The following is a 72,089-nucleotide window of genomic DNA, read 5'->3' on the forward strand; positions in this document are numbered from 1 at the left end:
TGACGTTTGGCCCCTTCCGTACCTCCCCGCCGCTTCCTGGTTCAGGCGTGCTTCGTGCTCCCTTGTAACACCCTAAATTTGGGGGTATAAAATTTCTTTCTAAGTATCTACCAAGATGTTAGTCTTTTCTCTCTCTCTCTCTAGCTTCTCTCTCACTTTTTCTTTTGATTAGATTTAGCTTAATTAGTGAGGGATTAATTATTTCATTTTGCCAAAACAATATAAGTCATGAAATGTTGCATCATGCTGAGCTTAAATATTCTTTGAATTGTTGCACATGTTTGAATTAGTTTGAATTTGAAACTTGGTTTGAATTTGAATCGAAAGCCCTAGAGAAAATAAAAAGAAAAGCAATTCAAAATTCCCTGGAAAAAGAAAAGGCCATTTCAGCCCAGCCGGCCCATCTCGGCCCAGCCAGGCCACGCGCGTGCGTCCGTGTTGTCTGACAGGTGGACCTTACCTGCCAGCGACCGCCCGCGCCCGTGCACACGTGCTCTCTCTTTTTTCTCTTCCTCCCGCTGCCTGGTGGGCCAAGCCTGTCGACACCGATCCCCTCGCGCTCGCGCCCATTCTCTCCCCGCTGCCCGGTGGACCATTTTCGTTAGTTTTGATCGCCCGTTTGTGGATCCCCTCTCTTTTCCCCTGGACCCCACCCGTCAGTCCCCTCCACTTCCCTAACTTCTCGCCCCCGCCGTGGATGCGCCCACGTCCGCGCATTCCCCGGCTACCTTCGGACGCCCTCGCCCCCTTTAGAGCCCGCACCCCGCTCGCCCACTTCCCCCTGCTCATTTGCGCCCTCAACCGAGATCTCTCGCCCTGCGCGTGCATCTAGGCAACTCCACCGCTGCTCTCTAACATCCACCGCCCGTTCTACGGTCGACGTAGAACACCCCGCCGTGTTTGTTGCCCCGGTAAGCTTCGCCCTATCACTCGCCACCTGGAACGCCCCTTGGTTCGCCCTCTCCTCCTCTGGTTCGTCTGGTCTGTGCTCACCGGAGCATTTCTTGCGCAGTTGGAGAATCGCCGCCGTCGACCAGCGTCCTCGTCGCGCCCTGGCCTTCGTTCGTGAGCCCCTGAGTCTCCACTTGAGGTAACCATCCTAACCTTGCCCTTATTTTCCCCTGTCGTGCACTTTCTCACCCGCGATTGCTCGCCGGAGTGCCCCGGTCCGCCAAGGATCTCCCCCTCCGCCGTCCAGTCGCCTCACCCCCGTTCCTGCTACCCCGATCCTGCCGTAGTGTTCGCTATGTCTTCCCTAACCTCCTTGGCCACCCAGACCACCCTTAGCGCCCCTAGGAGCCCCAGTCCACTTCGCCGTCGTGGGTGCGAATGGTGCCACCCCTGGCCGACCGGAGAAGACAAAGTCCTTAGCACCAATCCTGACCATCCAGTCTTCATCGGATGGTCCGGATGCGCGGATAACGTTTTGCGTGGACGTGGAGCCGGAGCCGTTGATCCACGATCTAGCGGCTAGAGCGCCCTGCGCTCTCAGCACCTTGCTGACCCTTGGGCCTCGTGCACCAGTGCCTCAGCCCTTCCCTTCCCCACCTGTCAGTCACGCCCGCGTGCCCGCGCCCGCGCACTCGCCCGTGGGATTTAATCTCAGTCGCCTGCTTGTGATCGTGCGGTCCAGATTACCCGATACCTCTTCGCATGGCGGTTTTTCTTAAGAGACCCTCGGGTTTCCGAGAATCAACCCGTCGTCCCGCGATTTAGCGCGTAGGCCACTGACTTCTTTTAAACAGGCCCCTGACCTTTTAAATAATCACAGAATTGGGCTTAGTTTCATATTTTAAACTTCAAAACTTGTTTATTTCATATCTTTTTCATATGAACTCCAAATTTAGTGGTTCAAATTGCAAAATGTTCATAGAAATATTCTCTGTTCAAATAAATTATGTTCATCCATAGTATGAGTACTCTAATTTTTGGTCTAAGCTATAGGCTAGGTTATGAGTTGATTTATTTAGTTAAGAGAATAAATAAAAAGGAAAACCTTAATTGTACTTAGGTGTTTAATTTAGTGAGGTTAATATTATGTCATGTATGAAGTTATCCATGTGATAATTGTATGTCTCACTAAAGTTAGTAGAACTAAATTATGTAATCCATAATCACTAATCTCTAATTATATTAAACCCTAACATTTAAGTCTACCCTTTATGTTCATAGTGTCTTATCATACTTGTGTTCACTTGATTGTACATGTTTGATGTGATGTTCATTTGTACTTGCCAAATGTATTGAATGTATGATCGCTTTACTTAGACAACGAGCAGCCTGTGGTTCCTGAGTGTGTTGCCAAAAATCTTTCTGAGCAACAACCTGGTGAAGGCAAGTGTCCTCTGATCTATTATGTCCTACATACTTTATAATTCACTATCCCGCATTACATTATTGAAACCTAAGGATTGACTAGTCTGTATTTACCTTATCCTTGTTTACCTTTTGGATTATCATGGTTAGCTTTATGCTATTGCTTTACTTTAATCAATGAACATGATGTGAATACTTATGATACGATGATGTTATCCCGATAATGACCTTGTGATACTTTAGGGGACTCATGCCATTTTCCTGATTACCGCTCCGTAAGGAACTATTTGGGGAGCGACACCAGGATAACAGTGCAACCACGAGGGTGGGACGCCCTTAGCTAATTAATTAGAGGAACCAGAGGAGTAGTTGGCTTCGCCGTAGGGTTGTCAATGGGGTCCGGACACAATACTTGCTCTGCCGAGGCTGGTTGCAGAGGTTTTTGATTTGGTTTTGTTAGTCACCCTTCGTTTGGGATAGGTACTGTGTTTATCAAACTAGGTAACCTAACGGGCGGCTATGACCTCTGGGAAATCTTTGTAAAGGCTACATAGTGATACCCTGCCAAGCCACCTAGGTAGTGGTCAATGGAGATTGGCTCTTTCCGGGCAGAATGAGAATCACGGCTTGTGGGTAAAGTGTGTGAACTTTGCAGAGTGTTAGAAACTGGTATATCAGTCGTGCTCACGGTTATGAACGGCCTTGGGATCCTCTTTGATTAGAAGATCTTTGGTTACTTTCATGATGATGATTAATGATGATGGTATAATTATGATCTCTGGTATTTCCTCTTGGAGGAAGTACATTTTGGTAATAACTCAGTTTATTACTAAAACTTGGCTCTACTAGTAGTAATAAATACTTGACCAACTAAAAGCAACCGCTTAACCTTAACTCCACATACATCTAGTCCACTTTAGCCAAACGGGACATTTGCTGAGTACGTTGATGTGTACTCACCCTTGCTTTACAAACCACCCCACCCCAGGTTGTCCCCACTGTACTCAGTGCTCAGGAGGAGATACTAACAACATGCAGGATTTTGAAGAGTTTCAGAACTACGATGAGTTCTAGTTTATCTTAGTGGCAAACCCCCAGTCAGCTCTCTGTGAAAGGCCTTATCTTCTATGTTTCGTATTTCCACACTATGATGTTAATGACTATGTTATAGACTCAGTGGATGCCTTGGACATCTTTTTGTAATAAAGTACCTTTTCTGCTATTTACTTTGAGCAATGTGTGATGATGTCCAATTATGTAATCGTTGTGTACGTCAGTTTCTGATCCTGGCACGTACATGGTTCGCATTCGGTTTGCCTTCCAAAACCGGGTGTGACATCCCTCACATGTTTTTAGGTTCCAACGGGGTGGGACCCGCTTCAGGCCCGCTTCAGACTCGAACAGTCAACAGAGGCATAGTTGGTTGTCGGTGTTGTCGCAGCGCTCTGGTCAGCCCATGGCTCCCGAGCAATGGTGTGGGGCCTTCGGCTCACAACCGTGTGGCAAGGCGGAGCTAGTTTCGAGTTTCCATGTAGACCTCCCATTCATTCGGGGATTCTGCCTCGGAAATCCCTCTCTAGAATATTGCAGCGGTTGTAATGTTCTGACATGTACGAGGGAGTCGTGGCAGTCTGACCTAGCCATAGGTCGGACGGTGCGGGGCACAGACTGCTTTGTCATGCATTTGCCAAATGCCCAGTCACGACATCCCTATTCACCGTCGATGTAGTACTCGCTTCCCCGTAGAGGGACCTCGGGCGCTCCGAGCAGGATCTCGTTCTTATGGCGATCCATAGCATGGTGGGTCGAGGTGAGCTATGGCTGACTCCACGGCGCGCGTTGCAGTGTTAGCGAGGCTCCCCTCGAGGTTCCCTTAGAGCAAGGAGGGGCACCCGATTGACGAGATTTCGAGGCATTCTTGGGTCGAAACATGGATAATCCTATTCAACGGGAAAATGAGTATGCCTACTGACCCTAACAAGGGGAATCCAGATGACGGTCCCTGATACCTCCAAGGCCTTGGTAAAAATGGGTTGTGGTGAGCCTGGCTGCATGCTCCCACCTTCCAAGGGATCAAAGTAGAGGTGGTGAAGGCTTACAATGATGTCAAGCGACTCGCTCGTTAGGGGAGTCTGGGCTTCCGGGGCCCTGTTCATCTTTTCTTCGTTGCTCAGGGCATTGCCTGAGTTCTCGAAGCGTTTGGTTGCTCCAAGAGCCCGTGCTATGCCAACATCATTTCCAGACATCTAGAGCTCAGAGAATCTCGTCGCGGAATGCATAAGGCCCCTACCTGACATGCCAACTATCGGTGTTTCGTACCTCACTTCAACAATTAAATTTATTGTGCATGCTCTGAGCTCCGGAGGGTGTGCGTGGAGGGTGCAAGATTTATACTAGTTCGAACAGAATGTCCCTACATCCTATCATTGGTGGTTTGCGCTACCGACACCATTGATGATCAAACTCATAGTAGAGGTTACAAGTAGTCGAGAGAGGGAGGAGAAGCTTGTAGATCTCTTATGAGGGTGGAAGTGGAGCTTAGAAGCTGAGAGGTGTAGTCCTAGCTAAGTCTTGGCTTCGCAGGGCTCCGGCCTCCTGGTCCTCACCGGTGCTCCTCCTCCTGTTCGTCTTTATGGGCTCGTCTCAGTCTGAAGGCATCCAGTCGTCTCCATGTTGATCTATTCTCTCCGTCTGTCGGCCCCCTTGCCAAGAGACCAGCTTCTCCCTTTTATAGGCTAGGATAGGTGTCGACCAGAGGTGGCTTCCCTAGGAAGGAGCCATAAGGGTGGGTGAGTCCACGCGTACTCGCGAGGCCCGAGGCTGTCTGGCTGCCACGTATTTATCGCGGGGGTGGCGATGGTCCCAGCTGCCATCATTCCGGCTACGCCGACCCCTGGCTTCCGTAGTCTAGGGCTCGGTGCAATCCGTCGTGTAGTGCCTCACGGGAGGTCTGCGTACTCAGACCTTATCCGATAGGCCGTAAGTGTGCTGCATTCCGAGGGTGCGTGGGCCATTAACGCGCCGTAGTCCGGGGGCTCGTAAATCATGAGTGCTTTGTGACTCGAGGGTTCCGTAGGTCATGAGTGGGAAGCGAACCGGCGCCCACGCTGTGGCTCGGTGCCAGATGTGGTTAATGCAACCAGTCATTTAGTGTGGGTCAGTCTGGGACCGGGCGCAAGATCCACTCGAGTGGTTCCCTTCCGACATGCCTGTCCTCTCTTGTCAGGCTCCACCACGCCAGGCCCTAGGCGCAGTGGCACGGGTTTCGACCGGGGCGAGTCCTTTCAGGGTTGGCGTACCAGTCTCTTCCGACTAACTAACAGGCCCCGCGATCAGGGCCCTTTCTTAGCGCATTCACTGACCGGTGGGTCCCTAAACCAGTGATCATTTCTCCGACAAGTATGCTAAACAGTTCGTAGTTGTTGTGGCACTTTTCTACTTTATGTTCAAAAAATGGTGAAAAATGATAGAGCCGATGCGTAGGGCAATGGCGGTGGTTGTGCAGTTGTCCATCTAATTTTAAAAATGTTTTGCTGATTTTTGAGTTTTTTTTGTGATTGTTAATTTGCCGATTGCTTTTTTTTGCCAAGTGTTTTTCGACACTCGGCTAAATCTTTGCCGAGTGCCCGAAAAAATGTACTCGGCAAAGAACCATTTGTCGATAAAATATTTGTCGAGTATTATTTGTCGAGTGTAACACTCGTTAAAGGCTTTGCCGAGTGTATAATGTGTGATACACTCGGTAAAGAATGTGAGTACGGTAGTGATGCATGATCATCTTTTACAGCAGTACAACTCCATAAATCATTGTTAGAACCTATATTCAAGTAGCTAGCTATATGTCCAGTACATAAATATACTAGTTAGATCTCGGTCAATTACTTTTGAATTAGCCGTGATAGTTAGTAATTAAATCATGTGTGAATAGTGGAAGCCAGCCAGCAAGAGCGAGCTTCCCACGTAGATGATGATTACGATATACGGTTCCGAGTCACGCAGACAAAGCGCAAAAGGGGATCTATCGATGGAGGAGAAAGGAATAGCTACTAGCTAGCTAGACACTGTGGTTGCCGTGATGATACGAGGTGGCGTGCCACGCCCTCACTAATCAGATTCCCACGCGCTAACCCAACAAAATCATCCCCCGCCTCCCCGGCCCGCACCTTTTTTTTACCGCTCCGGCCGGGTGAAACAGCCAATCCATCATCAGGGTCGTCCGGCCGATCCTGTTAGTTACCAGATAGTAGTACGCACTAGCTACGCACGCCGCCGTATATATACATATAACTGCAGACTCTGAATGGGACGGACGTATAGTATGAGCTTTGCTTGCTTGCTAGCCTAGTCGCTGTAATCATGGCGACGACGTGCAGGCAGGGCACACGCAGCAGAAAGGAGACACCCCTCGCATGTTTCGCTCCTGCCCGGCAAGAGCGGCCGGCCGCCGCGGCCTTGTGTAGCCCGCCCGCCCCGTGCGTGTTCGGCGGCCAGGTTCCAGCCCCTGCACATGCGTGCAGACAGTTATTAGTATACGGCACAAGAGTACGCGTAGCTTTCTCCCACGCCGAAATACGCGGAATCATGGCCACACCCGTCCCCGCCCGCGCGACGCCATCATGGATCCCAGTCCTTCCCCTCCCCGGCAGGCGCGCGTCAAGGCCCTCCGTGTTCTTTTTACTATCAAAAAAATAAAAACATTCCTGCGCATTATTGTAAAAAGAGGTTAAAAAACAATATCGAACGTCAATGAGGACACAATTGAGAATGTTATACATCTATCATGTTTTGCATTTTCTATAAAAAACTTTAAAAGTTGAGTCATGACAGCTGCCATACTAACCACTACTTGAGATGGAGAATGAAACTAGCCTTTGCCATTTTGGCAAAGTACGTCAGACGACTCTAGATCAATGTGAAAGAATCGAGTTGTCCAAAAAGACAGTGAATTATACTAAGGTCATATTTGGTTTCAATTAGTTTTAGGACTAAACTTTAGTCCTATGACTAAATTTTAGTCCCTACTTGTTTGGTTCTAGAGACTAAATAGATTCTAAAGTCATTAAATACATTGTCCAAAGACTCAAATGTCCTTGGAATACACTCATGTGGCCTTTTAGTCTCTTTTAGCACCTATGTGAAGGACTAAAGACTAATTCATTTTAGTCCATATTTTAGTCTTAGTGTTTGGCAAAAAAGAGACTAAATGAGACTAAAAACTAGAGACTAATCTTTAGTCCCTCTAACCAAACACCCCCTAATCTAAAATTTCTTGTTCTAAAACTTTAATAGTAATTAATTAAAACCTACCACTTAATCCACTCCACCTCTCCTGCCTAACATTACTTTCTATCCTATGCACAACGTTTTGCTTTCTAAGTTCCAATACTATATAGCATAACAACTCTAGGAATCTAAAGACATCAAAGTAATTAAACAAATATAAACACATAAAGTAAAGAAAGGAAGACAATGATATTTTCCAAAGTGTTGGCGCCGATCTATGCGCCAAACACTGAAGATGAACCGGTGACGGTGCTCTCTGCGGAGGCGTGGACGGTCCGCGGCTAGGGACAAAATTGATATACATGTACATGTACCACTTAATCCACTTCACCTCTCGTGCCTAACATTACTTTCTATCCTATGCACAACGTTTTGCTTCCTAAGTTCCATTGCTATATAGCATAACAACTCTAGGAATGTAAAGACATCAAAGTAATTAAACAAATAAACACAAAGCAAAAAAAGATAGGAAGACAATGATATTTTCCAAAGGTATCGGCACACCCCACTAATCTTGTTGGAGCACCCGCACAAGAGTATTGCTCCCTCTCGGTTCATGTATGAACCGAGTGCTTACTATGATTTGATTCTTTGTCACTCCAACACGGTGAATTTCTCATAACCACCTACACCATAAGCTAGATCACCTCAAAGTCCAACGAGGTATCGCCAACCTCCTAATCGCCACCAATTCATACATGTGTTCTCGCGGGAAACAAGTGGAGAGTTGTCCGCTGTCGGCCAACACACGAGGAGCTAGAAGATCTCGGTGTTGCTATGATCAGCTCTCTTGAATGTGGCTTCGATCGCCTCTAAGTGCTAGAGACGATCAACCAGAGAGAGTGTGCTGTGATCGTGAATCACCCTACAAGTGCACAAAAACAAATAAAACATCAAAACCTAGCATGATGACACAAATCAGCCTATATTAGTCACATCAATCATCTCATTTGAGTCGATTGTCCCCTTTTGGCTAGATAAATAGGTAAAGAAACCTTCGTTGAAGGAGACACAAAATAATAAACCTGTTTAAACATGATTTATACGGTCATCTGTTTTAGATCGACGCATGTCAAATGCATGTTCAAAGGCGAGGAGACGAGCCAAAAAGCCACCTAGATTACTGAAAGAAACAGGTGATGCCTAAGAGGGGGTGAATTAGGACTTCTAAAACTTTCTCTAGGCTAGGCCACAAATAAAACCCTAGAGCAAAACCTATGCAAATATTCAAACTAGAAAGTGCAAACTAGATTTTGTCTAAGTGTTGTTATCTCTACCGCAATGGCTAAGTTTCAATCCTAAACAATATAAGTATAAAGACAAGATTGAAACTTAAATGCTTAATATAAATGTGAAAGCTAAAGAGCAAGGTAGACATGCAAACTCTCGGGGATGATGCCGGTATTTTTACCAAGGTATTCGAGACCACGCAAGGTCCCGACTAATCCTCGTTGGTGCCCCTACGCAAAGGGAAGCCCACGCGAGGGCCAAGCACCTCGGTCGAGTAACTTTGTAGAGAGCCACGGGCCTTCTCCACATGCAAGTGGTGCTCCGCTTCCAGCTTCTCTCGGACACTCCCCGCCGTCTCCACTATTGAGCTTCCGGCCGAAACGTCGCGGGCCTCATTCCCTCCTGTACACGGTGGCGGTCGTGACACAAACACGGTTGTCACGATCTCACAAGACTCTCGCCCACTCGGTACAATTTGCAACGGCTCGCGCAAGAGCCGAGGGGGTGTGTGGTTTTTCTAAACTCACTCAACTAACTAGGATTCACCTAGAGCAAGTGCTAAAGCGGTCTAACTAACCTAAGCACTTCGCAAAGCACCTACGCTAATCATCGAGTGATTCTATTAAGAACTTGGGTGTATGAGCATTTGGGAATGTCTATTATATGCCTTGGTATGTTGTTTGGGCTCCCACACCTTAGAATGGCCGGTTGAAGGTGTATTTATAGCCCCCAACACAAAACTAGCCGTTGGAGAAAAGTTGTGCTCTATGCAGCACACCGAACAGTCCGGTGGTGCACCGGACAGTCTGGTGCGCCTAGCCGTTGGACTGACATAGTAGGTGACCGTTGGCGCGCAGGCTTTTTACACCAGACACTCCGGACTTCACACCGGAATGTCCAGTGGTCTTTTCTCCATAGTGCCACCTGGAACTAGCCGTTGGGCTACTGTTCCTGGTGCACCGGGCAGTCCGGCGTGTGGCACCGGACAGTCCGATGCTCCAGACCAGACAGTCTGTAGGCAACACTTCCTTTGTTTCTTAAACTTCACTTGATCTTCATAATGTCTTCTTTTGAGGTGTTGCTTTCCTCAATGTCTTGGTCCAAGTAACTTTAGCATCCTGTGAACCACAAACACAAACACTGGCAAACACATTATATTAGTCCATAGGTTATGTTGATAATCAAACACTAAAACATATTTAGCAAAATGGCCCGGGTTCCATTTTCCTTACAATCTCCCCCTTTTTGGTGATTGATGACAACACAACCAAAACAAGCAAATATTACAAATATTTGAATGAAAATATGCAATCTACTTGCTAGGATGCATGTTTGTCCCCATAACGTGATATTATGGACTTAAGCCTCCCCCTAACTTCATAATTCACTTGCTTCCTATTTTAGACCAAAGAACCAAAACCACTTGAAGGAACAAGGATTGAAAAAATTAATTTGGTGGTGTTTGGTGTTTGATACAATTTTCATTGCTTTGGTTTCTAAACTTCTCCCCCCTTTGGCATCAACCATCGACAAGAAAGACATTAAAAGTGTGTAGGAAGCAAATAAGACTTGCCCTCATAAAATATTTATCAATTGAAGCACTCAACATTATTACTCCCCCTAAATGAGTGTTCTCCTTTAGAAAGAATTTTTCTCCTCCTTTAGAGACGAAGAAAGACTCCCCCTGATAGAGATCTTCTACTTTAGGAAAAAGCATGTGAGAAATAGAGGTGCAAGACATTATTTGATTAAACTGACTTCCCTTATGCATAGGTAGTAATATGATTTAACCACTTATGCATGTATAGCAACATGGGAAGTATAAGATATGAAATATAGTCTAACCAAATGTTGGAGAAGACATGTAAATGATGCCAAAAGTAGTCTCAAAGTTACCAATTGAAAATCAATGGCGGACCATTTGAAGACAAATGGTAGACATGTGAGATACAAGAGTTCTTGTAGATTTACAGTGGAAGCTTGTTGTCTTTCTGCGGGGACTGCATTTTCTTACAATGAGATTACTACATGAAATAGACTTGAAAAAGGTATTAGTCTCAAAGTCATAGATTATAGAGTAACCTCCCCCTGAAAGTGTGCATACAAGTTTTGAATACTTGTAGGAGACATGCACTTTGATATGATATCAAGAGGGGCAAATTATCCATAATCCGAGCTTTGGCATATATAAGTTAAATGATACCAATTATGGCATGCCAAATGAAGTATAATTGAAATGTTATACCACTTGAAGTATTTCAACATATCAATTGATGTATCATTTTCTTAGTAATGTTAAATAAGCTATGTGTCGTGCTTATTATTTTAAACCATGTAGGTTTGCTCAAGAGTATGAATTGAAATTAGCAATCCTACCATATGATTTACCTAGTATGCATGCAATTTTTTATAGAATATCAATTGTAATACTAGGCATGAAATGTAAAGCTAGATACAAGAAAAATAGATAATCATATCTAAAAACAAGGAATATAATAAATCTAGTTACCTTAGTCGTGGGTGGGGAAATTTGGGTCCAAAATATTCTCTAACCCACTTGGCAATAAACTTGATCCAATATGATGTATCCCATGATATACATCCCAATTTTGCCAAGTCTCCAAATTTCCCGTCGTCCTTTGGACTCCTCACTTCCCTTTTGGGATCCAAACCTTCTTGGTGCTTTTCATTGTTGAAATAATTTCCTTTAGCACCCAGATGCGTTTGGCCCCTTTCCCTTTGTTGGCTTGCTTGTTGGGCTCAATTGCTATCACCATTCCATTCTTTTTTCTTCTTGATCAAATATGGTGTAGCAACCTTTTTGTCCACCTTGTTGATGTAGGTGTTGGAGACTTTGCTTATTGGCTTTTGCTTGAGCTTTTGCTTATCCCCGGTCTTCGCCTTGCATTGGAAAGACTTATGGCCTTCCTTGTGGCATAACCTACAAATCACAGTTTCGTCCTTCATAGGCTTGTTCACTCCCGCAATGGTGTTATGCTGTGGAGGTTGGATTTGTTTGGCTTTGCCTTTACTGTCATACAAAGCCTTCCCAAGGCGAGCCACCTCTTGCTTTAATTGCTCATTCTCCAATGCAATCTCGTCCGAACATGTTTCTATATCAACATTCTTAACAAGAACTTGATTGCAGGGGTTAGTATTATCAATTAATCAAAGCAAGAAGTAGGAGAATATTTCTTAATAATTTCAGGAATTTTAACTAAGGATGCCTCTCGGGTGCTACCAATGTTTTCTAGCTTAGTAGTTAGCTCATTATTGTGTATGCTAAGAATTTCTATTTTTCCTAGCAAATTTTCAATAGCCTCTTGGGAGCTAGCTAACTTAGCCTTAAGTTTTTCATTCTTTTTAATAAGGCCATCATCGATAGCAGTGGATGAAGCACTAGACTCTAATTTCTTAGTTTTAGTTGATAGCTCACAATTCAAATTTGCAAATGTTTCAATTTTTTTCTAGCAACCTTCTGTAATCATTTTGAGAGCTAGTCAACTTATTTTTCAAAGTTTTAAGTTGAGCCTTTTGCTTAGTGCAAACATCCTGAAAAAATTTAACGGCTTCCGCAAGCTCATCTACGGAGGGATTTCCCTCACCTTCATCATCACTACTACTTCCAGCACTAGAGGATGGAATACTCATTTTACCTCTTGCCATAAGGCACTTGCGTGATGACCGTGATGAACGAGATGAGGACCGAAGGCTGCGCACCCTTGGAGGTTCATCTTCGCTTGAAGAATCGCCCCATATTTTGACACTTGTTAGCGTCTTGCCTTTGCTCCTCCCCTTTTTGGGTTCGGCCATAGTTGGACAGTTGTCCCTGTAGTGGCCCTTCTCCCCACATGCGAAGCATCCTCTCTTTCTTTGCCTTTTCCTGTCAATGTTAAAGAGAAGATCTTCTACCTGCAGGGACACACCCATTAGATTAATCTTGCGGGTCATCCCCATTACCTTTCCAACGCGTCGGATTGTTTATTCGTCCTCGGTGGATGATGTTGATGGTTGATTATCTTCACCATCATCACTTTCTTCTTCTTCCTCATATTCACTTGAGGAACTTGGAGTGGGAGCCTTCTTTTTGCCCTTCCTTTCATCACATGCAAAAACATATGGCCTTGAGGAAGTTGGCTCCTCTCCCCGACACATTTTCCGCGACATCTCAAAGGCCGCGATTTTCCCAATCACAATGGTCGGGGTCATTGTACTCAAGTCCTCCATGTTGTGATGAATAGTGATGATGCTCCTATATCTTTGTTGTGGTAGCAGGGAGATAATCTTCCTCACAATGTCTACATTACCAAGCTTATTAATGTCAATAGAATTGAGCTCATTGATAATTAGATTCAAACGAGAATACATATCGCTAACAAGCTCATTATCTTTCATAGCAAAAGAATTATACTCATTTAAGACTAGGCAATGTTTTTGCTCACAGACATTTGATGTGCCGTCATGGAATTTTAGCCAAATCTCATTAGCGGGTTTTAATGTAAAAACTTGATTAAAAATATCCATGCTAAGGGGTTCATACAAGCAATTTTTGGCTCTAGCATTTAAATGAATTTCTTTTTCCTCACTCGTGGTGGGTTTCTCAGGATTCTTGGGTGGTTTCATCCCATCACGAGTGACTCTCCAAACATCTAGATCAACGACCTCTAGGTAACAAGTCATTCTAGCACTATAATATGGGAAGTTAGTGCCATCGAAGTGTGGTGGCCTATGGGTATCCATCCATTCCTCTAAAAAGTGTCAGCTCTTTTAGCGGTGAAGCTAAAGCATTTCAAATGAGCCAAACCAGGCTCTAATACCAATTGAAAGAAACAGGTGACGCCTAAAAGGGGGGTGAATTAGGACTTCTAAAACTTTCTCTAAACTAGGCCACAAATAAAACCCTAGAGCAAAACCTATGCAAATATTCAAACTAGAAAGTGCAAACTAGGTTTTGTCTAAGTGTTGCTATCTCTACCGCAATGGCTAACTCTCGTGGATGACGCCGGTATTTTTACCGAGGTATCCAAGACCGCGTAAGGTCCCGACTAATCCTCGTTGGTGCCCCTACGCAAAGGGAAGCCCACGCGAGGGCCAAGCACCTCGGTCGAGTAACTCCGTAGAGAGCCACAGGCCTTCTCCACGTGCAAGTGGTGCTCCGCTTCCGGCTTTTCTCGGATGTTCCCCGCTATCTCCACTATCGAGCTTCCGGCCGAAATGTCGCGGGACTCGTTCCCTCCGGTACACGGTGGCGACCGTGACACAAACGCGGTTGTCACGGTCTCGCAAGACTCTCGCCTCACTCAGTACAATTACAACAGCTCGCGCAAGAGCCGAGAGGTTGTGTGGTTTTTCTAAACTCACTCAACTAACTAGGATTCACCTAGAGCAAGTGCTAAAGCGGTATAACTAACCTAAGCACTTCGCAAAGCACCTACACTAATCACCAAGTGATTCTATATAAGCACTTGGGTGTATGAGCACTTGGGAATGTCTACTATATGCCTTGGTATGTGCTTGGGCTCCCACACCTTGGAATGACCGGTTGGAGGTGTATTTATAGCCCCCCAATACAAAACTAGCCGTTGAAGAAAAGCTGTTGCTCTGTGCGGCACACCGGATAGTCCGGTGCCCACTGTCCGGTGTGCCTAGCCGTTGGACTGACACCGCAGGTGACCGTTGGCGCGCAGGCTTTTTACACCGGACACTCCGGACTTCACACCATACAGTCTGGTTGTCTTTTTTCCACAGTGCCACCTAGAACTAGCCGTTGGGCTACTGTTCCTGGTGCACCAGACAGTCTGGTGTGCCACCGGACAATTCGGTGCTCCAGACCAGACAGTATGTAGGCAACACTTTCTTTGTTTCTTGGACTTGACTTGATCTTCGTAATGTCTTCTTTTGAGGTGTTGCTTTCCTCAATGTCTTGGTCCAAGTAACTTTATCATTCTGTGAACTACAAACAGAAACACTGGCAAACACATTAGTCCATAGATTATGTTGATCATGAAACACTAAAACCTATTTAGCCAAATGGCCCGGAGTCCATTTTCCTTACAATTACCCATGTTGTATATACCAAACCCAGGGCCATATAAACAGAGAACTGTTCATTGGAACATATCAATATGATCTACAACATGTCTCTTCAAGATGATCCTAGGAACATCCATAACCATGAGTTGACGCTCACATGCATGAACGTGGATCCGAGCCTCCAAAGAGGTCCATCCAGAAGAAACAACACTTCTAAGACATGTAAGGCAGAGTGTCAGATGTATATCGATCTCTCGAGTTGTCCTATGCATTTGTTACAGTGCATGTCATGGAATGTAGCAATCGAACGGTCAATATACATTGCTTGGGATCAAATGTCTTTCTAATTATTCATGAGGGGAAATGTACATATTTATAGTCTAGAGACTTGGTTGACTTGTCCTCTAACTCTATCTAACTCTTATAGCTGGTGGCAGCAACTAGTGATGGGGCATGGCGGCGGCAAAAACAAAAATGCACGAGAGAGAAATGAGAACGACACTGGCTCGACAATTTCGTGTATTGATTTTTTACGGCTTAAACATATACCGTTGTAAGTAAGGATACTTCTGACGGCTGTCAAAGAAGGCTGTCGGAAGTAACATTACTTACAACGACCATTGTAGACCATCAAAAGTAAGTTGATTTTCAACGGACTCGAGGCCGGACGTCGATAGTAATTCTAGTCATCAGATTATAGATATACTAACAAAATAACGATCTCGTCTAACTTTCTTATAAATTATATTCTCTAGAAGCTGTGGAATTATTATTTCCTCGGCATCAGATAGCAATCTAGGGGATCTTTATGAGGAGCACGCAAGGCTAACAAACTATTGTAAGTATTTGAATATAGCGGCATGAGTAAAGATCTCGCATAAGACTGTTTCTAACAGTTCACCCGTATTGTCACCAAGAAGGCCAGTTTATGTAAATTTCCAAACTTAAAAGACTAATATGCTAGTTTCCACTTTGAATACAAGTTTGTGGGATATTTTTTATTGAATTTCTAAATGGATTTTTACTGTATTGTAGGTATAATGAAAAATTTGACACCGCCACTAGAGCTGATCCACCCCAAGGCGAAGATTCTTCAGCATTCAAGGATGTATGATAGGTAATAACTTTCCAAATCATGTGACTCTACGAAGTTGTACTATATGTATCAATTCTAACTTTTAAATGAAACTTGTTGGGAAAAGAAATTTTCAAACTAGAAAGCCCCTTTATCCGAACTGCTCCGAACGTTCTAAATTAGCATTTGTTTTAGTTCTTGGGTTTTATGTTATATTTAAATAGATGATGATGAATCTACACATACAAAACAAATATATCAATTATTGTATGAATCAATTAAAAGCTTAAAACGAATTTTAATTTAGGACAGATGAAGTGTTTATAGTAGCATCAAACTAATGAACACAGACCCGTTCTACGGGAGGCAATGCCATTTTTGACGTCTATTATTGCATCGTACAATATCCGTCTAATTTGAACACACAACGGCATTCGAGTGATTACGTTACTTGACAAATTTGGCTTTACACGGTCTCGGATGAGTACATTTGACTATAGTTTTTTTTTTCGAAACACATTTTAAAAACCATTCAAATTTGGGAGGTTTTATAAGATATTGAAACTTGCACGTTTGCAAGCTAATAAAATGTAACAACCGTTGATGTTCGTTGTTTTAAATTTGATCAAACCTAATCTTGAGATAGGATCGCTCCCTGGCAAGTTCACAGTCACAGCACACACTTGGTGATTAATAAGCGTTAACGACCGATTCATCATACACTAGTTAACAACGAACAATCAATGCAAGAACGAAACAAACATGCAAGCCCCATCTGCTTCCACCGGTCAAGATCACGAATTAGCACCGAGAGATCCGTTAACCGGCCGGTCCACTCCATCCACCCAGTCGAATCTCCATGCATGATCCATGGGTCGGCGCGCGGCAGCTTCAGTGGCCGACGACGATGAGCTGGTTGTCGTTGGGCTCGTCGGGGTCGTTGTAGTCGCTGCCGTCGCTGTCGTCGGGCGCGGCGGCGGGCGCCTTGAGGGTGACGCTGGAGCCCTCCTCCTCCTGGTTCTCCGGGTCGTGCACGGCACCGACGCGGCACGCCTTGTCGTTCTTGGCGCCGGGCACGCACTTGGGCTTCGCGGCGCCCGACGACACCATCGTTGCCGCCACCGCAACCGGCTGGGCTGGCGCCGCGGCGTCGGACGGCCGCAGCTGGAGCAGCCCGCACGCCAGCGCCAGCGCCAGCACCAGCACCCAAGCGCGCACGGGGGCCGCCGCCATGGTTGGTTGGTTGCTCATGTCCCACCTGCCGGCCGGGGAGTCGGAGAAATAACAATCAAGAAGGATGTGGGGGGACGACGAAGGCGATCGATCGAAGAAGGTGACGGCAGGAGCGGCGTTGGGAATTAATTGGGGGCATTAACAGGCGATTTAAGGAGAGGTTGGTCAGCAAGGCTGAACAGCTAACGTCGACGGAGGCACCACCGACGTGCTCTTGCCAATTTGTGGATGGTGGCCCTGGTTTTCAGGGAGAAACGGACGAGCGGCCTCCCTGCCTCGCTAAGTTTAGCCCCGGAAAAGAAATGCAACAGATTTTCCTCAACTTTTGTTTGCTTGTTGTATACAAGAACATACCACATGACTGGAATTAGTAGGGCGAATGCTAGCTGAAACCTTTTCAGAAAGGAAAAGCCAAGTTTCAGTCGGGAGATCAGTGTCACATGTATTTTTGGAACGGATCTCTTCTCTTTCTTCTCCAAATGGCAGCCTAGATTCTGCTAGCATTGATAATCAGAGGTTGCAGCTCACTAGATTTTGCTCGGTATCTAACGACGAGCAATATCATAGAGGGAAGTAGGGATGAAAACGGTCGGAAACGGTCGGTAAACACTAAAACCATTACCGTTTTCATATTTTTTATCGGAAACAAAATCGAAAACGGTAACTCCGGAAACGGAAACGATATCGGTATTTCGAAAACATCGGAAACGAAAGTTCGGTGCGGAAAATACACCGGTAACGGTCGAAATCTAAAATACGATCGGTAAACATATCAAACTTCACAATAAAACAAAATTGACAAAAGATCACAGATACCACAAGTTCACAATTCATGATATAACAAGTTCACAAGGATCACAAATTTATAATATAAAAAGTTTACAAAGATCATAAGTTCACAATATAACAAGTTCATAAAGATCACAAGTTCACAGACTCAAAGTTCACAATTCACAATATCCACTCGATTTAGTTGACATGGAATGCTTACTCATGAAATATTTTTTCCTCACATAAAGTGTTTTTTCATAGCCTCACAAGAAAACCCTAAAATCTAGTGTGTGAAAAAGACAGACTGTCGGCTCTCTATCATTATATATTACTAATACATAACATATGCATAGAAAATGGTGGATTCGTTCGAGAGACCAAATCGTTAATCTCAACTGCCTTCCAACAACATCTAACCCTAAATAAATCTTAAAGCGTCCAAAAAATACAAAAATAAGTAATCCTTATCCAAAAATGTATAGGCGATGCGAAAAAATCACATGATGGAAAATTTCGAAAAAAATTCCGAAAAAATTCCGAGACACAATTCCGGAAATTTCCGAGAGACAAATCCGGTAATTTCCGACAAAAACCGGTAACCGATGGAAACGGTCGGTAAAACACCACGCCGATTCCGTACCGATTCCGATAGAAAATTCCGAAAACCGATTCCGTTTTCGAAAAATACCGTTACCGGTGAATCCGATCGAAAAATTTCGAAATCGATTTCCGGAATTCCGAAAAATTCCGAAACCGTTTTCATCCCTAGAGGGAAGCCCTCGGCTCTATACCATTACCAGCTCGATAGCAGGCCATAAACATGATGAAAGAGCCATGTTCGCATTCCCATCTCAAGCCCGACACCGCTGCCACTCACGTCTACCCGTCTTTCCCTCTAATGTTAAGGCCCTTATGTATAGCTTCAACTATGACCAAAACGGCTCTAGCTAGAGATAGAAAATACAAATCGAAATCCAATGAATTATCCGACTTTCACATCCGCTCAAACTTAAACTTCTTAAGAACAACTCCAAAAGAATACTAAAAATTTTCCCAAAAACTGATTACTAGGGACAGATTAAAACTTTTTAAAGGTGGATTATTCTGTTTACTCCAGCAATTCTCCTAAATGCGTGGAACACTAAAATGAAAATTGGGCTAGCTAAGAAAAAGCCCAAGGCCTTTTTGCATCTGATCTTGGGGCTAACCGACGATTCCAGCGACCAAAATAAAGATGCACGCGTGGTGATTCATTACCGGAATTCGGCTCTTTATAGAGTACCAAATGTTTTGCCGAGTGTTTTTTCGGCACTCGACAAAAAAAGCTATTTGCCGAGTGCCAAACTAAAAACTCTCGGTAAAAGAAAACACTCGGAAAAGAAGCTCTTTGCCGAGTGTTATATATTTGACACTCGGCAAATAGCTTTTTTGCTGAGTGTCAAATATATAACACTCGGCAAAGAGCTTATTTGCCGAGTGCTTTTTTCAACACTAGACAAAGATAATTTAAAATACACATTTTAAAACAGTAAATTAATTTAAATAAAAAAATCAACTACAAACTTGTATAACTCATCATGATATACAATTTATATTTTGAACATTTCTTCATATGACATAATAAAAGTAAATTTGTTCATAAAACATATCTCTCTCGTAGTTTATGTATTAGATTTGTGCATATTGTTAGAACCATTATGTGAGATGAATAAATCATCAAACAACTAAAATAAACTTTGTAGATCTTGAGAAGATATAGAATTTTGTAGTTGGCAACTTTTTCATTTGAAGTCATCTTGTCAACTAAAATTACGTCTGAATTCAAAAATTTTAAAATTTGAATTTTGAAAACGACCTCAAAAGAAACAAACCATCAACATGAAAGTTGTAGGTATTGAAGAGTTATGAAACTTTATAGTTGACTGTTTTGGTTTGAAATCATCTTGTCATGCAAAACTATGTTTGAATTTTAAAATTTGAATTTTTGAAACTATCTCGGATGGAAAAACCACCAAAATAAAAGTTGTATGTCTTAAAATTTTATTTGCTTTAGTAAGGGTCAACACTTGGTTAAAAATGTCCATGCTAAAAGATTCAAACAAACAATTTTCAACTCTTGCATAAAAATGAATTTATTTTTTGTCAATCGTGGTTGGTTGCTCAAGATTCTTTAGGGCGTTTCATCCTGTCGTGACTGACTCTTTAATTAAACACTCAAATCTACCGTCTTAAGGTAGCAAGCCATTCTGGAACTCCATTCGTTACAATGGGTTCATTCTGCTTCTTTAGGTTTATGACTCCTAATCCTCTAAACTTTGTAGGAACCATTACCAATTATCATGTTGCTTTATGCATATTCCTCTAGCATTATTTTCAGATCCTTTATAGGAAGTTAGGCACTCCATTCGTTACAAAAGGGAATGCTTTATGTACTTATCAATTTGCTGGATCACTGAAGCGGGCAACGCAGAAGTACCCATGTATAAGTTAGGCATTGAGGAGAGCACAGTGTATGTAGGTTCTAGTCCTCCAGCTTGTGGGACAGCAAAATATGAAGCTCTATGACAGTGAGTAGAACTGGCCAAGAAACTCTGGTTTGGTAATCTGGGCACCAAAACAGCTCCTGAAGCATGCAGTTCAAAAATCTATATCAAATAGACTCTTACCAAACTGTATCTATGATTTTGAGCAGCTAGATTTCTTCTTCATGCCCTATGGCTCTCTGTTGAAAACAGGGGCAGATGATCAGAGTCTGGACATTCAATCCTACTCGACGCTATTTATTAGGTCTTCTCTTGTATTGCTTCTAGGCTCTAGCTAGATCCGGCACAGCTGGTCGAGGAAGAAGATCGCCAGCTAGCTAGCTTTCTCCAGTCATGAAATTTTGCACCAAAGACGAAACGAAACTACCGACTACCAAATGTTTGGATGGATGAACAGACAGCTGCCATGCGGCAGGCATGGGCACTGACTATGCGTGAAGTACATGCCCAGCACGGTTGCCCGTCCGATCGTGCATCCGGCCAGGCGCTTTGACTCCATGAAAAAGGAATTTACACGAGCACGTACGATCTCTCTGCCTGCCTTTTGGCGGTCCACCATGCAACGCACACGCATTCTACAGCTTGATTTGCACGTACGTACGCGGCACCGTCGTATCGACACGACATCCAGGCCAGGCCAGGCCATTGACGACGCCGGCCGTGTGCAGCGGTCGATCAGTGGACACACAAATCCTGCTTGGTTGCTTCTGTCGTTTGGGTCCTGGCTATAGCTAGTAACTGCTAGCTGCACACAGCACAATCAAAGCCGTGGCGGCCGGGGCTGACGGCGATGCGGAACGGACACCACCCACCGCCGTGTCTCCTGCTCACGCAGTTGGTGGCACGCACACGCACACGCTGCATGCATCATCGATGTCGTTGTTGTTCGGTTCCGTGTTCCTGGAGGCTTTGTTGCTCAATGCTCATGCTCTCCTTACTAGAGCTTGGAGTGGACTAGTTGGTGGGGGCTCTGGCCGGCTCTCATAGTCTCATTCAGTCCCATGCTGGATGGTGTGGTTGCCGCGCGCCTTGCCGGTTTCAGTCACGATCCATGCAACTGGCCTGGGGTAGGGATCGGATGCATGCATGGATCCATCGGGCAAAGCAATCAAGGCATGAGGAGGCGCACGAAAGCGACGGCTCTAGAATTGGCAAACCTGGTGGAAAACGAGAGATTCTATACTGCATTAAGAATTTAAGATCGAGGATCCAGTTTTTTTCGGCAACTTTCAGATTAATTACTGGACTTTTCGCCATACTTTCAGCTTTGTTCTCGGACATTTACTGAAGCTTTGCTTGTTTTATGCTAGAGTCCACATTAAGGCGTGCTCGATGATGCTTCTATCAACCCTACATAAATCATTGACAGACAAAAAAACTTCTTTGTTGTGAAAAAAAGAATTATTTCAAGTTTCCTTCTTTCTCTGATGATAATTGTGATCCAAAGAGAACCTTCTGATCAGCTCTATTTTCACAAGGAAGAATTGGCTATGGTTGGTCTGTTGAGACTGCTTTATCCTTGGCTTGTTTGCTTTGAGGTTGGGCTTCAGTTTCATCAATATTGTGAATGGCCTTTGAATCTATCAAGCTTTCTTCGACCCCTCTTGCGGCTTCTTGACTTCCACGGACTTAGATTGGACCTTGATTAGATGGTATTTTCATGCATAGACATGTTGGGTGTAATATTGTCTCAAAGACATTCAAAGTTCCTCTGTCAATAATTCCATTGTAAGAATACTCCATGTCGACTATGTCGATTGTGATATCTTCAATTCTGGTGTTGTGGACATAGTCAAATGTTAGTAGCATGGCTATCTTTTCCAGTGCTACTATCTGCTTTCATCCAAAACCACAGAGTGGGCGCATGGCCTCTTGCAATGTGTCTTCTGGCTCTTGCATTTTTCCTGAAAGCTTTTGCAGATATGGTATCTATTGAACTACTTGTGTCTACTAAGACATTGTGTAACATGAAGCCCTTTATAACGCAATATATAACTATGACATCATTGTGTGGGTAATCTTTAAGCTACAGGTATTGTTGAAAGAATGTAAATGGAACATGAGACCATTTTGATCTAATGTATGGCCCTGAAACCCCAACATGTTACACCCTTCTTTGAGCTTCTCTCTTCTATTTTTGTTGTTGGGCTCAAATCTTGATCCTCCCATGATCAGGAGGATAAGCTACCTTGAAGTTCGTGACAAAGTGCCAAAACTTGCCATGCTCTTCGTCGAGATCGTGAATTCATCGGAGGTGGGCACCAATGTTGGTCACTTGTTTTGATTCCTGAGGCAGATCAAGACAAGGCAACGTAATAAAAAAACATGGGACCTTCCTCCCTTCAATCTATCTCCGATTGAGAAAAAGATTGAAGGGGGAAGAATATTATAATTATAATTTTAAAAGAAATAGATGAGGTAATATAATCAAGGAAAATCATTACTGTCAAGTTTCTTGTATTAAATATTCCTTGTTACAAATGAATACAGTTATACCTTTAACAATAGATAGAGATCCAAAGGTATGAGTAAATACAAATTCAGACGTAGAATCGATTGGTGTCACAAGAGTACGTGAATCCTCGACCTGTGCACGTGCAATGTTTATCTATTTATAAGGACAACCTGGCATACAACTCTATATGAATCTAAAACTATAACCTTGAACCCTATATATAGCTACAGAAACTGCTATGGGTAGCATCGTCATTTATTCCCGAAACGATTTCACGTGTGATGGTGGGTTCCTTCTTCGTATTCAGGCCACTTGCTTCGAGTCCAGACCATGAAGCCGAAGCTCTTATCTTCCCCTTCACCTATGTTGTCGAGATGAAGGTTTGAAATGAAGGTGGCCTTCCTTATTCATTTGGAACACCTGAAATAGACTTAGAGATAATTGACAACTTAATGTTTTGAGGACCTTTGGCCAGAGAAGGCCCCCAACAGTCTATAGTGCCCATATATAGCCATTTATACGAACACCTGATGCGTGTATAGACAATTAATGCGTAAATTATTCATGACCACGATAAAATTATAAAAATGATGACCATAGCCTGACTTGCGGTGGTGATAGAGGCGGGCGCTGGGAGGGGAGGCAATGACAAGCGTGGGTTGGTGACGTTGAGCTTGGGCCAGCAATGTCGGTCACAGGCCGATAAAGACAAGGAGGCGGGCAAGCGAGCATACGACGTTGAAGGCTGGCGCAGGACCACAACGACGGGCGCTGGGCGGGGAGGCAATGTCGAGAGCGGGCTGACTATATCGGAAGTGGGGTGCAGGATTCGGGCAGGGCGTGGGGCAGAGAGAGGAAGCGGGACAGAGGCAAGACTAGGAGTGGGGAGGAGCCGAGACGTTTTTTTACTCTGGCTTCTCTTCCAAAAGTGGCTCCGACTCTTGAGTACTCTTAGTCTAGAGCTATTTTTTGTCAGGTTATCTCTTCCAAAAGTGGCTCCAACTCTTGAGTACTCTTAGTCTAGAGCTATTTTTTGTCAGGTTACTGTTGGAGCCAAAGCCAAAACCGGTTCAGGAGGCCTCACATACATGTTAAAGCCCCACTAATTTTTTTCACGTAAGTGCTAGTTTGGAAAGTTCATTTGCTAAAGAGATTTCTATTTCTCCAAGGAAAAATAAAATAATTTTCATTTAAAAAAATAAAAATACTTTGAAAATATGGGTCCCATAGTAGCCCTAAATTTGAAAGCCCCACTGGGGTTTTGTTTGTAGTGTGCGCTCGTCAGCCCGGCGGGGAAGGACCAAACGTGAACCGCCGCTTGGCCCTCTATTTAATGAGCACCACCAGTCACTAGACACAGCGCCCGCAGGCCGCAGCTGCAGTCTGCAGAGCACAGCCGTGCGCGGTTTGCAACCGTACCAGCACAAGCACCCCAGGCGGGCAGGAAACAAGCCTCCTCCGCTGCTCCGCCGCAATGGCGTCCCCGCGCGGCCATCGCCGGGCCAGCGTGCTGCAGAAGGCGGCGGCGCTCCTCCTGCTCGCCCTGTCCTGCTGCGGCTGCACCGGTGCCGGCGCCGGTCCATCGGCGCCAACCCCGAAGGTGCCGGCGGTGATCGTGTTCGGGGACTCGACGGTGGACACGGGCAACAACAACGCGATCGGGACCATCCTGAAGAGCAACTTCCCGCCGTACGGGCGCGACATGGCCGGCGGGGCCCAGCCCACGGGGCGGTTCTGCAACGGGCGCCTGCCGCCGGACTTCATCTCCGAGGCGCTCGGCCTGCCGCCGCTGGTCCCGGCCTACCTCGACCCCGCCTACGGCATCCAGGACTTCGCCCGCGGCGTCTGCTTCGCCTCCGCAGGCACCGGCCTCGACAACAAGACCGCCGGCGTCCTGGTACGCAACGCGACCTAGCTACCCCGCACTCGCATAGCCGCAACTCACAATTGCCATGGTTAACCAAAAGTTTTTTTTTAAAAAAAAACAACCTTGCCATTTCGGTCGAGAGACCGGATATCCCTGCGCACTGCACGGCTGCAAAAGCGCTGCAAAGGGGGAGACCAGAGGTGTGCCGTGTGCATGCATCCGCTTGGCGGCACACCTCAAGATAGCAAAACCATTTCATGGCAAGAAGGCCAAGATGGCAGGAAGAGTTGCCAGGGAGAAGATTCCATGAGGCCTGCAGGGCTGCAAACAGCAGCTCGGAGTAGTTAAGCTTCCCTTTCGTCAGCTCGTTCCGGCCTTCCGCGACGACGACGTCGAGGCGGCAGAGAAAATCTCCAGTGGTCCCCTGCAGCTGGAGCTCCCGGAATTGAAGGCGCTCGGCCTGAGCCTTACGGATGGCCGATGGACGCTACGGCCAGTGTTTAAGGCATGGTGACCTCCGCATTTAGATTTTAGTGCGTCGGATTCGAATGGTTGCAGGCAGGCAGTGCTTTCACCAGGCCGCCACGGCGCCACCCGTCATGAACTCCAGCGTAGCACGGTTGGTTAGCAGACCTGTAGCGACCTAATCTGCAGTGTTGCCATCTTCGCTGGCCGCTGGGTTGTGTTCTGTTCTGTTCATGCCTTGTACTCTCACCTAGGGACGGACACAGAATGAAATGAGAGTGAGAGCACACTTACAACAACGCGCTAAAATGTTAGAGTGAGTATATCTAAATTAAGCTTAGCAGGAGATATAATGGTCAAAACCTAGTCTTTACTACTTGCAAGTTGCAACACAAAAATGACCGGAGCCTATTCCCTTAGGTCCGCCCATGCTCTCACCTCCTGAAGAGCTGACTTGAATTCTAGTATCTGTCGTTATTCTCGTCTTTTAGAGGATTTGGTGTTAGAGAAACTCGCGAATTTTAAATAAAAAGGGACAAACAGACCGGCAAAGATCAAAGAGGAAGCTCGTTGGTGGATTCGGGGAGGGGTAAAACATTTAGCCAATCTGCTATAACTTTGTGTTTTTGGTGCATGGCGATCATGCCTCCGTTTTTAATGTTTTTTCCGCTTTTTGTTGGGATTTATTATTTGTAGCTTCTCTGGGCGTCCATCCCCTTTTTAATATGAAAGGCAACTCTCTTATCAATTTCAAAAAAAAAGTATATGCTTTTGGAACGTAGGAGTATAAAACAATGGAAATTTAGAAAGATACAAGGGTCTTCAAACTTCAACCAACAAGCCAGCGCGGTGGGCGACGGGCAACGGGTGGAGCAAAACACTGCATCACTGAAATACACTAGTCCGATGTGCCCCCTTCAGATTGTTATCAGTTTTTTTATTAAAAAAAGAAACACCTTGGAATTCATATATAGGACAACATACATTCTTAATCTCTACCACACTATATAATCCACTACTCTAAATTTTACAAAATTTACCCAACCAAATCATCCACACATCTACAACCTCCACTAAATCCGTTAACTCCGACTTAACACATCATTAAAATCAACGGTTCATATTATTAGATAACCCATATTCCCTTACTCAATCAAAATTAATAAACAATATTATTCGGATGATCTATCATATCTCATCTCTATAACAGGATCCTAACTCAAAGCTAATCGTTGAAAATCGTACTTTGCTTTCGGGCTATACCACATCTTCCAAAAACTTTGCTAGCAAATGGCTTTGTGTTTCTCTCCCTCCCATTGGTTACCTCCTGACATCTAATCAGGCACACTCCAAACATCTTAATATTTCATCGCTGCTCTGTTAAATCGAAGCAGATTAAAACCGGTTGTTTGAATTGCTGTAGCTACAATTTATAGAGACAAAAATATTCTATAAGCAGTAGAAGCCGATACGGATTAAAGCCAAATGAATAGGTTGAGTTCCACCGTAGCAGCCTACCTCAATGGTTTGCTAAAGATGCAGTTGGTGGGGAACTTGGGGAATTTGTTGTGGTGTTTCCTTTCAAATTATTGAGTACAATAGCAAACACCGGTAGTAAATTTTGTTTATTGGTTGGTCTAGATCCATTTCTAGAGAAACATTCTCTCCTCCGCCACAAGTTTGGTTTGGCTTTTGGCTTTGGCTTTTTTCTCTTAAAAGTCGAAAGCTAAATCAAAGGGTCCTAACCAGGAAGCAGTTTTTTTCAAAAGCCATCTTTCTCGTAGTGTAAAATTAAAAGTATCTCTAGACCTACTTATAGTGTCTTTCGGATAAACTGTGCAAATATATACATGGGAGATATTTTAGTGACTTTTAGCGACTTCCATCAAACATTTGTAGCGTTTTATAGCTCACAACCAATAATAGCTTTTTTCACAGCTCATAGCTCACAACAGTTTTTTTCATAGCCACGGTCCAACCAAACATACCCTATAGATGTCCCAGTGGATCGTGTTGAATGGGGCCGCACTAGCCTTGATACATCTCATAGTGTTTTGGCACGACATGACCCGATGCATATAGTGCTCGTGCCAGCAAGGCACGTCGCCCTAGCACGGTGGGCTGACACAAGCACGGCACGACTAAGTGGTTGGCACAGGGCAGACATGGCTTAGATCAACTGTTGAATAGTGGACATGATTGTGATTTGTGCTTATGGTTGTGAATTGTGATTTGTTACCGTTTTAAATATGATAAATTTAGTAATATGAATATTCATGTTTTGAAATTATATCTGTAATTTTAAAGATGTTTTAAAGTGAAATAGTGTATGGCTCTCACGAGTACTGTTAGGTGCTACCATGTTAGTGTTAATAGTATTGACACAGCACGATTAGGCACTATTGGCCTGTTTGGTTCCCTTCTTATATGAGCCAAGCTGTACTTGGGCAGCCAAGTTCCAAGTAGCCAGGTTGAGCGCATGCATATGAGCGATGTTTGGTTATTGTATGCACGAAACCTGGTTGCTCGGAGATTTCGTCTGGTTAGCTTCATGCAGGCATCTTCTCACACTCACAGAGCCACTGACATATCTGATCCACGTGCTTGTTGCGCTCGCGCGAGCCTGGCCACATAGAAACGAAGATTTTTGCCGCATGAGTAGAGCCTGGCTCATAAGAAAATCCTGCACTGCGTGAGACAGGCCCTAACCTTCATCCAAGCAACCAAACGCTCAGCCACTGTACGAAACGGGCCTGGTTGTGGGTTGGGTCAGGCAACCAAACGGCTCCTATATGTCATGTCTGAGACGATGGATGAACATGTTTAATTATAGACATGGCACACCACAATTATCCGTATCTGATATTGTCGTGCCTAAAACATTACTGTGTTTTATAGTGTTGGTGCTAGTGGCGTGCTGTGGCACGTTAGCCACAGCCCACGAGAACTGAGCGTGAATTAAATGGGTAATAAAAACGCACGAGTCCTGTTCCCTGAGCGAGCGTCGTGGGGGTGCATTCAACCTCTGAATCTAGCCATCTACGATCTACCACAGAGGACGATCGTCATGTACACTGTGCAGTGTGCACAGATCAGGACCCCTGCCAGAGGCACACCTGCTATGCATCCGTGCAATGAATTTTAGTTCTGATCTTAATTACTTGCACTGCGCCGATCATGGTTGAGGCTGCTAGCTGACTGCTACACAAAATCTGTCTGGTCTTCTTTCCCTGCGACTGCGAGCGGCCGTGAAGTCAGTGATCCCGCTGTGGAAGGAGGTGGAGTACTTCAAGGAGTACAAGCGGCGGCTCCGGCGACACGTGGGGCTCGCCGGTGCCCGTCGCATCGTCTCCGACGCGCTGTACGTGGTGAGCGTCGGCACCAACGACTTCCTGGAGAACTACTTCCTGCTGGTGACGGGGCGGTTCGCGGAGTTCACGGTGGGCGAGTTCGAGGACTTCCTGGTGGCGCAGGCGGAGTGGTTCCTGGGCGAGATCCACCGGCTGGGCGCGCGGCGGGTCGCCTTCGCGGGGCTCAGCCCCATCGGCTGCCTGCCCCTGGAGCGCACGCTCAACACGCTCCGCGGCGGCTGCGTCGAGGAGTACAACCAGGTGGCCCGGGACTACAACGCCAAGGTGCTCGACATGCTCCGCCGGCTCACGGCGGCGCGGCCGGGGCTGAGGGTCGCCTACATCGACGTGTACCAGAACATGCTGGACCTCATCACCGACCCTTCCACGCTGGGTACGTGACTGAGTGTCCCTCCAGGAGTTGGCAATTGCAATGCCATGCCACCTGATCTGACCTGGCCTGGATGGACGACTGGCAGGGCTGGAGAACGTGGAGGAGGGGTGCTGCGCCACGGGGAAGGTGGAGATGTCGTACCTGTGCAACGAGAAGAGCCCCGACACATGCGACGACGCGGACAGGTACTTCTTCTGGGACTCCTTCCACCCCACCCAGAAGGTGAACCAGTTCTTCGCCAAGAAGACGCTGGACCTGTGCTACGACCAGCTCCTGCTGTGATGCTGATGATGCGCCCTAGAGCTCAGTGTGGCTACGTTTAGTCCACACTCCACAGTCAAAATTGTTGCTGCTAATTCGTCTCCGTGTGTATAGCATAGCTAGCATTCGATGTGATGTATGTAGTAGTATATGGTTGCTGTGCCTGTCTCGATGCGTCGATCGATGGATTCACGATTCTTTTGGGCTTAAATGCTCATAAGGGAGATAAAATTTACACATTTGACGCGAGTTACAATTGGTTCCGGCCGGAGCCGGACGTCTTTTATGCCATTTGTTTGTGACAGAGAGATCGATGGATGTAGTATATACTGCTAGTAGTAGTTCCTAGGCTCTTGGTGGAGTGATTGATTAAACAAGCAGAGCAGAGAGAAACAAGCAGCTGCAATGCAACAGTTCAGTTACGGATGGCGCCGGAGATGGATCACGCATTCACCGTTCTGGACAAGTTGTTGGTGATGCAGCCCATCCTGAAGATCTTGGCGAAGGAGCGCCAGAGCCTGAGCTCCTGGTGCGCCATCATCGTCGGCATCCCCTCCTTCACGCAGTGGTCGTACTTCTCCAGCACCGACACAATGTAGCTGAATTCCGGCCGCCGCGCCGGGTTCGCCGACCAGCACTTCTTGATCAGGCTGTTGAGCACCGGCGGGCACGAGCTCGACAGCGGCGGGCGCAGGTTCTGACGACGAAGAAGAAGAATTCAGTTCAGCAAAGAATTAGCAGTACGCGGCCTGCTTGCATGAAGAGAAGGAAACGAAACGAAGCAACAGAACCCAACCTTCTCCGATGCGGCGTACGCGGCCTGCACGGGCGTCATCCCCTGGAACGGGAGCAGGCAGGTGGTGAGCTCCCAGAGCACGATGCCGAAGCTGTACACGTCCACCTTGCGGGTGTAGGGCTTCTCCTTGGTCATCTCCGGCGCCATCCAGCGGTAGGTGCCCTTGTTGCCCTTGGTGGCCTGGCACTTGGTCTCCAGGCAGGAGGTGCCGAAGTCGGCCACCTTGACGCGCATCTCGTCGTTGAGCAGCAGGTTCTGGGACTTGAGGTCCCGGTGGATCACGCCCTGCGCGTGCAGGTACTCCATGCCCCGCGAGATGTCCAGCGCCAGCTTCAGGATCGTCTCCGGCGACAGCGAGTGAGGGTCCTTCTTGTTCAGGTACATCCGCAGCGTCCCCTGGGACATGTACTCCGTGATGATGCAGTACACCGGCGGCTTCTTGCACGCCGCGATGAACTGCACGATGTTGGGGTGGTAGAGGCGGGAGAGGAAGGCCACCTCGGAGTTGAACTGCTCCTCCAGCACGGCGCGCTGGGCCTCGTCGCGCTCCGGGATGCGCACCATCTTCACGGCCACGGCGCGCTGCTTGTAGATGCCGCGGTAGATGCGGCTGTTGGCGCCCGCCGCGAACTTGTTGCCGATGAAGAGCTGCGACAGGTCGGCCATCCATTCCTCCCGCCGCCCGCTGCTGTCCGGCCGGGACGACCCTTCGCACAGCACCGTGTCCAGCAGCATGGACCACGACTCCATGCTGTCCCACCGCTTCTTCTCCATGTCGTCCGCCTCTGGCGGCGGCCACGGGCTCCTCCCGCGCCCCGACGTCGAGGGGGACGCCGCGAACGGCAGGGACGGGCCCCGACGTGGGGACACCGCCGCGGCCTGCTGGTCCACGTCCCCGCCGCCGATCGGCCGCGGCAGCCGGAAGCAAGACAGCATGTGGGGCGCCAGGATCAAGACTCGTTGCGCGACGTCGCGCGCGGCATGCCGGCGACGGTACCGCTGCACTACCAGCACGACCGATGGCGTCGCGACACGCCAGACGACGGCCGCGCCACCGCCAGTGGCATTGCTCGCTGCGCCGCCGCCGTCACCACCACACTCACGATGCTTAATTACAGGTCTTCACACCCCAAATTAAAGCAAAGTATCTTCACCACGCATAAGCTAACCAAGATCCCAAACTCCCACGCCCATGCAAGCAACTCCCAGATAGATAACAACCCTGTGTACTGCGGGGTAGCTACCCTATCCACAAAACATGCGTACCCAGCTGCTGCCCGCGCTGCTAGCTAGCTTCTTGGAGGATGCAGACGGCACGAAAGCGGATAAAGGCACGAGGAGGAGACGGTGTCCTTCTTCCTCCTCGAGTCCTCTCCCGCACCCTTGAGGAGCAAGCCGCAAGCGCTGGTGTAGTTGACTCCAGAGTCCAGAGCGTGGGGATATGCCGGAGGAGAGAGTAAAGGTGCTCAAGGATGTCTCGTGAAGATGCAGTTCAGAAAAGGCCGCACCTTTTCGGCGTCTTCCAGCGCCTAGTTCTCAACTTCTCATCTGCTTCCCATCTGATCGGTGATCGCCCCCAGCTACGCGGCAGATGAGAACAGAGAGAGATATCTCCAGCGGAAAAACAAAGTGCTGAGGAAAAAGATCTCTGCAATGGAAAAAACGGCAAAAAAAGGGAAAAGCTTGGGATGACATGACCTGCAGGCAAGACGCTATCACGCTAAGCACAATGCGTCGGAAAAGGCACGGCAAGCAGATGCGGCGATCTCTCTCTCTCTATCTCTCTCGACGTATAGTTGCGGCACTTGCGCTTTCACCGGTCGGCATGGAGTTCGTTCTGTGGCAAGGATGGACGACGCGCCGTCGATGGTATGGCATCAGCGAATGCGTCATACTGTCATATCTCGCCATTTCTGGCCAAGGGGGAAGACGAGACGGGAAAGGTGGAGGCAAACGCCAAATGGCTATTTCAAGGGCCGAACGAACATCTTTGTTCTGGGTCGGTTTCGAAGGCTCGAATCTAGCCCAACACACTGATATGGACTTTTGTACCCTGTGACATGTGGCCCAGCAAAAAAAGTAACCAAACCATTAGTTTGGCATGGATTCTTGGCCTAAAATTCTCTCTGGGCAACACGATGACCAGTAGCAATGCAGCATCCCTGGTATTCACTGGAAAAGAACAGGACAACAATTGTCAATCTTTCACAGTACAGAGACTCAGATCTTGAGTTTGACTTGAATGCCATCATTTCAAATCGAAGAACAGGTCGAAACTAGAGATGGCAATGGATAAATACCTACCGGGTATTACTACTCCATACTCATAATCACGACATAAAAATAACCTCACCGGGTCACCCATATACACTGGTGGGTATGGATTTATCCCCATACCCATACCCATGTGGGTATGGGTCACCCATCGGGTCACCCGTACCTACAAAAATTAAACATCTATCAAAATATTATACTATACAAATGTCAAGTATATCCATATAAATACCATTACAAAATTTTCTAGCATCATTTAACCATCCATTCAACACACCAAAGATAATTGGATAAAGTAGTAACACTAGGATAGTACTACATAACACATTACATGTTCCATTACATGTTCATTAAATTATCGTTAAGCCTTCTATAACATTATGGTCTAAAAGGTTGTTAAATAGTAAAAAAGATGGATGGCTAAAGTCCAAGTTCATGCTTGGGCTAAGTTTATATTGGGTATTTTATACCCATGGGTTAACAGGTATGGGTGAAGGCGAAACGTTCTAATACCCATTTACCCATTGGGTGAAGATTTTTGCCCAATAACAGACCCACGGGTAGAATATTTAGCCCACATACATACCCTAATGGAGTAAATACCCATCGGGTATCGGGTCGCGGGTACCCTGAAAGGGAATTAGGCTTACACCTAGTTCCTAAATAGTTTTGGTGGTTGAATCGCCCAACACAAACAATTGGACTAACTAGTTTGCTCTAGATTATATGTTCTACAGGTGCCAAAAGTTCATCTATAACTATACTAAATCGACTGTCCGGAATACCGTAGATTATTCCGGACAGGAGAAGCTTTTTGGAAAAACAGGCCAAGCGCGGACCGTCCGGGCCCTTGCGGCGGACCGTCCGCAACACTAGAATGACTCTCGGACAGAACCAATGCAAAAATACAAGTTTCCATTACGGACTGTCCGGAGGAAAAGCAAAGACCGTCCGAGCCCTCGCGCGGACCGTCCGGCCTCAGGCGCGGACCGTCCGGTCGGTAAGAAACCGAAAAACCCGAAGGTAACGGGTTCAGAGAAATGAATTATAGGGGGCCTCGCGGACCGTCCGGGGTGCACGACCGGACCGTCCGCGACTGGCTCTGTCTGACATCTGACGACGCATTAAATGCAATATAGCCGTTGATATAGCCGTTACTGCTGACCGTTGCATTTTCAGCCGTTGATCTACAGGGGCGGACCGTCCGGACCTGGCTCGCGGACCGTCCGCGCTCAGCAGAATGGCCCAACGGCTAGGAAGTGGTTGGTGGCTATAAATACAACCCCAACCACCTCCATTCAATACATCCAAGCATTCCAACCTTCAACATTCAATACAAGAGCTAGCAATCCATTCCAAGACACATTAAAAGCCTCCATCTCTCCAAGTTTCACAATCGAGAAAAGAGATCATTAGTGATTAGTGACTTGAGAGAGAAAGTGATCCGTGTGTTATTTGTCGCTCTTGTCGCTTGGCTTTTGCAATCGTGCTTTCTTTCAATCTTTCTTGCGATCAACTCAATTGTAACCAAGGCAAGAGACACCAATTGTGTGGTGATCCTTGCGGGGAAGTTTGTTCCCGTTTGATTGAGAAGAGAAAGCTCACTCGGTCCGAGGGACCGTTTGAGAGAGGGAAGGGTTGAAAGAGACCCGGCCTTTGTGGCCTCCTCAACGGGGAGTAGGTTTGCGAGAACCGAACCTCGATAAAACAAATCCACGTGTCACACTCGTTATTTGATTGCGATTTATTTTGCACCCTCTCTCGCGGACTCATTTCTATTTCTAACGCTAACCCGGCTTGTAGTTGTGTTTATATTTGTAAATTTCAGTTTCGCCCTATTCACCCCCCCTCTAGGTGACTATCAATTGGTATCAAAGCCCGGTGCTTCATTAGAGCCTAACCGCTCGAAGTGATGTCGGGAGATCACGCCAAGAAGGAGATGGAGACCGGCGAAAAGCCCACTACAAGCCACGGGAGCACTTCATCGGAAGAATCTCGCACCAAGAGGAGGGAGAAGAAGAAGAGCTCCTCCAACAAAGGGAAGGAGAAGAAATCTTCTTCTCACCACAAAGAGAAGAAGGAAAAATCTTCTTCCCACAAGCCGCATCGGAGTGGGGACAAGCAAAAGAGGATGAGGAAAGTGGTCTACTACGAGACCGACACTTCATCAACATCGACCTCCGGCTCCGATGCACCCTCCGTAACTTCTAAACGCCAAGAGCGTAAGAAGTTTAGTAAGATCCCCCTACACTACCCTCGCATTTCTAAACATGCACCTTTACTTTCCGTCCCATTAGGCAAACCACCAACTTTTGATGGTGAAGATTATGCTAGGTGGAGTGATTTAATGCGATTTCATCTAACCTCACTCCACAAAAGTATATGGGATGTTGTTGAGTTTGGTGCACAGGTACCGTCGGTAGGGGATAAAGAATATGATGAGGATGAGGTGGCCCAAATCGAGCACTTCAACTCTCAAGCGACAACAATACTCCTCGCCTCTTTAAGTAAAGAGGAGTATAACAAAGTTCAAGGGTTGAAGAGCGCTAAGGAGGTTTGGGATGTGCTCAAAACCGCGCACGAGGGAGATGAGCTCACAAAGATCACCAAGCGGGAAACGATCGAGGGGGAGCTCGGTCGGTTCCGGCTTCGCAAAGGGGAAGAGCCACAACACATGTACAACCGGCTCAAGACCTTGGTGAACCAAGTACGCAACCTCGGGAGCAAGAAGTGGGACGACCACGAAATGGTTAAGGTTATTCTAAGATCTCTCATTTTCCTTAACCCCACTCAAGTTCAATTAATTCGTGGTAATCCCAGATATACTAAAATGACCCCCGAGGAAGTTATCGGGAATTTTGTGAGTTTTGAGTGCATGATCGAAGGCTCGAGGAAGATCAACGAGCTTGATGATCCCTCCACATCCGAAGCTCAACCTGTCGCATTCAAGGCGACAGAGGAAAAGAAGGAGGAGTCTACACCAAGTAGACAACCAATCGACGCCTCCAAGCTCGACAATGAGGAAATGGCGCTCGTCATCAAGAGCTTCCGCCAAATCCTCAAGCAACGGAAGGGGAAGGATTACAAGTCCCGTTCCAAGAAGGTTTGCTACAAATGTGGTAAGCCCGGTCATTTTATTGCTAAATGTCTCATATCTAGTGACAGTGACCGAGGCGACGACAAGAAGGGGAGAAGAAAGGAGAAGAAGAGGTACTACAAGAAGAAGGGCGACGATGCTCATGTTTGTCGGGAGTGGGACTCCGACGAAAGCTCTAGCGACTCCTCCGACGACGAGGACGCCGCCAACATCGCCATCACCAAAGGACTCCTCTTCCCCAACGTCGGCCACAAGTGCCTCATGGCAAAGGACGGCAAACGGAAGAAGGTTAAATCCAACTCCTCCACTAAATATGAGTCTTCTAGTGATGATAATGCTAGTGATGAGGAGAATAATTTGCGTACCCTTTTTGCCAACCTCAACATGCAACAAAAGGAGAAACTTAATGAATTGATTAGTGCCATCCATGAAAAGGATGATCTCTTGGACACCCAAGAGGACTTCCTAATCAAGGAAAATAAAAAGCATGTTAAGGTTAAAAATGCTTATGCTCTAGAAGTAGAAAAATGTCAAAAACTATCTAGTGAGCTAAGCACTTGCCGTGAGTTGATTGACAACCTTAGAAATGAAAATGCTAATTTGCTAGCTAAGGTTGATTCTCATGTTTGCAATGTTTCAATTCCCAACCCTAGAGATAATAATGATGATTTGCTTGCTAGGATTGAAGAATTGAACATTTCTCTTGCTAGTCTTAGATTAGAAAATGAAAATTTGATTGCTAAGGCTAAAGATTTTGATGTTTGCAAAGTTACTATTTCCGATCTTAGAGATAAAAATGATATTCTACATGCTAAGATTGTTGAACTTAATTCTTGCAAACCGTCTACATCTACTGTTGAGCATGTATCTATTTGTACTAGATGTAGAGATGCTAACATTGATGCTATTCATGATCATATGGCTTTAATTAAACAACAAAATGATCATATAGCAAAATTAGATGCTAAAATTGCCGAGCATAACTTAGAGAATGAAAAATTTAAATTTGCTAGAAGTATGCTCTATAATGGGAGACGCCCTGGCATCAAGGATGGCATTGGCTTCCAAAGGGGAGACAATGTCAAACCTAGTGCCCCTCCTAAAAGATTGTCAAATTTTGTTAAGGGCAAGGCTCCCATGCCTCAGGATAACGAGGGTTACATTTTATACCCTGCCGGTTATCCTGAGAGCAAAATTAGAAGAATTCATTCTAGGAAGTCTCACTCTGGCCCTAATCATGCTTTTATGTATAAGGGTGAGACATCTAGCTCTAGGCAACCAACCCATGCTAAGTTGCCTAGAAAGAAAATTCCTAGTGCATCAAATGAGCATAACATTTCATTTAAGACTTTTGATGCATCTTATGTTTTAACTAACAAATCAGGCAAAGTAGTTGCCAAGTATGCTGGGGGCAAGCACAAGGGGTCAAAGATTTGTGTTTGGGTACCCAAAGTTCTTGTGTCTAATGCCAAAGGACCCAAAACCATTTGGGTACCTAAAGTCAAGAACTAAACTTGTTTTGTAGGTTTATGCATTCGGGGGCTCAAGTTGGATACTCGACAGCGGGTGCACAAACCACATGACAAGGGAGAAAAAGATGTTCTCCTCATATGAGAAAAACAAGGATCCCCAACGAGCTATCACATTCGGGGATGGAAATCAAGGTTTGGTCAAAGGTCTTGGTAAAATAGCTATATCTCCTGACCATTCTATTTCCAATGTTTTTCTTGTAGATTCTTTAGATTACAATTTGCTTTCCATTTCACAATTATGTCAAATGGGCTACAACTGTCTTTTCACTGATGTAGGTGTCACTGTCTTTAGAAGAAGTGATGATTCAATAGCATTCAAGGGAGTGTTAGAGGGTCAGCTATACTTGGTAGATTTTGATAGAGCTGAACTCGACACTTGCCTAATTGCTAAGACTAACATGGGTTGGCTCTGGCACCGCCGACTAGCCCATGTTGGGATGAAGAATCTTCACAAGCTTCTAAAGGGAGAACACATTTTAGGATTAACAAATGTTCATTTTGAGAAAGACAGGATTTGTAGCGCATGTCAGACAGGAAAGCAAGTTGGCTCTCATCATCCGCATAAGAACATCATGACGACCGATAGGCCACTAGAGCTCCTACACATGGACCTATTCGGCCCGATTGCTTACATAAGCATCGGCGAGAGTAAGTACTGTCTGGTTATTGTGGATGATTATTCTCGCTTCACTTGGGTATTCTTTTTGCAAGAAAAATCTCAAACCCAAGAGACCTTAAAGGGATTCTTGAGACAGGCTCAAAATGAGTTCGGCTTAAGGATCAAGAAAATTAGAAGCGACAACGGGACGGAGTTCAAGAATTCTCAAATTAAAGGCTTCCTTGAGGAGGAGGGCATCAAGCATGAGTTCTCTTCTCCCTACACGCCACAACAAAATGGTGTAGTGGAGAGGAAGAATCGAACTCTATTGGACATGGCAAGAACCATGCTTGATGAGTACAAGACTTCAGATCGGTTTTGGGCCGAGGCGGTCAACACCGCTTGCTACGCCATCAACCGGTTATATCTACACCGAATCCTCAAGAAGACATCATACGAACTCCTAACCGGTAAAAAGCCCAATATTTCATATTTTAGAGTCTTTGGTAGCAAATGCTTTATTCTTGTTAAAAGAGGTAGAAAATCTAAATTTGCTCCTAAGACTGTAGAAGGCTTTTTACTAGGATATGATTCAAACACAAGGGCATATAGAGTCTTTAACAAGTCCACTGGACAAGTTGAAGTTTCTTGTGACGTTGTGTTTGATGAGACTAACGGCTCTCAAGTAGAGCAAGTTGATCTTGATGAGATAGGTGAAGAAGAGGCTCCATGCATCGCGCTAAGGAACATGTCCATTGGGGATGTGTGTCCTAAAGAATCCGAAGAGCCTCCAAATGCACAAGATCAACCGTCCTCCTCCATGCAAGCATCTCCACCAACACAAAATGAGGTTGAAGCTCAAATTGATGAAATAGAAGATCAAGCAAATGAGCCACCTCAAGATGACAGCATTGATCAAGGGGGAGATGCAAATGAGGAAGACAAGGAGGATGAGGAACAAAGGCCGCCACACCCAAGAGTCCACCAAGCAATCCAACGAGATCACCCCGTCGACACCATCCTCGGCGACATTCATAAGGGGGTAACCACTAGATCTCGTATTGCACATTTTTGTGAACATTACTCGTTTGTTTCCTCTATTGAGCCACACAGGGTAGAGGAAGCACTACAAGATTCGGATTGGGTGGTGGCGATGCAAGAGGAGCTCAACAACTTCACTAGGAATGAGGTATGGCATTTAGTTCCACGTCCTAACCAAAATGTTGTAGGAACCAAATGGGTTTTCCGCAACAAGCAAGATGAGCATGGTGTGGTGACAAGGAACAAAGCCCGACTTGTGGCCAAGGGATACTCCCAAGTCGAAGGCTTGGATTTCGGTGAAACCTATGCACCCGTAGCTAGGCTTGAGTCAATTCGTATATTATTAGCCTATGCTACTTACCATGGCTTTAAGCTTTATCAAATGGATGTGAAAAGTGCCTTCCTCAATGGACCAATCAAGGAAGAGGTCTATGTTGAGCAACCTCCCGGCTTTGAAGACAGTGAGTATCCTAACCATGTCTATAAGCTCTCTAAGGCGCTTTATGGGCTCAAGCAAGCCCCAAGAGCATGGTATGAATGCCTTAGAGATTTCCTTATTGCTAATGGCTTCAAAGTCGGAAAGGCCGATCCTACACTCTTTACTAAAACTCTTGAAAATGACTTGTTTGTATGCCAAATTTATGTTGATGATATTATATTTGGGTCTACTAACGAGTCTACATGTGAAGAGTTTAGTAGGATCATGACACAAAAATTCGAGATGTCTATGATGGGGGAGTTGAAGTATTTCTTAGGATTTCAAGTGAAGCAACTCCAAGAAGGCACCTTCCTAAGCCAAACAAAGTACACTCAAGACATTCTAAACAAATTTGGGATGAAGGATGCCAAGCCCATCAAGACACCCATGGGAACTAATGGGCATCTCGACCTCGACACGGGAGGTAAGTCCGTGGATCAAAAGGCATACCGGTCGATGATAGGTTCATTACTCTATTTATGTGCATCTCGACCAGACATTATGCTTTCCGTTTGCATGTGTGCAAGATTCCAATCCGACCCTAAGGAATCTCACCTTACGGCCGTAAAACGAATCTTGAGATATTTGGCTTATACTCCTAAGTTTGGGCTTTGGTACCCTCGGGGATCCACATTTGATTTGATTGGTTATTCGGATGCCGATTGGGCGGGGTGCCAAATCAATAGGAAGAGCACATCGGGGACTTGCCAGTTCTTGGGAAGATCCTTAGTGTCTTGGGCTTCAAAGAAGCAAAATTCGGTCGCTCTTTCCACCGCCGAAGCCGAGTATATTGCCGCAGGCCATTGTTGCGCGCAATTGCTTTGGATGAGGCAAACCCTGCGGGACTACGGTTACAAACTAACCAAAGTCCCTTTGCTATGTGATAATGATAGTGCAATCAAAATGGCCGACAATCCCGTCGAGCATAGCCGCACTAAGCACATAGCCATCCGGTATCATTTTCTTAGGGATCACCAACAAAAGGGAGATATCGAGATTTCTTACATTAACACTAAAGATCAATTAGCCGATATTTTTACCAAGCCTCTTGATGAACAAACTTTTACCAAACTTAGGCATGAGCTCAATATTCTTGATTCACGCAATTTCTTTTGCTAGACTGCACACATAGCTCATTTATACATCTTTGATCATATCTCTTTTATATGCTATGACTAATGTGTTTTCAAGTCTATTTCAAACCAAGTCATAGGTATATTGAAAGGGAATTGGAGTCCTCGGCGAAGACAAAGGCTTCCACTCCGTAACTCATCCTTCGCCGTCGCTCCAAGAGACTCTCCATCTTTGGGGGAGAGAGCAAAAGGACTTCGTCTTTGGTATAATCTTAACTCATTTAGTTATGACCAAAGGGGAAGAAAGCACTTCAAGGGCTCTAATGATTCCGTTTTTGGCGATTCATGCCAAAGGGGGAGAGAGTAAGAGCCCAAAGCAAAAGGACCGCACCACCACTAATTTCAAAAACTTCGTGCCTTCAAAGAATTTTATCATTTGATATCCTATTGTGTTAAAAAGGGGGAGAAAATAGTATTTCAAAATTGATATATCAAAACCCTCTTGAACACTAAGAGGAGGATCTCATTTAGGGGGCGTTTTGTTTAGTCAAAGGAGAAGCATTTTGAAACAGGGGGAGAAAATTTCAAATATGCTTTGCAAAATCTTATTCATTTATCTTTGACTATTTGCAAAAGATCTTTGAAAAGGATTTACAAAATAGTTTGCAAAAACAAAACATGTGGTGCAAGCGTGGTCCAAAATGTTATATAAGAAAGAAACATTTCATGCATATCTTGTAAGTATTTATATTGGCTCAACTTCAAGCAACCTTTGCACTTACATTATGCAAACTAGTTCAATTATGCACTTTTATATTTGCTTTGGTTTGTGTTGGCATCAATCACCAAAAAGGGGGAGATTGAAAGGGAATTAGGCTTACACCTAGTTCCTAAATAGTTTTGGTGGTTGAATCGCCCAACACAAACAATTGGACTAACTAGTTTGCTCTAGATTATATGTTCTACAGGTGCCAAAAGTTCATCTATAACTATACTAAATCGACTGTCCGGACAGGAGAAGCTTTTTGGAAAAACAGGCCAAGCGCGGACCGTCCGGGCCCTTGCGGCGGACCGTCCGCAACACTAGAATGACTCTCGGACAGAACCAATGCAAAAATACAAGTTTCCATTACGGACTGTCCGGAGGAAAAGCAAAGACCGTCCGAGCCCTCGCGCGGACCGTCCGGCCTCAGGCGCGGACTGTCCGGTCGGTAAGAAACCGAAAAACCCGAAGGTAACGGGTTCGGAGAAATGAATTATAGGGGGCCTCGCGGACCGTCCGGGGTGCACGACCGGACCGTCCGCGACTGGCTCTGTCTGACATCTGACGACGCATTAAATGCAATATAGCCGTTGATATAGCCGTTACTGCTGACCGTTGCATTTTCAGCCGTTGATCTACAGGGGCGGACCGTCCGGACCTGGCTCGCGGACCGTCCGCGCTCAGCAGAATGGCCCAACGGCTAGGAAGTGGTTGGTGGCTATAAATACAACCCCAACCACCTCCATTCAATACATCCAAGCATTCCAACCTTCAACATTCAATACAAGAGCTAGCAATCCATTCCAAGACACATTAAAAGCCTCCATCTCTCCAAGTTTCACAATCGAGAAAAGAGATCATTAGTGATTAGTGACTTGAGAGAGAAAGTGATCCGTGTGTTATTTGTCGCTCTTGTCGCTTGGCTTTTGCAATCGTGCTTTCTTTCAATCTTTCTTGCGATCAACTCAATTGTAACCAAGGCAAGAGACACCAATTGTGTGGTGATCCTTGCGGGGAAGTTTGTTCCCGTTTGATTGAGAAGAGAAAGCTCACTCGGTCCGAGGGACCGTTTGAGAGAGGGAAGGGTTGAAAGAGACCCGGCCTTTGTGGCCTCCTCAACGGGGAGTAGGTTTGCGAGAACCGAACCTCGGTAAAACAAATCCACGTGTCACACTCGTTATTTGATTGCGATTTATTTAGCACCCTCTCTCGCGGACTCATTTCTATTTCTAACGCTAACCCGGCTTGTAGTTGTGTTTATATTTGTAAATTTCAGTTTCGCCCTATTCACCCCCCCCCTCTAGGCGACTATCATACCCATTGCCATCTCTAGTCGAAACCACCACCAGATGAGGTACTCGATTCGTGTCATATTATTATTTTTTCTCTAAGGGCTAGTTTGGGAACTCCATTTTCCTATGGGATTTCTATTTTCCCAAGGGAAAATGAACTAATTTCCCTTGGGAAAATAGAAATCACTTGGGAAAATGGGGTTCCCAAACTAGCCCTAAAACATGGATTATCTGTTCGGTTAGGTTAGTGTCGGGCACCATATTCGGCATGGTTAGGTTAGTGTCGGGCACAATATTCAGGCACCTATACGGTCGGATCATCCGGTCGTGTGGCCCAAACTATCCGCAGCCTTGATTGTCTACGTGAGAACTGGGATGGTCTACGTTAGACTAATTTAGGTTAGAATCTTTATCCTAGTAATCTTGCAAGAACAATTGAAACCCACCTAAGAACAGGTCTAAACCTCCCCATATATATAATGGGGTATAGCCGATTTAAACACACAACAATCGATCTATCAAACCACTTCTACGTTATGCATTAGGAGTAGAGTAATTTAGCCTTAGTAGTTTTCTTCAACTTCAATATCCACCTCTCTTTGGCTCAATATTGTCTAGAGTCGTCTTCGGTGGCCTGCCGAATACAAGACAATTCTGTGATCTTTCCTCCCTGATGGGGTTCTTCACGGGAGGCGAGATCTAGGTTTTGCAAGAAATTCACAAAGCCCTCTGCATGCTCGCGGATGGTCCACCACTCACACGCGGACTGACTGCGTGCCTGCAAAGAAGTGTGAAGCTCTCTGCACAGAACTATGGACAATTTAGTCGTCGGTTGCGGACAGTCTATCCTCCCATAGAGAGATCTCTAAGGTCTTGTTCCCCACGAGCAGAATCTAGGAATCGTTGATGTTTTGCCCAAAAAACTAGATTGAGGTTTGGAACTATTCCAACAAATCAGTATTAGTAAAAAAACTTATCAATCTAGCTGGAACAGTTTCAATGGGGTCGGACATCCTACATTGAAGTTGCACTTAGGACCAAAGACCAAAAAAATACTCTAGGTTCAATGATACTCTTAAAAGCAGTTCTTGAATCAATGATCATGTCTAGAGGACGGAGGTTAGAGTTTCACGCCAATTTGTATGATGCTCTAGCAACTCTATGAGAAAGGTCAGAGGAAAAGGTAGAGTTTCTTCATCGCTGACATCCTTCTCCTGGCACCCTCCGCATCATGTATAATCTTGAAAATGATAGATCAATGGAATAAAACGATTCTGGATCCATAGAAAGGCAAAGTGGACCATATCCCCCTCTCAAGTTTTTAAAGCCTCTAATACATGTTTATTTAATGTTAACTATAGAAAAAATAAAGTTTTGGATGTACAAAACTAGCCATGTCCTTATGGTAAAAAAACCAGCCCTATCTTGGATCTCCTCATCCGATCGGCTCAGTCCTCCTGACTTTCATTTTTCTCCTAGGCCTAGTACTTGCATCTATCTGTCTAGCCTCATTCTTCCCAACGCCGCCCGAGCTTGACTACCCTGATGTCGCTTGTCGCACCCTTCTCGACGTGTGATATCGTCTGACCTCGACACCCTCACCACGCTTGTCATCATCATGACACCGACCCATCTAGCAGGCCCAATCTTGTCCATCGCGACAATGAGACCTATACTCGGTGGTCGACGAGCTTGGCAAAACAGCGAGCCCTGACTCTCTATCAGAGAGGCCTCCCGACACCGCCTCCTTCCCGGTGCTCCCGCCCTTCGAGGAGATCGACTTCTATAGGATACATACGAGTTTGATTCGGTCAGCAAGAACTTAGGAGTATGTTTGCTTTTTTTGTTTATATAGTTTCTTCTTTGAACTTGTATCATGCATCTGAAACTTGAATTCAATGCAACACTAGTTCTTTGTTTTGCACTCTTGCTGGATTTTGTTATGTAGTTTTCTTGGCTCCCATAAATTCTGGTCCTGCGTCTGCCACTGGTGCCGAGACGCCAATTAAAACTGAATATGGTCACTTGCTAAAATATTCAGGGGACGGATCCACTCGGCTACAGGTGCAACAAGCCTACAATCCCCTCAGTGGCCCTAATTCACAACGAGCAGGTCTTCAACCAAGGCCATAAATCTCCAAGGAGCCTAACACCAACTCGTAGGGAGTGTACGTGTCTTCGAGCGGTCGTGCCATATCATACCTTTTTACAAAACATAACTGGGCACTAATTATACGTAATCAGAATTAATTTTCATATATATAGTGGTGTCATAAGTAAATAACGAAAATATTTTTTAACAAACAATTGATTTAAAAATGAATACTAACTATATGTAACCAGGATCAATTTTCATATACACAGTGAAGTCATAAGTAAATAATCAAAATAATATTTAGTAAACAAACGATAACTTTTAATATAATAGAAACACAAATGTCTTACAAAAGAGAAGAAGGGGAACTATAAGGGCTAGTTTGGTGGATGGAGAAGTGGAGGAGATCCATGGGGAGGAATCCCCTCGCTATTCAAATTGAATAGCTAGGAAATTCCTCGTCCATGGACCCCCTCCATTTTTCTATCCACCAAACTAGCCCTAAACTTGTAGCTGAGCTCCACTCCATAGGAAAGTCGACTAGAGGTCTAGCTCCATACATCAAGCACTTCATATTAACGTATAAACTAAACAGATTTATAACCAAATAACATAAAAAAATAAACATTGGCGCATAGAACACATCCACACGAATCTAACACAATGATCATACTGTTGATGTTACCTCTCCTACTCATTGTGCAACCTCTTGACTTCTTGACCTTTAAGCAACATCTCTTATTTCGTGCTTTATCAAATGTCGATCCCTAACTTCAAAGCTCTTTGACGAGGTCTTCTAAGCTCTCACTGCCTGAAGTCAATCACTCCATTAAACATAGAGCACCTACAACATAGACAATTTAGAATACAATTTTGTACTTGCATTATAGAATTTAAGAAAATATACTATCACACCTTCCACACCACCACTAGCGTATATGACAGAAGGATCAACTGGTAGCGCTCACCAATGGCAATCCTCTCCAAATTGGTTGACCATTTCTTGACCATATAGTATCTGCAGTAGAAATAAACCAAACAAGGTAACAATGAAATTTGATACAATAAATATCAAGTGTAGAGAACCCACCAAATGATCTAGTTTCTTTTAAGGACCTCCAACTAAAGAGTCTAGTGTTGTATTAGTGTCTATACTAAATATGGTCGACAGGTCTTCATCTTGGCTAATGTCATAATCATTCTTATACTCCAAGTGAAATTCATGATAACCATCATCCCCAAGTATGTGCTACCGTTCGTGAGGATTGACTTTGTACACTACCCACTAAGATTTCAAGCTTGTGCCTGAATCGGACAGTCTTACATCTATAGGAAAGCAAAGGTCCTAAACCTACCAAAAAATGATCAATAAAGTGTGGAGTTATGATGAGCCTATAGAGCCTGAATGAGATTTCGGCAACATAACCCCGCTGTTAGCCAACTCAAGCATGATTATTGTGCCATAGATAATAATAAGGTTATGGCCCTAAAATCTCACTTGAACTCGTGGCTAATTATAAATATCACATTGTTGGGCGCTCTAATACTGTCCAAAAAGTGACAATTATGAAACAACAAATCTCACATGCGAGGCGGAAACATGCAAATCGAAATAGCTGATGTATATGTTTCATGAACCTATCGCTATTTTACATTAATTTAAATTTAATTATTTTATTCTACCATATTTTATTTAAATTCTAATACTTATTACTAATAGAATATATAATCTAATTATCTTAACACTAACTATAAAAATATTATCATAATTAGGTTTACCTAACTAATATACTAAATTACACATTAATTATTAAATTAATCATGTAACAGTCAATAGTTGTTAGATTAATAAATATATTTTATAGGCAACCAACAAAAGTTATACTCACTTGTCGTGTAGATGCTGGAGTACGGAAGAGATGGGACGGACGCGTGGTGTGCGGAAGGGCCGAATGAACGAGAGCAACTTGGCATGCAAGACGACACGTCGTTGCTCAAGGCATAATAGGCACGGGGCGATGACATCACAAGAGGCGGGAGTGAGAGAACGCTAAAGATTAGGCCGATATAATTTAATTAATTTTGTCGGTCGATCTGTGGCCAATGAAAATTGATCAATTTCTAGATGTTCATAGGAATTGATTTGGTCTATATTTTTTTGTTTTTATGTTTTGAAGTATATTGAATTGGGTGCTATTTGTATACCTATGAACGTATGACTAAGGTTTTTAGCTTTCTATTAGTTAGGCCTTCTTGGTCCGTTTTTTGCATTGGCCACTCGAAATTGTGCATGACGCTAGTGTGAACTCGCCTCTTCCATTGTCACTTGCTCGTCCAATTCGGTGTTTCGGCGGCCCCGCGAGTCACCTGTGATCTTCAAAAGCGACAAAACGTTCGGTCACGCATCACGAGACGTCGCGCCCTGATTCCTATCCTCGGCCCCACCACCCAGCTCCCGTCCGGTATCTCCACCGCCCGCTCCGTCCGCAGGACCCCTTTGCGAACGTCCACGTGTCCACAGCGCGTAACTGTCGGCAGCCGCGGCTGGTGGGACGGCGGAGGAGACCGCACCGCATCCACGTGCGTCGCCGGGAGGCTTATCTGGCGGCGACACGTCTGCGGCGTGCACCGTGCGGGAGCGGGACTCGCCTCGCCCGTGCAGCTTTGTCGGCCGCTAGTGGCGCGAGTTGTTCTGTTGCCCCAAATCGCTTCGGCTTGGTAATTCTATCGATTAACGTTAGGTCCGTGTCTTGCGACACCAATTAAATTTGTTGGTATAATATAATAGTTGTATGATAACTGAATCCAGTGGCAAACCAATATAATAGACCCCCACAAAAAAGTAAATTCAAAATCAAAGTATACCCTCACTAAAAAATTAAATTTAAAATTAAAGTGGATAAATAGTTCACATAGCAGATATTAAACTATAAATATTACATTTTATCTCAATTAAAAGGCCAACAAAGCTATGATTTAAAAAGTAGACTTGACTCTTTTTATAACTCGCTCGGTCGATTGTCATCGTTCAGCGAGTAAGGTTGTACTATCCTGAACCGTTGCATGTGGTTTCGTGATATGTTGGACTTGAGTGTTTTTTCACGGTCCATTTAAAAAGGTAACAGACTGATTGTTAGGTAAAATGTGGAATAGATCTACACTACACTCTTCATTCATAACGCACGACGCACGAAACTCATGCTTTAAAAAGTAGAGATGTCTCTATTTTATAATTTTTCAAGTATTTAATAATTGTTAAATCCGACGTAAATTTGGGGACTATATTTAGTTTTTTATAGAGCTCCCGAAGAGATCCTCCCACGATCATGTTTCATACATTCACGTAAACTTGAATGGAAATGACACTGTCACTAATTACACAACATATACCGATTTGTTTTTTTCCTTCTTACGACTCTACCACTTTCTTCGGACGCTCTTATGGTCAGTTTTGTCTGTTTAAGATATACTAGTCGGTTACTCGTGCGTTACGACGGCTCACAACAATATCTACGTAAATTATCCACCAAAAAGATCTCAAGATTTTTTATTGGTTGTCTCCACTCTTTGCATAATATTTTTTTATGAACGTACGGGTACCATAGGCAGCAAATCAGACCCCCATCCCTCGCCTCCTCCACTTCCAAGGTTTCGTAGAGCAGGAGGGGAAGGGAAGATGCAGACATAACTGTTCGTTGCCGGAGAAGGACACGACGAAGACCTAGGCATTTGGAGGCGACATAGGTAGTATACCGCTAGATATAAAGAGAGAGCACGCAAGCGGAGAAAAAAGCCCAGCCGGAGCAACTCCAAACCAAGAGGCACCCACACCAGGCGTTAGTCCGAGAAGGGTGAGAGAATGCGAGTGTCTTCCTAGCCCTAGACCCGCCGAAGCGACACAACACCACCACCAACTTCGTAGCATATGCCGACTGCTGCCATGCTACGGGCCTTAGTTGTCCAATATCTCAAACCTGGACTCCTTATCGCTAGGATAACCTAAGCGTGATAGGCGCCACCATGTCCTCTTCGACAGCACGCACACAGAAATGACAGGAGCATGTCCAACTCGCCCCGTACCCGCATCGACGAGTGTCGGTCGGCTCGTGGCTGCGACCGTGGGCGGGGCAGCAGGTTGGGGAGGAAGAACAGGGCGAAGGCCGGGAAGACGAACGGGACGTCTGACGACGGTGAAAACGATGGTGCGCATGATGTGAAACGTCCTCATGGACGTGCAATAGCCACTGCGCGAGTCGGTGTCGGGGCTGGTGTCGAATGAATACGGGGAGGAGGCACCTGCCCCTACGCTCTCTATCGAGAATGGGGTGGCGCAGAGGTGGAGGCATGAGGCGAGGACCATCATTATCATGTGGAGGTACAGATGGCCAAATGGGCCGTGTGTAGCGAGCCGGCCCGAGGCACGACCCATTTAATAGTGATTGGGCCAACCCGGCACGAGCGTCGTGCGGTGCTTGGGCCGTAGCCTCGGCCCGTAGTGTTGGCCCGACACGATGATTTTTTTTACAAAAAAATCATATATACATATGTACAATTTATATTCAATATTATAAATACCTGAGCATGATGTTCTACTGGTTAGACAACTTCATCCATTGTCTTCCACTCTTCTTTCATGAGGGTGTGGTTCAAACCATGCGCTTTTTAACATATCCCACCTGCTGCACTGCTTTTTAATATTTTATGCTGAGTTGATTTAGAAGAAATATATTGTTTTTTTAAAAAAGATGACGTATAATGACCGTTGAAACTCGTGTTTTAAGTATAAAAATATAGAATATAGATATTAGAGGTATTTGAGAGTACTTCAACGAATAAAAATATGACAGATGGACCCGAGAGCTTGGCGACACTACTAAGGACTCGACACATATGTCACTGGGATACCTGACTCATCCGAAAAAGATAAAGACAAATGGTCTTATAAGATTACTTGATAAAACAAATATCCATTTAAATATGTTAGTATCCAGATGATAATGAAAATGTTCATGTAAATATAAAAATAAGAGTATGGGATAGACTCGGCTAGGCCAATATGTATCCTTATCTGGCGAGAGACTAGGTAACCATCCTTATAAATGGAGCGACAAGGCACATTAAGAGGGCTAATCATTAAATCATAAGCAATAGCAACCAACACATAGAACATATGATATTATCTCGCATTGAGAGATCGAACATGTCTAAATTCTCGAGTCTTTAGTGCATTTACCTTCAGTTCTTGATTTCACAATCCACACTATAAATTTACTACAGAATATTACTTGACACTCCCTACTTACCTCTATCGTGCCATAGGGTTTGGCTTCCACTTCCTCCCACCATGGCCGATGCTCAGGCCTATACGATTGCCCTCCCCCAACCCTAGACGTCGCGGAGCCACCCATGGTCGTCATCCCTACTTCCTTGGCCGGTACATAGACGATTGCAACCAGCTAGCAGCCCCTATGTATCTTCCTCCGCTTCTAGACGGCACCCAACCCACTGTAGTCAGCTGCTAGGCCTCCTTGGTCGGTCCCTAGTCTGTCACGATCGGCCACCAAGTGCGAACACAAGGTTGACTTATCTCTTGTGGTTCGGATTGATGATCAGTGATGTCAACGGGTAGCGTCTCAGGTTGAATCGTGGACTGACCGAGGCGTGATATTATGTGTTATGCAAACATGTTGGTCGGCTTGTGGTGTGCAGGTGTGGAGCACATGGATGATGGTCGACCATGAAGGTGAAGGTCATGTGGGTTTGTGCCGATGGACCAGGAGCGGCAAAGGATGAGCGCTGGGACTTTACTAAGGGACCAGAGTCGTCGAGGTGACTAACTGTGGTGGCTGACGCCTGGGGCACGCAATCGCACGAGGAAGTGGAGGAGCGGGCCGTGTTGTCGGCAGAGTCGAGGACTAGTGGGACATGTGTCTAGGATGTGAGGGACGCGTACGCAGTGCGATAATCTCGACGGTTTGGTGGTTGATCCTCTAAAAACAACCCCGCGTAGCTGATGATGGGTTTTGTAGAGTTTGGGCCTCAAAACTCGGCGGTGACGGTTCCAGAGGGAATCGGTGGCGGTATGTGGCGTCATAGCAAAGGTTGTGTCGAGCGCTTCGTGTGGAGCGCGTGGCCGTCGGATCAAAACTCTACGGGTTGGTCCATTTTGACCTTGGTGGAGTGGATAGACTCTATGTAAATAGGGGTGGTTTAGGAATGGAATAACCCTCTATAAATAGAGGCATAAGGATGGTTAGCTCAATATCTCTTTTGGCTATCTCGTTGTCTTAGAGTTTTTGCACTTGTGATTTCTATTCCCAGAGAGCTCTAGTCTTGTAGCCGGAGATCCACAACGCTTTGAACTTCACGTCTGTGATTTGTAATCTGTAGTGATTAATCCGAGGAAAGGTGGTCGATACCACCCACAAGTTTTGGTTGACCTAAATCTCTTTTTCACCCTCTTGCTGAATTTTTGTGTCTCTTTGTTTTTGTGTTCTTCCCTCTTCCCATTATGTGATCTTGTGAAGAACCATCGAGTTCTTGTGTAAGTATTTGGTTTGGGGACTAATTGGTGGTGAGTTGCACTTCTCGGATCACTGCATACACTCAGTTGTTGCAGTTTTTGGTCATTGTTTGAGAAGAACTTAGTTTTGACTCGAAATACAAAACCCCAATCAAAATGGGATTTTGATCTGCGCTTTGTTTTCTGTGTTGCTCGGGTAGATACTTCACCAGTAGACATCTTTCTCTCCGCGCAGACTTTCTGCGAAGTTTGGGATCTTTATAGGCAGTTTTTAGTGCTCGACATTATCGCCCCTTGTCGCTCACTCTTCCCTATGTTTTCGGCTCTAGAATTTTACAGAGAGTTGGGTTGATCTGCTTCCAGGTTTTTGGTGTGTTCAAACGACACTGGTTTGAAATACAGAGTGATCTAGTTCTTTGTGAGTCCCTTGAGGTTTCGGGGTAAGTTTGGGAATAAAGTTGCAAGTGTTATTCTCACAAGTTGAGAATTCTGTAGTGGCTCCCATTCACCCCCTCTAGTCACCTCACCGGTCCTTTAATTGGCATCAGAGTCGGTTAAGGATTTCATTACCCTAATCGGTTTGAAATCCACAAAGGCAATATGGAACGTGGTGTTGGCAAACCACTGCTCTTCGATGGACTAATTACTCATACTAGAAGATTCGCATGTCGACGTATCTTTAGAGTATAGGGTATAGAGTCTGGGTATCTGCCTCAATGTCGCGTTCAATGATGCAAGTGAACGAATCACTCCAATTCAAGTGGAGTTCCATGATTCGAACAACAAAGCTCACAACGCTTTGTTCTCGTGCCTCTCTATATGAATTTGAGCGAGTTGAACACTTCGCTATGGCTCATGAGATCTAGTCCACCCTCAAGAATTTCTATGAGGGCAATGATCATATAAAGATCAGACTCTTTGAGACGTACCAGCAAGAGTACAAGAATTTTGTGCAGTTGGTTGGAGAGACCATAGACACTATGTTCTCTTGGTTCCCGTCGATTGTCAACAGGATGCATGCCTACAAGGCACAACTTCCCTATGATGATCATGAGAGAGCACTGAAGTTATTACATGCTCTAGATCAGAGAGTTTGGGAGGTGAAGGTCTCGATGATCATCGAGTCGCCTAACTATGAGATCCTCACCGTGGACGAGCTGTTCAACAAGCTCAAGTCCACCAAGATTTACCACGAGACCCCGACCAAGATTGAGAACCCTGGTGCACCCACCATGGTCATGGTCTCTAGAGGTGGTTCTTCCTTTAACCCATCATCTGCTATGTTTGCTATTTCTTCTTTGTTGACCATTACAGAGGAGCAGGTGGAGAGCCTCGGGGATGAGGAGCTGGCGCTTGTGGCCAATCAGTTCACGCGGTTCCATAACAACCGCTAGAACCGGCGACGTGGCGGGTTGAAGGATGGATGCTTCAACTGTGGCAAACCTGGCCACTTCAGTCGCTAGTTGCCCCAAGAAGGGCAAGCAGGAGGCTGGCTCGTGCGACCACCACTCTGGTCGCGCGCAAGGGCAAGCGTGAGTACACCTCTGACAAGTACAAGTCCAAGGGAGGATTCGATAAGGAGGCATTCAAGAAGAAGTACCTTCAGAAGGCCAAGATCAAGGAGTGTGCCTTCCTCGCCTCCCTCAGCAAACTATACCATGACTCCAACAATGCAGCGTCTTCCTCGAGCGACGAGGAGACTGAAAGGCGGGTCGAGGACAAGCTAAATGGGTTGTGCTTCATGCCGACACCACAAGCGGCCTTTGCACCATGACCTTTGGTGATGATGAGGTGGGCAGCTGTGAATCATCTAGGCCCCTTAGTGATGTTTTGGTAATTAATTATAACTGTTTATGGACTAACGGTTCTTGGAGAAATAAGAATGCAGGGTTGGACCACATAGAACAGAAAATCTTGGAGATTTATAAGCATTGGTTGTGTATCAAGTGAAGGCAAAGGTATAACATAGGTTTTGTTTTTGCCGGTCTCCAGGAGTTTAGAGAAGTCATTTGACCGGATTAGTAGGCTAGATGGCCATACTATTAAGAGGGGTCAATGACGTTTGTCTGTGTCAAACTTAGTGCCTCATAGAGCATCTAGTGGTTGCATTTGCATAAGGACTAACAGTGCTTCCAATTTCAAGAGTTAAAAATCTTTTCAAAAGCGTGTTTGAAAAATTGCTAAGTCTTGGGATAGGCGGACCGTCCGGGCCATGTGGGTGGACCGTCCGCGATCCTCCAGTGGGGTCCAAAGTATGTTTACTTCGGACTGGCCCTGTTCATTTGTACTGTGGACCATCCGGGCCTTGGGGCCGGACCATCCGCAGTCCTGACCAGAGAAGGTTGCTCTCGACACAGTCCCTGTATTATTGTGCGAACCGTCTGGCCAGGGTCGGCGGACCGTCCGCAGGTGCCAAATTGGTTTGGGCAAGGACTGTGTGTTTTTGGATGTTTCTACTACAGACTGTCCGGAGGATAAGCCCGGATAGTACTGACTCCTAGGTCACAGACCGTCCGACCTTGTAGGGCGGATGGTCCGCATGTGTTAACTCCTCTTGGTTAGAGCTCTGGTGCTCCAAGTTGCTAGGTCTCGGACGATCTAGCCAAGGTTGGCGGACTGTCCGGACCTCGCTTTTTTGACAGCTCTGACAGATTTCAAACAGGAAAAATAGCCGTTATGTGTACGGTGGACCGTCCGCGTGTGCGCAGAATGTGTGCTGTTTGCACATAACAGTTGGATTTGAGTGGTGTGCTATAAATAGAAGGGGAGCTCGTGTGTGAGGGCTCTCTTGGCCATTCCTTGCACACATTGAGCTCATTTGTGATCCTCCCACTCATTCTCTCACACTCTTTGCTTGAGATTGCATTCTAGTGAGAGATTGAGAGTTCCTAGTGCATTTGCATCCATTGGTGATTCTTGAGGCACTAGGTGGTACACCAAGCAAGCGTCATCGGCTTGTTACTCTTGGAGGTTGCCACCTCCTAGACGGCTCAGGTGTTGTCTCCGTCGAGCTCTCCAAGAAGATTGTGGAGAAGCCGCAGTGTTGATTGTGAGGGGTTCGCGCCTACCTCGCTGGAGCGGCAAAGGTGACATTAGTGGAAACGAGGTATTGAGTGATTTCTTGTCCACTTGGCTTAAAGATCAAGCCGTGTCTTGATAGAGGAGCAAGCGAGAGCTTGAAGTCCACCTCAACGTGGATTAGGGGTGATCGGCAAATCACCGATACCACGTGATAATATTAAGTGTATTTATTTTCTTGCATTACTTATTGCCGTGCAAGTGATTAGTATTTTGCATATTGTTCTTCGAGTATACAACCACCTTAGTTGATTCTCATAGATTGTTTACTTGTTATCACTAGAGAATTTATACCTCTTGTCATATTGATTAAATTTCTCTAGTGTTTTTTATTTTAGTCAAAACCGTCTATTCACCCCCCTCTAGCCGGTGTCCTAGATCCTACAACAGCGACAGCGAGGACATTGGTGATGGCTCTAGCTCTTGAGGTATCACATTCTGTCGATGATCTCGGCGATGATATAGAAGAGCTGAATGTTGCTTTGGTGAATCAGGACAAGTTGCTTAGGCTTGCTGCTCGTGAGAGGAAAGATTTTAAATTCAAGTATGAGAGCATGCTTAGGGATATTGAGTCTGCTAGAGCTTTAGTCGTGGTGTCCAATGAGACAGAATGTGATGAGTGCACTCTACACATGTCGAACATCACCACTTAACAGATCAACTATGCCAACCTACTAGATCAGCATGATGAGTTGGGTTATTGGTCTAGCTGTTGTGTGTGTGTACTGCTTGTCCTTGGTTGCTGTCGGGGACCATAATTAGGGGTACCCTCAAGACTCCTAATTCTCAGCTGGTAACCCCCATCAGCACAAAGCTGCAAAGGCCTGATGGGTGTGATTAAGTCAGGGATCGGTCCATTCGAGGGACTCGATCACGCCTCGCCCGAGCCTAGCCTTGGGCAAGGGCAGCCGACCCCGGAGGATCTCCGCCTCACCCGAGGTCCCCCTCCAGCGACGAACATACTTCCGGCTCACCCGAGGCCCTGTCTTCGCCAAGAAGCAACCCTGACCAAATCGCCGTGCCAACCGACCAAATCACAGGAGCATTTAATGCAAAGGTGGCCTGACACCTTTATCCTGACGCGCGCCCTTCAGTCGGCAGAGCCGAAGTGACCTCAGTCACTTCGCCGCTCCACTGACCGGCCTGACAGAAGGACAGTGCCGCCTGCGTCATACCGACTGCAGTGCCACTTGACAGAGTGAGGCTGACAGGCAGTCAGGCCCAGCCTTAGGCACCATAGGAAACTCCGCTCCGCCCGACCCAGGGCTCGGACTCGGGCTAAGTCCCGGAAGACGGCGAACTCCGCTCCGCCCGACCCAGGGCTCGGACTCGGGCTAAGCCCCGGAAGACGGCGAACTCCGCTCCGCCTGACCCAGGGCTCGGACTCGGGCTAAGCCCCGGAAGACGGCGAACTCCGCTCCGCCCGACCCAGGGCTCGGACTCGGGCTAAGCCCCAGAAGACGGCAAACTCCGCTCCGCCCGACCCAGGGCTCGGACTCGGGCTAAACCCCGGAAGACGGCGAAATCTGCTCCGCCCGAACCAGGGCTCGGACTCGGGCTAAGCCCCGGAAGACGGCAAACTCCGCTCCGCCCGACCCAGGGCTCGGACTCGGGCTAAGCCCCGGAAGACGGCGAACTCCGCTCCGCCCGACCCAGGGCTCGGACTCGGGCTAAGCCCCGGAAGACGGCGAACTCCTCTCCGCCCGACCCAGGGCTCGAACTTGGGCTCAGCCCCGGAAGACGACGAACACCGCTCCGCCCGGCCCCAGGGCTCGGACTCAGCCCTGGCCTCAGCTGACGATCTCCGCCTCGCCCGACCCAGGGGCTCGGACTCGACCTCGGCCACGGAAGACAGACTCGACCTCGACCTCGGAGAAGCCTCCACATTGCCCAACCTAGGGCGCAGACCATCCACGTCAACAGGAGGCGCCATCATCACCCTACCCCAAGCTGACTCAGGCTACGGGGAACAAGACCGGCGTCCCATTTGGCTCGCTCCGCCAGATAGGCAATGATGGCGCCCCGCACACTCTGTGACGACGGCGGCTCTCAGCCCCCTTACGGAAGCAAGAGGACGTCAGCAAGGACTCGACAGCTCCGACAGTTGTCCTTCCTCCAGGCTCCAGCGCTCCTCCGACGGCCACGACACCACACGAACCGGGCGCCAAAACCTCTCCGGCCGCCACGATGGCGTGTACTTAGGGTGCTAGCTCTCCTCCGCTAGACACGTAGCACTCTGCTACACCATTGTACACCTGGATCCTCTCCTTGCGCCTATAAAAGGAAGGACCAGGGCCCTCTTAGAGAGGGTTGGCCGCGCGGGGACGAGGACAAGACAGGCGCTCGCGTAAGGCCGCTCGCGCCCTCACCCGCGTGGACGCTTGTAACCCCCTACTGCAAGCGCACCCGACCTGGGCGCAGGACGAACACAAAGGCCGCGGGATTTCCACCTCTCTCACGCCCGTCTCCGGCCACCTTTCCCCCCCCTTCGCGCTCGGCCTCGCGCCGACCCATCTGGGCTGGGGCACGCGGCGACATTCACTCGTCGGCCCAGGGACCCCCGGTCTCGAAACGCCGACAGTTGGCGTGCCAGGTAGGGGCCTGCTGCGTGTTGACGAACAAATTCCCGTCAAGCTCCAGATGGGCAGTCTCCAGCAACCTTTCCAGCCCGGGACGGTGCTCCGTTTCGGGAGTCTTGAGTTCATGTCCCTCGACGGCAACTACGACATGATACTCCTTCCCCCGCCGTGCGACAGCAGCAATGGCGGCCGACAGCCCGCCCGCCGGCGGCGGAATCGACGACGTCTTCCCCGCGTGGTGGAAGAACAACATTCGAGCTCACCCCATCCTCTCCCCCGTCGACGGAGGAGGAGGCGGGGCAACCAAGGCCAAGCAGGAGGCAGCGCCTCATCGGCTGTCGAGCGAGTCGACAGCGCCAGCACCTCAACGGGGGGTGCGCCGGGCATCGACCTCGCGTTTGAGACGAAGACGAGCGCCGTCTCCCCGCAACGCGCCGATTCCAAGCAAACGGACGACGCCAGCACGCTCGCGAAAGGCTTGCTAGGCGTCACCCTCGTACCAGAGATAACGGTGCAGTCAGTCCTTGACGTGACTTCATCACCGCCCGTCGACCAAGAGGTACCGACCGATTCTCATCTCACGCCCCTTGGATTCAGCCTCGACCCGCCAAGCGACTTCGCTCTGGCGGGCGCCCTCGTAGAGGCGAGTCCAAACCCTCTGGGGTTTCGTATGCGGTCACCTTGGGACCGGCTGACGGACGTCTCGACCTACGGGCCCTCTAGGTCCGAGGAAGACGACGTGCCCGACTTCTGTTGGGATTCCTCCGGACTTGGCAACCCCAGTGCCATGCGGGACTTCATGACCGCATGCGACTACTGCCTTTCCGACTGTTCCGACGGTAGCCGCAGCCTCGGCGACGAGGACTGCGGCCCGAGTCGCGAATGTTTCCACGTCGATCTAGGGGGTCCCTCCGAAGGCAACCATCTTGGTATGCCGGAGAACGGTGATCTCCCTAGGCCTGTGCCTCGCGTTGACATCCTACGGGAGCTAGCAGTGGTCCCCGTTCAGACGGGGGGTCATGACCCACAGCTCGAGCAAATCCGCGGGGTGCCGGCCAGGCTCGACGAGGGAGCAGGAGCACTTGAGCCGATCCGCCGGGACGTCGGGCAGGAATGGGCGGGCCAGCCTCCGGCCAGAGAAATGCGTCATCTACCCCAGGGTATCCAGCACCGCATCGCCGACAATGTCAGGGTAAGGCCGCCACCCGATTCTAGTGGGGTCGGCCAGAACCTGGCTGCGGCGGCAATGCTTCTCCTCGCGATGCCGGAGCCATCGACCACCGAGGGGCGGCGAATCCAGGGAGAACTCAAGAATCTCCTGGAGGGCGCCGCGGTCCAGCGGGCCGAAAGCTCCGCCTCCCGAAGGCAGGGGCACCCTCGGAACATCGCGCCGCGACTTCCCGATTCATGCGGGAAGCCTCGGTCTACACCGGGCGCACGCGCAACACAGCGCCTGCGGCCCCGGGACGCCTCGGCAACGAGCACCATCACCACGACCGTCGGGCCCACCTCGATGAGAGGGTGCGCCGAGGCTACCACCCCAGGCGTGGGGGACGCTACGACAGCGGGGAGGATCGGAGTCCCTCGCCCGAACCACCTGGTCCGCTGGCCTTCAGCCGTGCCATACGACGGGCGCCGTTCCCGACCCGGTTCCGACCCCCGACTACTATCACAAAGTACTCGGGGGAGACAAGACCGGAACTGTGGCTCGCGGACTACCGGCTGGCCTGCCAACTGGGTGGAACGGACGATGACAACCTCATCATCCGCAACCTCCCCCTGTTGCTCTCCGACACCGCTCGCACCTGGTTGGAGCACCTGCCTCCGGGGTAGATCTCCAACTGGGACGATCTAGTCCAAGCCTTCGCCGGCAATTTCCAGGGCACGTACGTACGCCCTGGAAACTCCTGGGACCTCCGGAGCTACCGACAGCAGCTGGGAGAGTCTCTCCAGGACTACATCCGGCGATTCTCGAAGCAGCGCACCGAGCTGCCCAACATCACCGATTCGGATGTCATTGGCGCGTTCCTCGCCGGCACCACCTGCCGCGACCTGGTGAGCAAGCTGGGTCACAAGACCCCACCAGGGCGAGCGAGCTGATGGACATCGCCACCAAGTTCGCCTCTGGCCAGGAGGCGGTTGAGGCTATCTTCCGGAAGGACAAGCAGCCCCAGGGCTGCCCACCGGAAGATGCCCCCGAGGCGTCAACTCGGCGCGGCGCCAAGAAGAAGGGCAAGAAGAAGTCGCAAGCGAAACGCGACGCCGTCGACGCAGACCTTGTCGCCGCCGCCGAGTACAAGAACCCTCGGAAACCCCCCGGAGGTGCCAACCTCTTCGACAAGATGCTCAAGGAGCCGTGCCCCTATCACCAGGGGCCCGTCAAGCACACCCTTGAGGAGTGCGTCATGCTTCGACGCCACTTCCACAGGGACGGGCCACCCGCGGAGGGTGGCAGGGCCCGCGACAACGACAAGAAGGAAGATCACCAGGCAGGAGAGTTCCCCGAGGTCCGCGACTGCTTCATGATCTACGGTGGGCAAGCGGCGAACGCCTCGGCTCGGCACCGCAAGCAAGAGCGTTGGGAGGTCTGTTCGGTGAAGGTGGCGGCACCAGTCTACCTAGACTGGTCCGACAAGCCCATCACCTTCGACCAAGCCGACCACCCCGACCACGTGCCGAGCCCGGGGAAATACCCGCTCGTTGTCGACCCCGTCATTGGCAACGTCAGGCTCACCAAGGTCCTCATGGACGGAGGCAGCAGCCTCAACATCATCTACGCCGAGACCCTCGGGCTCCTGCGTGTCGATCTGTCCTCGGTCCGGGCAGGCGCTGCGCCTTTCCACGGGATCATCCCTGGGAAGCGCGTCCAGCCCCCTCGGACAACTCGACCTTCCCGTCTGCCTCAGAACGCCCTCCAACTTCCGAAGGGAGACACTTACGTTCGAGGTGGTCGGGTTCCGAGGAACCTACCACGCGGTACTGGGGAGGCCATGCTACGCGAAGTTCATGGCCGTCCCCAACTACACCTACCTCAAGCTCAAGATGCCGGGCCCCAACGGGGTCATCACCGTCGGCCCCACGTACCGACACGCGTTCGAATGCGACGTCGAGTGCGTGGAGTACGCCGAGGCCCTCTCCGAATCCGAGGCCCTCATTGCCGACCTGGAGAGCCTCTCTAAGGAGGTGCCAGACGTGAAGCGTCATGCCGGCAACTTCGAGCCAGCGGAGACGGTTAAGTCCGTCCCCTTGAACCCCAGCGGCGACGCCTCCAAGCAAGTCCGGATCGGCTCCGAGCTCGATCCCAAATAGGAAGCAGTGCTCATCGACTTTCTCCGCGCGAACGCCGACGTCTTCACGTGGAGTCCCTCGGACATGCCCGGCATACCGAGGGATGTCGCCGAGCACTCGCTGGATATCCGAGCCGGAGCCCGACCCGTCAAGCAGCCTCTGCGCCGATTCGACGAAGAAAAGCGCAGAGCTATAGGCGAGGAGATCCACAAGCTAATGGCGTCAGGGTTCATCAAAGAGGTATTCCATCCCGAATGGCTTGCCAACCCTGTGCTTGTGAGAAAGAAAGGAGGGAAATGGCGGATGTGTGTAGACTACACTGGTCTAAACAAAGCATGTCCGAAGGTTCCCTACCCTCTGCCTCGCATTGATCAAATCGTGGATTCCACTGCTGGGTGTGAAACCCTGTCTTTCCTCGATGCCTACTCAGGGTATCACCAAATCAGGATGAAGGAGTCCGACCAGCTCGCGACTTCTTTCATCACGCCCTTCGGCATGTACTGCTATGTCACCATGCCGTTCGGCTTGAGGAATGCCGGTGCGACGTACCAGCGGTGCATGAACCATGTGTTCGGCGAAGACATTGGCCAGACGGTTGAGGCCTATGTCGATGACATCGTAGTCAAGACGAGGAAAGCCTCCGACCTCCTTTCTGACCTTGAAGTGACATTCCGATGTCTCAAGGCGAAAGGCGTGAAGCTCAATCCCGAAAAGTGTGTCTTCGGGGTACCCCGAGGCATGCTCTTGGGGTTCATCGTCTCCGAGCGGGGCATCGAAGCCAACCCGGAGAAGATCGCAGCCATCACCAGCATGGGGCCCATCAAGGACTTGAAGGGCGTGCAGAGGGTCATGGGACGTCTTGCGGCTCTGAGCCGCTTCATCTCGCGCCTCGGCGAAAGAGGTCTGCCTCTATACCGCCTCTTAAGGAAGGCCGAGTGCTTCACATGGACTCCTGAGGCCGAGGAAGCCCTCGGGAACCTGAAGGCGCTCCTCACGAATGCGCCTATCTTGGTGCCCCCAGCTGCCGGAGAAGCCCTCTTGATCTACGTCGCCGCGACCACTCAGGTGGTTAGCACCGCGATTGTGGTTGAGAGACGAGAAGAGGGGCACACATTGCCCGTCCAAAGGCCAGTCTACTTCATCAGCGAGGTACTGTCCGAGACCAAAACCCGCTACCCACAAGTTCAGAAGCTGCTGTACGCGGTGATCCTGACGCGGCGGAAGTTGCGACACTACTTCGTGTCTCATCCGATAACTGTGGTGTCATCCTTCCCCCTAGGGGAGATCATCCAGTGCCGAGAGGCCTCGGGTAGAATCATAAAGTGGGCGGTGGAAATCATGGGCGAAACAATCTCGTTCGCCCCTCGGAAGGCCATCAAGTCCCAGGTCTTGGCGGACTTCATGGCTGAATGGGTCGACACCCAGCTCCCAACAGCTCCGATCTAGCCGGAGCTCTGGACCATGTTCTTCGACGGGACGCTGATGAAGACGGGAGCTGGCGCAGGCCTACTCTTCATCTCGCCCCTCAGGAAGCACCTACGCTACGTGCTACGCCTCCATTTCTCGGCGTCCAACAATGTGGCCGAGTATGAGGCTCTGGTCAACGGGTTGCGGATCGCCATCGAGCTAGGGGTCCGACGCCTCGACGCTCGCGGTGACTCGCAGCTCATCATCGACCAAATCATGAAGAACTCCCACTGCCGCGACCCGAAGATGGAGGCCTACTGCGATGAGGTTCGGCGCCAAGAAGACAAGTTCTACGGGCTCGAGCTCAACCACATCGCCCGGCGCTACAACGAGACTGCGGACGAGCTGGCTAAGATAGCCTCGGGGCGAACAACGGTTCCCCCGGACGTCTTCTCCCGAGACCTGCATCAACCCTCCGTCAAGATCGACGACACGCCCGAGCCCGAGGCACCCTCGGCCCAGCCCGAGGTACCCTCGGCTCGGCCCGCGGCACCCTCAGCTCGGCCCGAGGCATCCTCGGTTCAGCCCGAGGTACCCTCGGCCCCCGAGGGTGAGGCACTGCGCGTCGAGGAGGAGCGAAGCGGGGTCACGCCTAATCAAAACTGGCAGACCCTGTACCTGCAATATCTCCACCGAGGAGAGCTGCCCCTCGACCGAGCCGAAGCTCGGCGGTTGGCGCGACGCGCCAAGTCATTCGTCTTGCTAGGAGATGGGAAGGAGCTCTACCACCGCAGCCCCTCAGGTATCCTTCAGCAATGCATTTCCATCACCGAAGGTCAGGAACTCCTACGAGAGATACACTCGGGGGCTTGCGGCCATCACGCGGCACCTCGAGCCCTTGTCGGAAACGCCTTCCGGCAAGGTTTCTACTGGCCGACGGCGGTGGCCGACGCCACTAGAATTGTCCGCACCTGCGAAGGGTGTCAGTTCTACGCAAGGCAGACCCATCTGCCTGCTCAGGCTCTGCAGACGATACCCATCACTTGGCCTTTTGCTGTGTGGGGTCTGGACCTCGTCGGCCCCTTGCAGAAGGCACCCGGGGGCTACACGCACCTGTTGGTCGCCATCGACAAATTCTCCAAGTGGATCGAGGTCCGACCCCTAAACAGCATCAGGTCCGAACAGACGGTGGCATTCTTCATCGACATCATCCACCGTTTTGGGGTCCCGAACTCCAGCATCACCGACAACGGCACCCAATTCACCGGCAGAAAGTTCCTGGACTTCTGCGAGGATCACCACATCCGAGTGGACTGGGCCGTCGTGGCTCACCCCATGTCGAATGGGCAAGTAGAGCGTGTCAACGGCATGATTCTACAAGGACTAAAGCCTCGGATCTACAACGACCTCAACAAGTTTGACAAGCGATGGGTGAAGGAACTCCCCTCGGTGGTCTGGAGCCTGAGGACAACACCGAGCCGAGCCACGGGCTTCACACCGTTCTTTCTAGTCTATGGGGCCGAGGCCATCTTGCCCACAGACTTAGAATACGGTTCCCCGAGGATGAAGGCCTACGCCGACCAAAGCAACCAAGCTAGTCGAGAAGACTCGCTGGACCAGCTGGAAGAGGCTCGGGACAAGGCCTTACTACACTCAGCGCGGTACCAGCAGTCCCTGCGACGCTACCACGCCCGAGGGGTCCGGTCCCGAGACCTCCAGGCTGGCGACCTGGTGCTTCGGCTGCGACAAGACGCCTGAGGGCGACACAAGCTCACACCTCCCTGGGAAGGGCCGTTCGTCATCGCCAAAGTTCTGAAGCCCGGAACATACAAGCTGGCCAACAGCCAAGGCGAGGTCTACAGCAACGCTTGGAACATCCAACAGCTACGTCGCTTCTACCCTTAAGATGTTTTCAAGTTGTTCATATACCTCGCTCCCATGCAAAGTTTAGTCATCAAGGAAGGGTCAGCCTTGCCTCGGCAAAGCCCGACCCTCCCTCGGGGGCTAAAAGGGGGAACCCCCTCTGCGTTGAATTTTTTCCTCGAAAAAAGATCCTTTCTGCCAGAATATCTTTCGTGCTTTTCGACCACTTCGGAAGTGGATCCTGAAAACGACGGAGTACACGTAAGCAGCCAAGGCTGACCGAGCCGAGGGACTCCTACGCCTCCGGGATACGGATACCTCACTCATCACCTTCTGCGATAAGTAACTCACGTTCGGATAAGTGATTCCGCGGACCGAACAAGTCTTCACGCTCGAAAGCTCCTCTGCCGAAGCGGTTCTTCGGGCCTTCTCGACTGCGTCGGTGACAGAACCCCATGGACGGGCAAGAGCGCGCGTAAGCGGCAAGGCCGACCGAGCCGAGGGATTCCTACGCCTCCGGGATACGGATACCTCACTCATCACCTTCCGTGAAAAGCAACTCTCGCTCGCACAGACAATTCTGTTACCGACGAAAAAGTCCAGATACTCGAAACAAGAGGAAAAGAAGCGCATCTTTACAACACGGCGAGGGTGTGTTTGGGCCTCGGCGGCCGCAGAAAACACACGCTACAAGACAATCCGATCCTGCAGGCTCGGATCTTGACGGCTGAAGGGAGCAGCAGCACCCTCGGCATCGACGACACCTTCGGTGAGGTCCGACCTAGCCTCGGACGGCGACCCGGTCCGAGGATCTCCACTCTGAAGGACAACGTCATCACCAAGCCCTGACCATCGCCGCCAGGGTCTTCTCCGAGAATCCGGCCCGAGCAGGCGGCTCGGCCGGTCACCCCGAGGCCTCGACCAGCTGTCCTCCGAGGACATCAGCCCGGCCCGAGGCCTCGGCAGATCAATTCCGGCGTCGGTCCCGCTAACGGACGACCCGGGCAGGCTCCGGCCGACCAAGTCTTCTTTTTCGAGCCAACTCTGCCTCTGTCCATGCTGACACCGCTACCCCTGGCCTCGGCTCATCGAAGAGCGGCCGAGGGGTTCCTTTAACTAAGCAAGGGAAGCCTCGGACAACAAGGCCGACCGAGCCAAGGGACTCCTACGCCTCCGGGATACGGATACCTCACTCGTCACCTTTGCACGGGGCAACTCACGCTTGGTGAAGCGGTTCAGACAACCAACAGGCGAGTCTTAGTGCTCGAAAATGAGGAAAAAATACATACATGTTCAGGCCCCGACAGCCACAATGAATAAAAGACCGACGAACGGCACGCCGTCGCCCGCTCCAGCAGCAGCGACGACGACGACCCCCGCTCCGGGTGGCCGAACTGCAGCAGCGATGGCCTCAGGGCGGACGCTGCTGCAACCTTGCCCTTGCCCACGCCGACGCTCGAGGGGCGAGGACAAGTACAAAGAGCCGGAGGCCCGAAGCGCGGATGGTGGCGGTGATCCCGTCGGCAATGGGGACTTCTCGAGCCGCCTCCACCTCGGCACTGACGACAGGGGCCGTCAGCCCTCCGGCAGATCCCCACTCAGATCCTCCCGGACGAGTGGGGCACCGACCTCCGCGTGGAGGCGCCGTACCAGTGCAAAGGCAGGACCGCCCCAGAACACGAACGCCGCCCTGGCAGCGCGCGATATCTTGGGCGGTCCTCCCGTGCACACGGTGCGGCAACCGCCTTCCGACAGGAGGGGGCACCGGGAGCCAAGTCGACGAGCCCGACGCGCTGAGGCTGACGACGTCCGCCATCGACCAGCCCCGCGTTGTCGAAGTCCGACCCGCCCGCAGGGCCAGTGAGCGCCCTCTCCCTCGAACGCCGAAGGAGAGGCCGACCCACGAACCCGCGCGGGAGGTAGAGCTCCGGCTCAGCCCGGTCTCCACCCCAGCGAGGATGATGAACATCCTTGAAGCTGAGGGTGGGACCAAGATCGCAGCCCGGCTCGCTTCTCCCCACCCAGGGGCTGGTGGTCACCGTCTCGGGTGACCGCCGGCGGAGGGGTGCAGCCGGGCTGACTGATGAAAATCCTTGAAGCCGAACGATGGCTGAAAGGTACCAACTCCCACGGAGTTGCATTCCTCCAACGACAAGGCGGAAGGACTGCGGGCGTCCCCCATCCGGGGGCTCGGAAGGTGGAAAGACACGATGCATAAGGGAGCGCGAAGACATGGTCGCCTTTCAAGGGGGTCACCCTCCTTTTAAAGGCGACTCTCCCTACTTGCGTCCCCAGCCGTCACGGGCTGAGTCTTCTCTAGCACGCTCCAAGGTCCTCCCCCTACGGCGTGGGGGCTGGGCCCCACGCGTCATGCAAGCCGGCTCAGGGCGCAAGAAGCCAAACCGCCGCGCGCGGTTCATGCAACCGTCTAGCGGTTGCAAACGTCCCTCCACTTTCACCCAGACCAGCGGGTGAAAGGGCGGGCAGCCATGCAGGCGACATGCAACCGTGCCAAGTGGGCGCACCTCTCCGACTTCCAGCGCGCCCAGCATGGAAGCCCAGGCCCATGCGTCATGCAACCGGTGCGCCGGATGCTACGTGCGAGCAACTGCATCGCCACTCTCGCCACTGCCACGCCTCCTCGACTGCGGAACCAGTACCGCGACTCGAGGCAACCCTACGCATGACCTAGCAGCGCCAGCCTGGCGCGATGGTCAATACGGCTAAAAATGGGCCGGCAGTAATGGCGGTGGCAGGCGGGCAGGAGCAGCGGTCACGTCGTCAGCCAAGCTTACGTCCCATTCGGGGGCAGCGAGAGAGCCCTCTCTCACGGCGTGAAGACGACGCGCCTGTGTTCCGTTCCTCGAACGGCTCGCGCACGCGCAACGGCTGCCCCGCGAACCGCACGCCTCGTCGCATTAACTCCGCGGCGGGACAGGCGGTGCCTCTGGCAAGAGAAGCAAGCGACGCTTCACCTTCGCCATAATGACCGCGTCAAAAAAGGTACGCCACGTCATTCAATTTCGTATCCTTTTCCTTTTCCTTTTTCCTCTTTCTCTCTCTTACAACAGGGACCGGGAAAGGGGGATACCCCGAAAAGGATCCTTCTCTGTGAAGGAACCAGGCTCCGAGCCTCCCTACTGATCAGAGGTTCGAAGGCTGGCCCCTCGAAGGGTTCGACAGCCGCCTCAGAGCACGTGGGCTCTACACCCACTACTGGTCAGAGGTTCGAAGGCCGGCCCCTCGGAAAGGTTCAACGACCGCCTCAGGCTACTCGGGCTCCGCGCCCACTACTGATCAGGGGTTCAAAGGTTGGCCCCCGAAGGGTTTACAGCCGCCTCAGACACAGAGCGAGGGATGACCATGGGTACGTTCGATACATAACCAAGGCTCGGGCTGCGCTCCCGAGGTACCCTAGGACATTTCCGAGACCAGCGGGAACGATCTTGTAACGGAATCCCATCAGAGGGAGGCATCGAGCCCTCGGACCCCGTCGACAGGGGACCGGGTCCGGCAGATCACCCGCAGGTACTTTTGGGCGCGCCTCTGGGCCTCTAGCCGACCCCTAGCGAATGGGGCACGGACGTCCGCTCGGATTACCCGCCAGCAGCTCACCGGAGACATCATGTTCGGCGCCCTCCGAGGGCAACATGGCGCTTTCCCCCCTCCTCCTTGCGGAAAGGCGACGCAGGGGCGTATGTAAAAAAGTCGAGTCTATCCCTGACCGTCCTCTCGCCCTGTGCGGAGGCTCGGGGGCTGCTCTCGCAAACCCGGCTCCGGCCAAACCGTTGACAGCGTCAACATACCAGCCCAAGAACTTGGGACCCGACCGTGCACCCGGGCTACGACCAGCTCGCATGAGGGAACGACCAGACCAGCCAAAGCATTACGCGAGGCATTAAGACCTCGGAGGAGTCAAACCACTCCTCCGAGGCCTCGGGGGCTACACCCGGCGGGTGCGCTCGCGCGCACCCACCGGAACAAAACGCAACCGAGAAAGGCTGGTCCCCTTGCAAAACAGTGCGACAAAAGCCTCCAAGCGAGTGTTAACACTCCCTTCGAGGCTCGGGGGCTACTGTCGGGGACCATAATTAGGGGTACCCTCAAGACTCCTAATTCTCAACTGGTAACCCCCATCAGCACAAAGCTGCAAAGGCCTGATGGGTGCGATTAAGTCAGGGATCGGTCCATTCGAGGGACTCGATCACGCCTCGCCCGAGCCTAGCCTCGGGCAAGGGCAGCCGACCCCGGAGGATCTCCGCCTCGCCCGAGGTCCCCCTCCAGCGACGAACATACTTCCGGCTCGCCCGAGGCCCTATCTTCGCCAAGAAGCAACCCTGACCAAATCGCCGCGCCAACCAACCAAATCGCAGGAGCATTTAATGCAAAGGTGGCCTGACACCTTTATCCTGACGCGCGCCCTTCAGTCGGCAGAGCCAAAGTGACCGCAGTCACTTCGCCGCTCCACTGACCGGCCTGACAGAAGGACAGCGCCGCCTGCGCCATACCGACTGCAGTGCCACTTTACAGAGTGAGGCTGACAGGCAGTCAGGCCCGGCCTCAGGCACCATAGGAAACTCCGCTCCGCCCGACCCAGGGCTCGGACTCGGGCTAAGCCCCGGAAGACGGCGAACTCCGCTCCGCTCGACCCAGGGCTCGGACTCGGGCTAAGCCCCGGAAGACGGCGAACTCCGCTCCGCCCGACCCAGGGCTCGAACTCGGGCTAAGCCCCGGAAGACGGCGAACTCCGCTCCGCCCGACCCAGGGCTCGGACTCGGGCTAAGCCCCGGAAGACGGCGAACTCCGCTCCGCCCGACCCAGGGCTCGGACTCGGGCTAAGCCCTGGAAGACGGCGAACTCCGTTCCACCCGACCCAGGGCTCGGACTCGGGCTAAGACCCGGAAGACGGCGAACTCCGCTCCGCCCGACCCAGGGCTCGGACTCGGGCTAAGCCCCGGAAGACGGCGAACTCCGCTCCGCCCGACCCAGGGCTCGGACTCGGGCTAAGCTGCAGAAGACGGCGAACTCCGCTCCGCCCGACCCAGGGCTCGGACTTGGGCTCAGCCCCGGAAGACGACAAACACCGCTCCGCCCGGCCCCAGGGCTCGGACTCAGCCCTGGCCTCAGCTGACGATCTCCGCCTCACCCGACCCAGGGGCTCGGACTCGACCTCGGCCACGGAAGACAGACTCGACCTCGACCTCGGAGGAGCCTCCACATCGCCCAACCTAGGGCGCAGACCATCCACGTCAACAGGAGGCGCCATCATCACCCTACCCCAAGCTGACTCAGGCCACGGGGAACAAGACCGGCGTCCCATCTGGCTCGCTCTGCCAGATAGGCAATGATGGCGCCCCGCACACTCTGTGACGACGGCAGCTCTCAGCCCCCTTACGGAAGCAAGAGGACGTCAGCAAGGACTCGACAGCTCCGACAACTGTCCTTCCTCCAGGCTCCAACGCTCCTCCGACGGCCACGACACCACACGAACCGGGCGCCAAAACCTCTCCGACCGCCATGATGGCGTGTACTTAGGGCGCTAGCTCTCCTCCGCTAGACACGTAGCACTCTGCTACACCATTGTACACCTGGATCCTCTCCTTGCGCCTATAAAAGGAAGGACCAGGGCCCTCTTAGAGAGGGTTGGCCGCGCGGGGATGAGGACAAGACAGGCGCTCGCGTAAGGCCGCTCGCTCCCTCACCCGCGTGGACGCTTGTAACCCCCTACTGCAAGCGCACCCGACCTGGGCGCGGGACGAACACAAAGGCCGCGGGATTTCCACCTCTCTCATGCCCGTCTCCGGCCACCTTTATCCCCCCTTCGCGCTCGGCCTCGCGCCGACCCATCTGGGCTGGGGCACGCGGCGACATTCACTCGTCGGCCCAGGGACCCCCCGGTCTCGAAACGCCGACAGTTGCAGACTGAGCTAGCGAAGAAAAACGCTAGGATAGCCTTGCTTGAAAAGGCTAGCTCAGTGAGTGCTCTGCACCTGCCTAGTGTTCACTTTGTGAGGGTTCCAATCAGCTCTCGAGTCCTACAGACATGACAATACCTGGTTCAAGGAAGAAAACACATACCTTCAATTGATCTTGAGCTGGGTGTCGTGCAGTGAGCCCCAGTTGGGCATGGTAGTCAGCCAGTTCAAGAGGGGAAGTGGCGGACCCAGAATAGGCTTTGATTCTATGACTGGGAGTGACGTTTTGGTTGGCAAGGATGGTGAGTGGAGTGGATTGAAACCCTTAGAGAAACCTTTAGCCCCTCCCAAGCTTATCAAAATCACACCACCTAAGCCTATCACCCCTGTGAGAGATGGTGTGATGTAGGAGCCTGTGAGAGCCCCTCCTAAAAAAAACAATCGTGTGTTCCAAAACCTAACCACCTCAATAACACACTTGATACCCTTTCTGACATCTCTAGTGATCCCCTTCCTAGAGCCCCTCAGCCAACCAAAAATCCCAAAACTCACAAATAGACCCCACCCAAGAGAGAGGTGAGGTTCCATTGTGACTATTGTGAGAGGGATGGGCATCTTGCTACATTTTGCTTTAGGAGGAAGAGAGATGAGCGACGGGTTTCTGAGCCAAGCAGAAAGAACATGAACTGCCTTTCTCATGTTGTTCATGATCTTCCTATTTGAAGACGTCCTACGTGGCCTAGAGGTGCTTTTCCTATTGCTGGTAGGCCTCAGGCAGTGAGACCATAGGGTGGTCGTGCCTGACGGGGTGCTGGTCGTGTGCCATCTGGCTAAGGACCCCCGTGGTAGTGGCTTTGGTTCTTACTTCCCTAGTGGACCACAGTTTCCTTCTCGTGGTGATCGCTTCCCTTTGGGACCGGGGATGGCTGGTGTTTTTCCTAACACCTCTTATGGGCAGATGCCACAACACTGGTATTATTCTCAGTATCCTAACCCTAGTGCTATGCCATTTGCTCACGCTGTGTCTTTCTATTGATGCAGGACGGAGGCTTAGAGAACACGTGGCTCATGGATTCCGACTGCTCGCGCCACATGGTCGGAAGCAACAAATGGTTCTCTAGCCTTGACCCCGTTATTGGTAAGGAATACATCACATTCAGGGATAAGTCGAGAAGTAAGGTTGTCTCTTGTGGCTCCATTTGAGTGAACGGGAGTTTTGTCCTCAAGGATGTTGCTTTGGTTTCAAATTTGCATTTCAATCTGCTTTCTGTTTTGCAACTCCTTGAGGATGACTATGAAGTGCGCTGTAAAAAGGGCCTTTCTCGGGTTTTGGATGCCTAGGGGATCATGTTTGTCGGATTATCCCTTTTGGTCAAATTTTTCGAGCTGATTTTGCAAATTCCTATGGGTCTTCTCAATCTCTTTTGGTAGAATCGTCCTCTTTGATTTGAAAGTAGCATAGGAGGCTAGATCATTTGAGCTTTGATCTTTTGTGTACACTGAGCTCACTTGGCCTCATCCAAGGATTGCCCAACTTGAAATTTCAGAAGGATCTTGTATGTCACCCCTGTTGTCATGGCAAGACGATTGTTGCTTCCCATTCCCCAGTCACCAAGGTGATGACTTCTCAACCCGACAAATTGCTTCATATGGACACTGTTTGTCAAGCCCGGGTTTGCTTGTTTGGGGATGTGGTATGTACTTATGGTCGTTGACGATTTTTCTCGCTATTCTTCAGTATTCTTCATGAAGGAAAAGGATGAGGCTTTTACTCATGCTCAAGATTTGATTCTTCGGTTGCAAAATTTGTTTCCTAATAATAACACAAAATTCAAAAACACTCATTTTGAGACATTTTGTGCTTCTTTATAACTCGAGCATCAGTTTTCCTCCTCGCATGTGCCTCAACAGAATGGCGTTGTTGAATGCAAAAATCAGACCCTTGTTGAGATGGCCAGGACGATGCTCGATAAGCATAAGACTCCTAGTCATTTTTTCGATCGAAGTGATCAATGTTGCTTTCCATGTGTCTAACAACATCTTTCTTTGAGATTTCTTGAACAAAACTTCATATGAGTTGTGGTTTGGATGGCCACCCAAGGTTGGCCATTTTAGGATGTTTGGCTGCAGATGCTTTGTGCTAAAACAGGGAAATTTGGACAAATTTGAGTCTCGGTCTTTTGATGGAGGTTTTCATGGGTTATGTATTACATTCTCGTGCTTATCATGTTCTTAACCTGGAGACTAACTTCATCATGAAGACTTGTGAGGTTACATTCAATGAGACTGCACCTTGTCCATCCCCTGCTTTGAGCCTATAGGTCTAGATCAGATGGGACAGACCATCTTTGTAGAAGAGGGGCACGACGCCGCCGATTGGGGTGATCCCGAGTTGAGTCCACTGACTGCCCCAGTCGAGCCTGCTTCTAGTACTTCGGCTGATGGACCTGATCCTACTTCTTCTAACACTTGGGGTTTGCTCGAGGTAGTGTCTAATGAGACTGTAGGAGTTGAGGCTATTGTTGAGTCGGAGGCCACCTCTTCTAGGATGCTCCACAACATGTTCAACACAATCACCCTCCTCAACAGATGATCGGTGAGATTTCTGAGCGAGTCACTCACTCTTGGTGTAGAGCGCGTGGCCGTCGGATCAAAACTCCAGGAGTTGGTCCATTTCGCCCCTAGCGGAGTGGATAGACTCTATGTAAATAGGGGTAGTTTAAGAATGGAAATAACCCTCTATAAATAGAGGCATAGGGTTGGTTAGTTTAGTATCTCTTTTGGCTATCTCTTTGGCTTAGAGTTTTTGCACTTGTGTTTACCATTCCATAGAGAGTTCTAGACTTGTAGCCGGAGATCCATAGCACTTTGAACTTCACGTCTGTGATTTGTAATATATAGTGATTAATTCGAGGAAGGGTGGCCGGTACCACCCATAGGCTTTGGTTGACCTGTTGGGGACTTGTTCTCAAGTGCTATGAATTAAGAACAAGACAACATAAAATGTTAAATGTTAATGTCCTTCGTCCGCTGAAGCATTATCTCCTTAAGGATTTAATGAACTTCGGACGAAGGTTATGACGAGACAATTACGAAGGTTGAATCTTCGTAATTAAACTCC

The 72,089-nt window shown here is 49.0% G+C and overlaps 3 protein-coding genes across 3 annotated transcripts; 1 reads left to right on the top strand and 2 right to left on the bottom strand.

Annotated features, from left to right (window-relative positions):
* Nucleotides 1-16,526: 16,526 nt before the first annotated feature.
* LOC103638751 (uncharacterized) lies at nucleotides 16,527-17,457 on the bottom strand. The gene has a single exon (XM_008661576.4). It carries the CDS (start codon nucleotides 17,186-17,188, stop codon nucleotides 16,829-16,831), a length of 360 nt encoding a protein of 119 aa, XP_008659798.1. The 5' UTR covers nucleotides 17,189-17,457; the 3' UTR covers nucleotides 16,527-16,828.
* Nucleotides 17,458-24,249: 6,792 nt separating this feature from the next.
* LOC100191259 (uncharacterized) lies at nucleotides 24,250-29,514 on the top strand. Its single transcript, NM_001136693.1, has 3 exons — nucleotides 24,250-24,836; nucleotides 28,526-29,015; nucleotides 29,101-29,514. Exons 1-3 carry the CDS (start codon nucleotides 24,414-24,416, stop codon nucleotides 29,295-29,297), a joined length of 1,110 nt encoding a protein of 369 aa, NP_001130165.1. The 5' UTR covers nucleotides 24,250-24,413; the 3' UTR covers nucleotides 29,298-29,514.
* Nucleotides 29,475-31,540, bottom strand: LOC100281535 (HT1 protein kinase). The gene is given in 2 exon segments (NM_001154453.1): nucleotides 29,475-29,973; nucleotides 30,073-31,540. Coding segments are annotated over 2 exon segments (1,191 nt in total). The 5' UTR covers nucleotides 31,009-31,540; the 3' UTR covers nucleotides 29,475-29,718.
* Between the last annotated feature and the right edge of the window lie 40,549 nt (nucleotides 31,541-72,089).

Source organism: Zea mays, chromosome 9, assembly GCF_902167145.1.
Source record: "Zea mays cultivar B73 chromosome 9, Zm-B73-REFERENCE-NAM-5.0, whole genome shotgun sequence".
NCBI classification, from domain to species: domain Eukaryota; kingdom Viridiplantae; phylum Streptophyta; class Magnoliopsida; order Poales; family Poaceae; genus Zea; species Zea mays.

What these genes read in the sequence shown, in the direction of transcription:
- LOC103638751 (XM_008661576.4), bottom strand. Translation starts at nt 17,188, where the DNA reads ATGAGCAACCAACCAACCATGGCGGCGGCCCCCGTGCGCGCTTGGGTG.
- LOC100191259 (NM_001136693.1), top strand. Translation starts at nt 24,414, where the DNA reads ATGGCGTCCCCGCGCGGCCATCGCCGGGCCAGCGTGCTGCAGAAGGCG. An exon ending in ACAAGACCGCCGGCGTCCTG is followed by an intron (nt 24,837 to 28,525) that starts GTACGCAACGCG and finishes GCGGCCGTGAAG; the next exon opens with TCAGTGATCCCGCTGTGGAA. An exon ending in CACCGACCCTTCCACGCTGG is followed by an intron (nt 29,016 to 29,100) that starts GTACGTGACTGA and finishes GACGACTGGCAG; the next exon opens with GGCTGGAGAACGTGGAGGAG.